We start from the raw sequence: 72089 nt of genomic DNA on the forward strand, positions 1-72089 counted from the left end.
TAAATATATATGGAAAAAAAGACATAGAGTCAAAAAAGGAAGAAAGAAAAAGAACAGAAGGTACCAAGAAAGTAATGCCTTTGAGACACCAAAGGACTTATTCACTTATGAACTCACAGAGATGGTGGTGGCATGCACAAAGACTTCACAGGCCCAAGCCAGATGAGGTCCCTGCACTGAGACTGGGAAGTCAACATAATCTCTTCTCCATAACCTAGAAGATATGGCCATTTTACCACTGCTTACAACACAAAAATTACCTTTTAGTTTTCTCCAATGGAATCTCAGTATGCAAACCCCATGCCCAGCAATAAATGGACAACTGGAACAAAACTCAATGGTATATTTAAATTTTTTCTATCTTACGAAACTCTATCTAAGTATTTATTTTTTACTTACTGGCCTTTTCCTTATATAATAGAGTTTCAAATTTTGTCTTTCTATGGGTTTTCCTTGTGTGCGTATGTCTGCATGTGAATGTTCTTCACAAGTTTTTTCTTGATTTTGTTTTTTCTATATATGTTGTTTGTTTTCTTCTATTCTGCTTTATTTGTCCTTTATTTGCCTGTTAGTTTGAGATGTGGGGGAAGGGCCTGGAGGTGGGTGGGTGGGACGGTGCAAAGATCTGGGAAAAGACAGTGGAGGTTTGAGAAAGTACATTTTCTATAAAAAATAAATAAATAAATTAGATCCCCAAACACTTTGAATGTGATTGAACACATAGGAAATCAAAAGGGATAGGAATGATTTCTAGAGTCTTCAAATAATTTCTTTGCAGATTCCTTTACGTGCATAACCCTGCATTACCTAAGGTCCTTCACTTTAATTTACAACAGAAGATCCAGATAATTTAACCTTTTTAACTTTTTTGTACATTTCTGTTTTTGAGAAAAGAGGATGTTGCTGTCTACAAGCTGGCATCAAAAACCTGACTTGATTTATCTAACTGAAGAAAGTCAGATGTAAAAAAACCAGTTAGTAAAGTATCAAAAATAAACTGAAGATAGAAGCAGGATTTGAGCCACTAGTGTTATTTTTAAGGTCTTCTACCTGCCACATATAGCAGTTTCTTTGGTCTACTATACTTGAGAATAAAAAATAGTTGGTTGGAATTATTTAAACTATTTTTTGTGTGTGTGTGTGTGTTACTGCAATTGAACCATTTTCCCTTTCTCTTCCTTTGCTCCAATCCTCTGACGCGACCTTCCTCTTTCTCATTCAAATCCATGTGTCTTTTTTGTTATTATTGTAACATACTGTGAGTATGAAAATATCCAAAGATGTTTTCAGACATCCTTACTACAATATTGCCCTCCTTAGCTCATATCTATCTTCCTCCCTTATTAGAACCTCCACCCCAATGTTTCTTATTTCCCCTATCAAACAATATAAACTTTATTCTTCCCCTCTCTATACTTCCCCCCACATTCTGACAATAGTCCCTTGTAAAAGTAACGTTTATGCTCCTGGCTCGATTGTCTGGGAGGCTCACTGCCTCCCTCTGTTAACCTAGGTCTAGTCCCGCAAGCTTCTAGCCTCCATACACTCTAACCTAGGCCTAGAATGTTTTCAGTCTCCTCAACATACAGCTTAATAGCTCACCCTTTATTGTTCTTACTATGGCAGGACTGGCTAGTAAAATACAGTTGTTCTGGCTCAAACTCTTCTCCTAGCTGACTTATTTTATCTGGCTTCTCTCTAGGCCTGGAATTGCTCTGCTTTGGCCTCAAAATAACTCATCAACCTATTCTAATCTTCTGGCTTCTCACTTTCTGACTTGTTCTGTCTTCCCCTGAGTTCTTTCTCTGTAGCCCATCTCTCTATTACTGTCCTGGTAAATTACTGTCCTGGTAAAACTGCCTCCTCTCTCTTTAAAAGTGCCTCATAACTAGCTTCCCTTTTCTCTATTTTCTCCTCAGAGTAGGGCGTATCCTATTCTGTCAAATCTCTGATTTGCCACCTTTTCTGCCATTAAATTAGACATCACTTTCAAACATGGGTGCTTCTTTCTGCAAACTAACTTTACCTTTGTTTGGGATTAAAGGCATGTACCACCACACCTAGATCTAAGCTTTTCTTTACCTGATGCTTGCCATATACCAGGCTGGCCTTGAATTCAGATCTGTTTGTCTCTGTCTCCTAGATTAAAGGCATGTATGCATTCCAGCTAGATCACACAGACCCAGAAGATCTTTGGGTGTTATTTTTTGCCAATCTGATCATATATACCTAGAAGGTCTTTAAATGTGATCTCTTTCCGTAACAGCCATGTTCTGAATCAATATTCCTCTATAGTCCCTTTTTAATTTCCATGTGTGTACATGTGTGTGCACACAAATAATTCAAAATACATTAACACAGCCACTAAAATTATATACTGTTACCTTTATATGTTTTAGGGGTGCGCGCGCGCGCACACACACACACACACACACACACACACACTTCTTTTTGGTCCTGAATAAGCAATTGAGTGCTCTTCCCTGGTGTTAATATTTCTCCCACTCACAGCATTCTTTTGTTCCTTTGTTAGCGCTGGTTCTTTGATCAGGGCTGGGGCCTCCTGGGCTTTCTTTTTCCAATGAACTTTAGGATGTCTACTGCTGTTGAGCTTATTGAGCTCATGTTGAGGCAGTCATGTTGGGAAAAAATATATAGGTGTGACTCCTGAAAATACTAGGACGCACAATCTCACAGCAAACCTTCTGTTCTTCCGGCTTCTATAACCTTTCTGTCCCCTTTTCGGCAATGAGGCCTGATACTTGGTTGTGAGAGTTGTATTAAGGTGTATCTTCTGGGATGGGGCTCCACAACTCTGAATTTTGGTTGCCTACTGCTTGCTATAATGGTTTCTGGCTGCTGAAAATGGCAGTTTCCTTGAAGAGAAGTGAGTCCTACACGAACCTGTGGATATAAGGATAGATAAGAATAGTGTAATTGGGAACTATATTTGTTTAGTAAAGTATAATTTTGTTGTAAGTTTGCCTCCAAGATCCATGACTTCACCAGCACTGAATAGTTGGCTAGGTCACCAGTAGCAGGCATGATTCCTCTCTTGTTGAGCAAGCCTTAAATCCAGTCAGAAAGCTATTGGTTACCACTAAGGTAAGCATGTCACCACTACAACATGATGGTTATTGTGTCCTGCTGGTTACTGTTGTGGCTCATAGGTAGCATAGCTGGATAGAACTGTTGCTTACTTGCCTCTTGTGGAAGCTTGCATGGTGCCTTCCAGTAGACTGAAATGAAAAGATTGTACTAATTGAGGTAACTCAGACCCAGAAAAAAAAAACAAAACAAAAAATGCATACTTTTTCATTTAGGGCTCTAGGCTTCAAATGTGAGTATACATCCTGGAGTCATTGCAAATGGAGGAAAGTAAGAAGTGACTATTGTCAGAGGGGTGATGGGGTGGAGGAGGGTAAGGCAATAGAGAGAGGAAGAACAGCAGTCAAGTGATTGAATGGGAAAAATGAGAAAAATGGAGGTGAAGGTGGCCTAATTAGGGAGTGTTGTTCAAGATCCAGCAACCTGGTGCAGATTCAACATCTTGTTGTCTTGCTTCTGAACAAGAAAGAATGTGACTGTTTCTTGCTCAGGAGCAGATTAGAGCAATCAGGGTGAGGCCCAAGGCCCAGGTGCTAGGCCAGTTTCCCAGTCTCACTGGGGAAGGTAGAAAATGAGTTTTCCGCAGAACATTATAGTTTAGCTCTTTTAGAATGAGAGTGCTGGTATCAGAAGACAGTGGAGACTTGGGAGCTCCGCAAGCCCATGCTGATATCCAAAGTGTTTTAGGCCTTTCTTAAGCTGTTAGTGCTAAGCACAGCAGGGGAAGCAGGTGGATGTCTGAAACCTGCTGGCTGGCAAGTCCAGTGAGATGCAGGCCAAGTGGTCCTTCACTGGAGTTCGGCACGGAGCTGGCAGCAGTGGAGCAGTTGCCATGGCAGCTCTGTTACCACTGCCTTGACTGGATATCAAGCCCCAGGCAACCAGAGGTGATTCTTTCCCTTCCTCTTTCACCCTTTTCCCTCCCGTAGTTCTGTGACAGAAGACGACCTCATTCCCCGCCAGTGTATGGTCACAGCCTTTCACGTCTCATCCTGGTAGCCTGCTTATCCTTTCTCTGAGTACCACCAGACCTCCCCGCCAAGGAGAAGTGGTCAATTATGGGGCACCAGAGTTCATATCATAGTCAGTCCCCACTCTCACACAGCTGTGAATAATGCCCTGTCCATTGGCTAGAATTGAATAAAGGGTTCAATATTCACTGCATGTATTGTCCTTTTTTTGGTGCAGTAGGTTGAGCAGACTCCCCTGGGTTCAGATCGGCCCATTATGATGTTTTTCTTGGACCCTCTGGATCCTTGTATTTCCCCAATCTCCCATTTTTCCCTCACCTAGAGTTCCAATAGGTAGTCCACTCATCTATCCTGATCTCCTAGTAAGTGTAGACTTTCATTGGACATACCTTTTGAGCGAGTGTCAAATTATAAGTTAAGTATATATCATGTGAGTCTTTCTGGGTCTGGGTTAACTCACTAGGATCATCATTTCTAGTTCTATCCATTTACTCATAAATTTCAGGATTTCCTTGTTTTTAATAGCTGAGTAGTATTGCATAGTGTAAATGTACCACAGTTTCTTTATCCATTCTCCGACTGAAACACTTAAAGAAATGTGCAAGTTACTTAGTTATCAGGGAAATGCAAATCAAAACAATTCTGAAATTCCATCTTACACCCATCAGAATGGCTGAGATCAAAAACTCAAGTGACAATACATGCTGGTGAGGATGCTGAGAAAGGGGAACACTCCTTCATTGCTCGTGGGAGTGCAAACTTGTGCAAGCACTTTGGAAATCAATCTGCTGCTTTCTCAGAAAATTTGGAATAGGGCTACCTCAAGACCCAGCTATTCCATTCCTTGGAATATACCCAGAAGATGCTCCACCACACAACAAGGTCATATGCTCAACGATGTTCATAGCAGCTTTATTTTTAATAGCCAGAACCTGGAAACAACCTAAATGTCCCTCAGGCAAATGCCTACTTAGAGGCATTAGATTTAAATATTTTGCAGTAGAGTCCCACAATGGAAGAAGAGAAAGATAAATCCAGAAAAAAGAGGGTGAAATGACAGTAAGGATATCTGAAAATATCATAAAGAATTATACTATTAATTTTCTAAAAATACCTATAATATGTGTTAGTCAGGATATTATTATAAATGTACAGTTTAAATGATTTTTCCACATCTGGGATGACAACACTCAAAAAGCCAAAGACCACCTAACAGAATGTCTAACGCCAGGCATGAGAATCTCTCTTTTGTGTTGTTGGTCAGAGTTTGTCCAATAGACTCCCAAAAACAGTACAGGCTATTGATATTATCCATAGTTGCTTCCATAGGTGGAAGGAATCACCTATTGCCAATGGCATCATGCAATATTGACACAGGGTTCAGAGGCTATTAGCTGGATGGAAAGTTATTAGGAAAGTGAGCTTGTTAGTGTTTATGTCAACAATATGCAATAATTTTGGAATAAAGAGCCTCAATTAGCATGTGCTCCCACCAGACTGGGCTGTAGGCAAGCCCTTGGTACATTTATTATTATTATTATTATTGATGTTGGAGCGCACATCTCACTGTGGTGCCATGCCTGGGTTGGTGGTCCTGTATCTTATAAGAAGCCAAGCTAAGAAAGTCATAAGTACAAGCCAATACCAGCATTCCTTCATGGTGTCTGTATCAGTTTCTGCCTCCAGGTGCCTGCCTTGAATTCCTGCTATAGCTCACCTGGATGATGGCTGTAAATTGTAAGATGAAAGCAACTCTTTCCTCCACAAGTTGCTTTTGGTCATGGTCTTTTACCATAGCTTTAGAAGCACTAAATATAACCACAATATAACAAACAATAGATCAAGATACTCCGATAATAACGTCTTCTAAGGGTGATTTTACAATAAAGAATGAGGCTTGAGTGATAACATAATACCCTGTATAGGATGAACTGCTGGGACATGACTGAAGCAATTTTTCAGAGGCATCAACCTAATATTACCATAGGTGTATGAGAGTCAGTCCCTAATGCAAGGTAAGATTAAACAAGTATGGAGGTGGGCAGCTTGGCATGCAGAGTTCACTGTGCTCAGGAATCGGATAGACTGGAATACTGAGAACAGGAAAGCTTTGATGAAGTGGACAGTCTTTGTTTTCTAAACTAACCATAATAATGCTGAGTACAAAACCATCCATAGTAGGCACGGGCCCTGGAATGTACAAAATTTGCGGGTACACTATGGCATTCTGCTCTCAGTATCTACCAAATAATCTTTATCTTGTCATGTCACGTCACCACCAAGATTAAAGAGACTTACTTTACAATATAGTAGCAAACAAGTTCAGAGTTTTTAGAGTCTCCATCTGACAAGATTATTTCATTATATAGGCCTGCGATTTACTTGCAAGTGAAGTCTTAATATTTACTATAATTTGATAATTTTGATATGTACATATATGTGTTTTCTAGTGCTACTAGCTTGTTAGTTTTCACTATTCTATTCCCTTCCCTTGAGGAATTTCTGTTCTCTTTGGTATCAACATAATCACATAGTCATTATATTTTAAAATGTATAATAGTCATTGTAAGATTCATACCATATAAAATTCTATTAAACACAAGAAAGTAAAATCAATCTGGACAATAACAAAAGCCTGAATATATTGTTAAAGATTTTTATTATTCCAAAATAAAAAATGTATACAATATAATATAACATATATAGATATTATTAAATATCCAAGACAATTCCTGATACAGAAAGCAAATTCTATTGTTCTTTATACATATTTCACATTTATGTTCATAAAGTTTAAGGTGAAAAAGTAATTCTTATAAAATATAGTACATATTAAGGATAGTTGACTGAATGAATTTGGACTTTGGCGCTCAAAAGGGAAATTTAAAAATGATATGAAAATGTGTTTGCAAGGGAAATGCTGAATATTGTGGTAATAATCTAACATTAAACAAATGATGAGGAAGTGGAAAGGGCATTGGAGTTTTAAAACTGAATAGATTGTACTGGTACTTTATCTCATTTCCAGTGATTCTAACAGTTCTTTCATCTTAAGATCTCTATTCATCTCAAGAAAATGTAATTACCTTGTGCATAACTTCTTTTGTACATTGTGATTTCCATTTAGATGTTTAAGCCTTCACGGTTCTTTCCTTAACACCAACATAAACCTGCAGAATATATTGATACAAAGCTTTCTTCTTTGGTAATATCTCAATTAAAACTCAGGCATAATGGTCATAAATATCTAAGTCACAATGACTAAAAACTAAGGTCTTCTAGGTACTTTTTTACTTCTCCTACTGACCAAAATATGAAAAGATCCTGTAGAAATATTAAGGAAGACATAATTGATTACGTGTACTATCCGAAGAAGAAATTGTTGAGGGTAATTCTCAAATGCCAATCTCAAATAATTGAGCAAATGTAATTTCTGCCATGAATAAATAGCACTGACATTCTGATTAGATTTTCATTCTAGAAAAGTCAAAGAATAGGGACAAAGAGGAGATCAGTGGTTGCCAAGGGTAAAGGGTGGGCAGAGATTCAAAGCAAAGAGCAGCCTGAACCATTTTTTTAAGAATAATAAAGCTATTGTTTTGTATATTGACTTCAGTAGAGATTGTATGTTTGTACACAATGATAAAAACTTATAAGCTGTAGGCCAACAGACAGAATCATATTATAGGCAAAATAAAAATAAAATAAAAATAGAGTACTTAAAATTGTTAGTGTTCAATGGTGTATTATTTAACAGGAAATATATGCTAAAAATTAAAATAATATTAGAAAATTACTAGGAAAAACAAATAAAATTAGTGTAGAACTAAAATTAAAATTAGGATGTAGCAAGGAAAATAAGATCAGTACATATGAGAAATGCAGAGATAACAGTATCAAATTCAGAGGCATGTGGCAAAGGACAATGCTCACTCCTCACCATTTGTAGTCCTTGGAAATTACTTCTGCCTTTCTGCTTTTAACCTAGCTCATAATGCATTTTCCTAGGAGGGCTTTGTCTTCTTGGGCTTGCTTTAAGAACATTGGTTTCAGGATACAGATCTCTAGTAAGCATCTCACGCAAGTTTGCTAGCACACATAATTTATAGAAAAGAAAGAGCATCTAACCCTAAATTTTGGTGAAGGTAGGTACCCTACTGAGTTATTTTATCAAATGAGGCTCATGACAACCAAGTCAAGAAGCATTCCTGGGCCTTGAGCACATTATTTATGCATATCAACAGCAAATGTTAGACAACTGGTCCTTCGTTTCTTTGCTGGACAATAACATGTATCAGCAGCAGTCTAGAGTGGCCAATGCTCATCTGATCCCACGACTTACCCAAGACACACTGCTTCAAATTCACCATCAGCCCTAGTCTCATTATCATTGCTTTTGTAACACCATAAATAATAGTATCATGTGCCTTTACCACCTAACCCACGACCGATCCACAGGTAGAGCTATCCTTCCCATCTCACTACATCTCCCAGCCTTCCCCTTTGAAAATGAAGCAGTACAGTCCTCAAGGTCTTTAGGTCAACAAATAACTTGTAAAGTCACAGCTTACCACTTTCATAAAAGTGCCTATCCCCCTGAAATTTGATTTTCCCAGGACATTGATTCATTTATATAATACTCTTCTTCTTTGATCTCTTCTACCTTGGGACCTAGAAATAGGAAGATTTTAATCCTCATTGATACTATCCAATAATGTTCAACTACTTGAAACCATGCAACACCCAGCTGTGAACTTCTACTTTATAGCCACTATACTCTATGCTCTACTTATCTGTGGTTTCAGTTCTCACATAGAATCCAACATGCTCATTTCTTAAATTCTTTAATGTACATATCCATGAACTTATAATTCAGGTAGTAACATCTTATCTTACCATACTCGGAATCAACCACCGTTCTAGCTCAATTTACCTTGAATCCATTTATCCTATAACTGAATCATTGTTTTTCACTTCTCTTCCTCTTTACAGATCACCTAATATGAAGCATTGGCAACTCACCATAGTAAACATTCTTCTATATGTTTAACAACAAAAGATCCAGCTAACTTTCTGACAGATCAAGTTCAGTATCTCTGAAAATGAAAATGATATGAGAAAAATAAACATCATGATTGCTGGTTTACTATAATCAAAACTTTACATAAACCCTTCAGCCTACCTAGGAGCAATGCTGTACTTATTTAGACTATTTCTCACCTACAAGCCCACAATTTTCTATTTTTATAGCTTAGCTAATGTCTTCCTATCTATATTGAGAACATAGAAACAAAAATAAGTGGACTTCCAATAACTGAACTTACTACATTTACAGAAAACTTCAGTGCTCAAAGGTAAGAAAGTCCTCGTACGTACACACTGATAATTGTTTGTTTTTCTTTTTTTTTCCCTCTCTCTCTCTCCAGTGTCTCATTTTCCCTTTCTACAGAATCTTACTATCAGTATGAAAGAAAATAAAACTTAAAATTAAGACAATTACTTAAAAAATATGATTAGGCAAAATCTACCCCATTCCTTTCTCCAGCTTACTCATTTCTGGCTGATAGTTTTTGACTCTGAAAGAGTTTATATGGAGTAATATTCTATTTCTTCATTCATGTTCTATTGAATCACCTAAATTAAAGCTGATGCTACTAATTCAGAAGAAGCATCATTAATCAGTCACTACTAAGAGCTCATCATTATTCACCAATCAAAAATATCTGTAATATTTAATCATTGTCAGCTAAAAATTCTTCCTTTATTTCAGTTTTTAGAAAGATTATTTATTCATTGATATGACAGAAAGGGATTGGTGTGTGTGCCATAGAAAATAGGTGGAGGTCAGTGGATGCTTTGCAGGAATTGTCTCCTTTTACCATGTAGCTTCTGAGGAGTAACCTCATATCAATAGAAATGGTCAAAAGTGTCTCTACATATTGAGCCATCTTTCTATTCATCTAGCTTCTTTATCTTTAATATAGTCTCCGAAGCACCATGCCCTTTTGGAACTTCTTCTGCAAAGTCAGTTAGAAGAACACTGCCATTTAATATTGCAGTCTTTCCAGTCCAGATAGGCATTCTGAGCTCAGCATTAAGTGGAGGACTCCTTCTCCCCAACAGGGCCTCCTGCTCTCTTCCTGACGTCATCTTGAGAGTGTCTTTAGATATAGATGCCCTTAATCACATTTGATATATGGCCTTTGACACAGCTCCCTGATAGCACTCCCCTCCCTTCACCTTTAGGATGTTCTCCCTGAGTAAACCACTCCCTGGAGTGGTTCCTAGAGTGCTTGATCCCCTTCATGCTTATGACCTTCCAACCCCTTCATCTCATTTTCTGTTCCTCTTTCCTGGGTGGTCCCATGGCCATCAGCCCCCCCAGAGAAGAGGAGAATCACAGCTGGTGCCCAACATAGGACTCTGGACTAGACCAGGAAAGGTAAGCATCCCTCTTTAAGAAGGGTTGACCATAATTAAGAGTCTGGATTTCCCCTATCACAGAGGGAAGTGGGTAGAGAAACTAGTGTTTAAGGAATTCAGACTTTAGGCTCTTCTAAAAGTCTGTGATACCCTCACCACCACCACCCAACCACCCACCCCACCATAGGCAATAGGCAGTGAAATTCTTCCTAGCCGTCCCATGCTAAAAACTAGTCACTTTCTTTCTTTGCTTTATATGTCTGTGTTCATTAGGGCTTCTCACTCTCCTGAGCTGATTGCCCTGAAAACTTAAACTTTCCCTGGAGACTCTAAAAGTCTCTAATAGCACTTTCCATCTTTTCTACTCATGAGGAATTAACCTCACTTCAAAGAGATCTCCAAATTTGCTACCTCAGAGATTTACTTAAATCTAAAGGACATAAAAATCTCTCAGAAAGATGGCTTACAGTTCTGAAATGAGATGCTTCAATTTACACCTTGGGTCCTATCAACAGATATTTCAGACCCAGATGTTTGGACAAGTGTTGCTTACCTAACTTGTAAGAAAGAGGCTCAGAAAGGCTATAATTTGCTTCTCTCCTTCATCCCAGTAATAGCCACGATTAGACAATGCTTAACAACAGCCCCCCCCCACACACACACAAAAGAAAAACTCCTCAGATGATCCACCATGGGAAAAGACACACACACACAAAAACAAAGGACAGGACTTAAACAAGGAGGAAGACCCCATTGTCCAATAGTTGACCTAACTATCTTTAATAAAGCTATGATCTTAAGCAAAGCAACTGATTTAATCATACAAATTTGCTCTCCAATCCACAACGCTCCTCTTCTATCTAGTCCCTTCTTGCCTGGCCCCCTTTAGAGCTTTCACAGTCCACAGACTACAAAGAACCTGACTCCTCATTGAGCAGAGGGTAAAGACCAAGGAAACGAGACCAATGTTCCTAATAACACTCAGATAAGCCCTTCCCCACCTCTGCTTGAGGCACCTCCACCCATAGCTATAAAGCAGTTTTCTAATCACAAAGACTAAGAGCAACTATCCTCAGCTACCTCAGTCCCAGGACTGCCACTCATAGGAACTTGTCCTGTTACTTTATGTTTAAAAGTACAATACTCACTAGCCTAGTACCCTCTTCAGACAACAGAACTAAAAGAGCTACAACAAGCTGTTTGAGAGGATGGAGTTCATGCTCCATGTACAAAATCTATTTAACAAAATCTCAACATAAAACATTTAACTCTTCATAACTGGAAAGATTTATGCTGATCTTCTTTTGCCAGCTCCCTGTTTATACAATGGGAAGCCAAAGTTAGAGTTGAGTTTCAAATGCAGGATAGAAAAAATAAAGTATATAATCAAAAGGTAGGACTACAGCAAGGACACCCCTCTTGCTCAATTAATAAACTAGAATTATAAATAAATGTTTGGTCAAGGTAATTTCTCCCCAGAAATTCTGCAGGCTTTACTCTCTATTGTTTCTTATGTACTACAGACCTGATACCACCTAACTCTCTTGTCCACAGGATCTGGAGAGGCATCTCTACTGGCCCTTTTAAAAGAAAAACCAATTGAGACTCTTCCAGAATTTATACTAATGATATAAGCCATTTTAGACAAAAATATAATAGACCCCTCACTACAAAAAGCAATGCTCCCAAACAATCTCATCTGGTAAAAATGATCCCAGAAGAAGAGCAAGCATACCAGGGACTAAAACATGAACACCATGACAAACGGATTATACCCATGATATCTGGACTGCTTCTTATCAGGCATCGTCCATGGCCCAAGCCTTTATGGCTACAACACAGTCTAATACAACATGTTTTAAATAGGGAGAGACTAGACATTGGAAAGGAAATACCTTAGATGCCTTCAAACCTCTGAATTTTTCTAAATGAAATCATATGTGAAGCCTTCTGCTCTGCCATTCTATGGCTGTCCTTAACACTAATGCCTTAATCTCCCTCCTTAGTGTTTTACCAGGACCAAAGCCTGTGAAAACTCATAATAATATTGTTTTACAGGAAAAAAAAACAAACAAGATCAAAAGATCCTAATAGTTAACACTCTCCAAACTGATATACTTCTCTCATTAAAGCAGGATTAATGCCAGAGACTTAATTTTTAATGCATTCGTACCTTATACAGTCAGATTCAAAGAGGTTACCAAGACATGCAGAAAATCTATTTATATAATCACATAATTAACATGATGTTTGATTCCTTAACTATTTTAAACATGTTGGATAAATGATAAAGAATTCTGGACCAGGATTGACATCCCTCTAACACCTGTCCCCTGCTTTCTTTACTGCCCACAAAATGTTCAAGAATAATGCCAACAAAAAGCATGATAACAGTCAACATATTGATGGCTTCCTTCCCTTCTTTACCCATCCTAACACCTCTAACTGTTTCTTCTGCACTTCTAGCAGTAGACCTTTGATGACAGCAGTAATGGTTAATACCATCCTTCTCTATCCCAGTACCACAAAAATCCTACCTTGTTTCACCTGCCAGACATTTCCATTTTCAGTAAAATGTCCACTCCACCTCTCTAATTCCCTTATAGGTCTAAACCAAAGGACCACTGATGTGTAGGGGAGATAAACCTGTTTTTGTTTTGATCCCAAGGGTGGGATGGGGAAGAGAGCCGGATGTTTACCACTTAGATGTGAGAGAGCAGGATATTTTTTCACTTGGAAGTCTAACCACTTTGGGAGAGTGGAGCATGGCTTGATTGATGTCAGCTGGAAAACATCCTTGAATAGACTGAGAAGATATATATATAAGCCCCAAAACAGTTGGCTTGAAGCTTTTTGTTAGGACTTGGTTTTTGGCTATTCATCCATGCACTTTGAGATGCTCCTAAAGAGAACTGCTCCAGAGAATGCTTCAAGACTTTGGGCTCCTGCTGAGATTCCTCGTTCCAGTTGCTCCAGGTTCCAGTAGCAACTGTGATGGTATTGTTAGTCTGCTAAAATCTTGCTGACTACACCAGGAGAATCTCTTGTTTTCCTTAGTCTCCTTTTTCTATTATTTAGACTAGTTGGATTATAAGCGATGTACACTCATTTAATAAGTTCATAACAAAATATAATTGCTAAGCAATTTGAGCCTACAGGTGGTGCCCAACATGGGGCACAAACCCATGACCCTGAGATTAAGAGTCTCATGTGATGCGCTGTCAATCAAATTGTTACCAGCTTAACTTGTGAATTATTACCTTTCTTTGACACAACCCCTGCCAGGGATCTCTGCTCCCTTATGATTATTTCACAGGTCTATCTCTATGAGGAAGAGAAAATTACTATAAACCAGACAAAGACGAAAGGTATCCCTCCCTGGACCTGTGATTGCCCCTTGGATTGGCCTGGACCACAAGAGCTGTCATCGTCCAGACACACCTGACTAGGGACTTTTGAAACAAGCTTACCAGGTGATGACATCCACAGATGGAAGCCCTGAAATTTTCCAGTGTCAGATGAACTCTCTTCCTGGGGTTTTGATCCAAAACAAAAGGATGTAATAACTGCTGATCATGAGCATTTACATAATATTGTGGAAGGACTGTAATTTTTATGTGAATGTATCAAAATTTTTTGAAACCAATGTTAACCCTTCAAAAAACAAAACAAACAAAACTCAAAGCTCTGTACACACTTACTATTGAGATTTCAACCCACTGAACAGTTTTGTTGGTTTTAAACCCCTTGTTTTCCTACCTTCTACCCTGAATTATCCTCCTAATTGTGCTTTGTTTTATTTTGATGCTTTCCTCTTGTGCTATACAGTTCCTCCAGAGACAGTTTACCAGCATTACTAAAATCACTACCAGTCGGGCCATGGCATGATTCTAGGGACTCCCTCTCCTCAGCAAGGCCTCCTGCTCTCTGCCTGACTCCATCTGGAGAGTGTCTTTAGATAATGATGTCCCTAATCACATTTAATATATGACCCTCAGCACAACTCCCTGCTAGCTCTCCCCTCCCTGCACCTCTAGGATAATCAGGTACTGTGTTCCCACTCATGTAATAAGAGTGTGCTACTCAATGCAAAACAAGCATCCTGAAAGTGCCTAGTTTCAAACAATTATGAACACCTATCTTGGAAGCCCCCCAAACGCTATGTAGCCTAGCTTCTCCCTGAGTAAAGTTCCTAAAGTGGTTCATAGAGTGTTTGATCTCTTTCATGCTTATAGCCTTCCAAGCCCTGTACCTTGGTGGGCTGGTGGCCATCAATCCCCCAGGGAAGAGGAGAACCACAAAAGTCCATTCAAAATATTCTGCCAATATATAGTTTTTAAGATACTTTTTAGATTATAATTTAGCTACAAAATGTCTCCTTTCTCTTTGACCCATAAACACTCTCACGTATACCCCCATCTATTATTTAAATTCATGTCTTCTTTTTTCCATTAATGTGTGTGTGTGTACTTCTTAATATAACCAGATTATCTAAACTATAACAAATTTATATGTAAACATATGGCAATTTATTTCATCTCTGGCCTCTACACTTAGAAATGTTTTAGGGTTCAGTCACTTATACTTATGGCACCACTCAGTTTATGGCATCATAACATGAACATATATCTTCTTCGACTTACTATGAATTACAAGACCACAGTTTCAAGAACTTTTACCTTAAATTTGATGGATCTAGTAAAGATTTCTGATATTCCACAAAAGCTGCACCTTCTACAGCCCCTCTCAGTTTCTTTAAAGACAATGTCCCTTTTTTAGTTGTTCATGTTGCAAACCTCATTTTATTGTTGATTAATCTAATCATTCTCTCAACACTACATTTACCCTGGTAAAAAATCAGATGTTTGGTTTTTTGTTTGTTTGTTTGTTTGTTGTTTTGGTTTCTTTTGTTTTGTTTTTGGTGTTCCAATAGTGGGTTTCTCTGTGTATTCCTGGCTATCCTGGGACTCACCCTGTAGACCAGGCTGACCTCTAACTCATGGAGATCTGCCTGCCTCTGTTTCCTAGGTGCTGAGAATAAAGGTATGTGTCACCACTACCCAGAAATCTGATGGTCAAAATACAATCACAATGTTGTCATTTTTTATGTCTACCTCTTTTTCCAGGTTTTTTCAGGTTTTATCATGATTGTCAATTAATCCTCCAATCACTGTTGCTATCTTTTAGCCAACTCTCCACATAGTATCATAGTTATTTAAATAGAACATAATTTAGGTTATGCCATAATCTTTCCAAAAGCTTCCAGCAGTCCCTTAGCTCAAAATAAAAGATGAGTCATCCCATGGTATTGAAGAACCAAAGACATTTTATGGTTGATAATGAATATTTGGAAAAGTGAGTGAGTGTGTGTGTGTGTGTATGTGTGTGTGTGTGTATGAACTATAGACTCATGTGTCAAGTGTGGCACTGGATTCTAATAATGATTTCAAATTACAATCCAAAACTTAATTAACTATTACTGACATTCTTTTAACCAGTTTTCATGTATGATAATGAATAAACTGAAAATTTGGGGGAGATAGGCAGAAACCATGGATATAGATGTGAAAATACAAAGAAATAAAACCTTAAACTTGAATGATTTAGAGTACATCAGGTATATATTTCTTATACATATAGATATAAGTGCAGGATCCCATTGGTTCAGGAGCCCCAGTCATTTCATGATGTACACCAATTTTGACATGAGGTTTCCATCATTTTCAGCCATGTTGAAGGGGCAACACAGAATTGTTTGAAGCTTTTGTTGTTCTTTTAGATATTTGATTGACACACAAAATATAATTATTATAATATGGTGATAACATATTTCAGTTACACATGTTTTGTGTGATGATCAAAACAGATTATTTATGATGCCTGCAGCCTTAAACACTCATTATTTCTTTTTTATGATGAATACATATTAAATATGATCATTCCAAGTACCATCTAACTATAACACATGCCCATTGACCAAAAACTTCTTCCCTCCCCACTTCCAGAAGATCCCAGGCTCCACTTGCTACTATTCTCTTTATAGCTTCTAGAGCTAAAGATTTGGGAGGACATGGTACTTTTTTCATTTATATGCTTTACCTATACAATGTGATCCAAGTCTTTGTATTGTCATGGATGATGAACTTGTTTCTTATTGTATCCTATATGCATAAACCACATTTTATGTGTTTACTTATAGAAGGACTTTAGCTGAATTAATGTTACCATTATGCCAAATGCTCAGAATTTCCTTAAACACTAAAGAATAGAACTGCTTTCTTTCATAATCTCACTATTAAATATAAACCTAAATTGAACTCATATCAACAGACATTCTCACATATCTGTTTGGTTTCAGCACCATTCACAATAACTACGATATATAACTAATCTCACCATTCTTCAGTTTCCTAACACATAAATACAATGTCATTGACTATAGCTAGTCATAGAGCCTTGCCTTGAACAAGCAGCGACTTTACTTATTTATTACAAACAGTTTATGAATTAAATGATAAATGAATTGCAGATGACAAGTATTCAAGGAAGAACCCATATAAAGAAAATAAAACCCTTACTGGTATAATAAAAAAGTAAACATGGAATTAAAAAATAAAACATAAAAAAACCCACAATCCTGTAGAAAAACAATGAGGAATAACATTTACAACTGGACCATCAAGATGCAATTAAACTCTACCAGTAAGTTTAAATTATTTTGCAAACAGAATTGCTTTAACATTCTGATTTATTTTCTCCAAATGATATGCATTTTACATTTTAATGTTTCTGACAATTGGTTAAACACTAAACATGACCCAAAGCACAACAATCACATTTCTATGTTCCACTTAGATTAGCATGCCAAACCATTGACATCTTATATGCTCTGATTTTAAAACATAGATGTGCTTCATAATACTTATGTTCACATGACCCAAATTTCTTTAATTTTTTATATTCCTTTAAGAGATTATTTAAGAATATATATAAATTCTACAGTAATGCCTAAAAATATACTTGGGGATATTTATGGGGAAATAATTTAGCTATTATAATAAAAGCAACACATGAGTTTTGTGAAACTTAGCTATTATATAAGAATTTTGCTCCTTATATAAGGTTTATTGCTCAAGAGTCAAATAACACCATTCAAAATATTCAAATTAGATCCAATGGGTAAGTCTGAAGCTACAGATTCCACTGCACTATGTGAAGCTAAATTATAAATATAATGTAGTAAAATAACAATATAATGAACAAGAATCCATTGCAGAATACATTTGGACATTTAATTGTAAGTTGATGTCACTTCTAAAATTATTCTATGGCAAATCCAAATGATAGTGATATGGTATGCTTAGTTTTAAAATGGAGATTAAAAATCAAGCATTTATTTTTTGGTTCTTAGTCTATTAAATCTAATGCTTGAAGATTTCTCAAGTAACACAGCAGTGTTGTCTGCTTGATTTTATGCTATGAAAACTATAAACCAAAAGTTTTAGTATACTTTTTTTTGCTTAAGAATTGAAGGGATGGGGCTTATATTTACTTCTTGCAAGGGGAAACTCTTACCCAATCATTTCTATTTCTTCCTTGCCCATCTATATCCTAGTTTTGCTATAGGAACAGAATTGAGAGGGCTTATGGAGTTAAGGGCTAGAAATCTGTCAAACCTCTATTTGTATGAATATTATGATAAACAATGATAAAAGTTAAAAATGATGAGTGATATTGTTGGCTCAGTTTATTAACAATTAAACTTTATTATACAACCCAACTAGCATATACAAGAAGGAAAAAAAGGTTAAAGGGACAGAAGATTAAAACCTCCTGGAATCCGTTCGGCAGGACGGGTCCTTAGGTGTCTCAGTCCCACGAGCTGGTCCGGTCCTTTCCTCTCTCTCCGTGCCTTTTCCTTCCCTCCTTCTACCTCTTGTTTTTCTCTCCCCCACCTTCCCAGTCATATGCAAAGGGCGGTCCCTTCTCCCTTCCAGGGTCAATTAGGAAAACAATAGCCACAGTGGGGTTCCTAGGTAGGCTTCCTGAATTCCAAGCCCAGGAAGGCTCCAAACAGTCTCTCACAAGGTATTCATGGTGTGCCCCAAGGGTAAAGCCCGCCAAGACTGCTTCCACCTGCGACAAAGCTTAATCTTTCCCACATGATATCTTTAATGTGTTCTTGTATTCATTTTGCAAGTGTTTTATTGAGTATTTTTGCATCAATGTTCATAAGAGAAACTAGTCTGAAATTCTCTTTCTTTGTTCAGTCTTTGTGAGGTTTAGGTATCAATGTGACTATGGCCTCATAGAATGAATTTGGTAATGTTCCATTCATTTCTATCTTTTGGAGTAGCTTGAAGAGTATCGGTCTGGTAGAATTCTGCACTGAAACCATCTGGCCCTGGGCTTTTTTTGACATTCTCCTCAGTTGAGTGGAGAGTGGGGTCTGACTTTCACACATACTCTGGTGCCTCATATTTGACCAAGTCCCCTGAATGGGGAGACCTGGTGGCACTCAGAGGAAGGACAGCAGGTTACCAAGAAGAGACTTGATACCCTATGAGCATATACAGGGGGAGGTAATCCCCATCAGGAACAGTCATAGGGGAGGGGAGTAAGGGGAAAATGGGAGGGAGGGAGGAATGGGAGGACACAAGGGAGGGGATAACCATTGAGATGTAATATGAATAAATTAATAAAAAAATTTTAAGTTAAAAATGAATGCTTACATATTTTTGTCTTCATTTTCAAACTACAGACTGTTGTGATATTGACCTCAATTCTTAGTCGTTTACAAAACCTGCAGAATAGGTTTTTCTATTCATCTAATCAGTACTAATTCAAAATAGTACTTATTACTCACAGGTTTTTTAAAAGATTCATTTATTTATTCATTATATATACAGTGCTCTGCCTGCATGTACACCTGCAGGCTAGAAGAGGACACCAGATAACACTATAGATGGTTGTGAGCCACTATATGGTTGCTGGGAATTGAACTCAGGACCTTTGGAAGACCAGTCAGTGCTCTGAACCTCTGAGCCATCTCTCCAGCCCAGTACTTATTACTAAATAAATCTGTATTTTCTATATTCAATAAGAATAAATGTTTTAATGTTTAAATGTTGCTTACATCAATTATATAATATTATAAAACATAATACATATTTTTTCAAGCTTAGAAATATTAATGAGACATTTGCTTTCTGCCTTTAAGAAAGCTATATAGAAGATGGTGGCACCTATCATGCACAGTATCTGAGCAGCAGAACAGTGGCAACTGCAGAGTTACCAAAAGGCCATGCTGTGGACCCTAGAACTCCAGGGTCTGTGATTCCCAGGTGAGAAGGAAGCCTACGGTGAGGGAAACAATCAGATATAAACTCAGGTCACCCTGCTAATCCTGGAAAAAGTCTCTGGATTCATGCCAGAGCACAGTCTCAGCCTCTGGCCATCCACACACTCCTAGTGTGCCATGGGCGGACACCTTCCTAGTATCAGGATATGTGGCTCCAACCTTGGGCAATCTGATGCCCAGGATCCATAGAAATAGCCCTAGTCACCACTCCAAAATGCAACCCATCTCATTAAGGAAACTAGCCAGATATGTGAGCTCACAGAGTCTCCAAAATGGCTGCACCCAGCAAGCACAGTGTCTGAGCAGTGTCTGGGCAGCTTCAGTTCATTAACCTTGTAGCAAGAAAGCTGTTAGCTGGGTCCCTGCCTCCAGGACTTCCCCTGGATGGAGGAGAACTCCCAGGCTCCTGAGGAGCCCACACCACCAAGCCTAATGAAAATACATCTGAGGAGAGCCTCAAGTAATTCCTTGAGAATCACCTACCAGTCAGAGACCATACCTACCAATCTGAGGAGGGCTCCTTTGGAAACATCCAGCTTCCTTCCCAGGGAACTTCCCCAACCACAGAGATCTCCAGCAGGCACCAGGAACCACCAACTAACACCAGAGACAGCCAGATGGCTAAAGGACAGTGTAAAAACATAACAAAAGCTAGAGCAGTATGAGATCTCTAGATCAGGTAAACAAATTAAATACTCCTATATCCCATGAGAAAATGTGAGTATTTTACTGAGTATTTTTGCATCAATGTTTGAATGTCTGAAATTACCTACCTTTATTGGGTCTTTGTGTGGTTTAGGTATTGAGGTGACTGTGGCCTCATAGAATGAGTTTGGTAATGTTCCTTCTGTTTCTATTTTCTAGAATACTTTGAGGAGTATTGGTATTAGCTTTTTTTGAAGGTCTGGTAGAATTGTATGCTAAAAGCATCTGTCCCCTGCTGTTTTGGGTGGGAGACTTTTGATTACTGCATTTATTTTCTCCTGGTAAGTGAAGATTTTCATGGGACATGCTTCTTGGGCTAGGATACAATTATTAGTGAGTACATACCGTGTGAGTCTTTCTGCTTCTGGATTAACTCACTCATTATGATCAATTCTAGTTCCATCCAGAGGGTCTTAGAAACCTACAAGAAAAACATTATGATAGGCAGATCTGATCCCAGGGGTCCTGCTCAAACTATGGCACCAGCCAAGGACAATACATGCAGTAAAGTTCAAACCCCTACCCAGGTCTAGCCAATGGACAGGACATTCTCCACAGTTGAGTAGAGAGTGGGGTCTGACTTTCACATGAACTCTGGTGCCCCATATTTGACCAAGTCCCCTGGATGAGGAGGCCTGATGGCACTCAGAGGAAGGATAGCAGGCTACCAAGAAGAAACTTGATAACCTATGAACATATATAGGGGAAGTAAGTCCCTCTCAGTCACATTCATAGGTGAGGGGAGTAGGGGGAAAGTGGGAGGGATGGAGAAATGGGAGAATATAAGGGATGGGATAACAATTTAGATGTAATACAAATAAATGAATAAAATATTTTTAAAAAGAAATGCTCTTTATATGAGAGAAGCATGAGAGAATAGCAAAGTAGAAGGATACAGAGGGTCCTAGAAACCTACAAGTAGAAGATTATGATAGGCAGATTTGGGCCCAGGGGTCTCCCTCAAACTAAGGCACCAGCCAAGGACAATACAGGCTGTAAATTTTAAACCCCTACGCAGATCTAGCCAATGGTCAGATCATTCTCCAGTTGAGTGGAGAGTGGGGTATGACTTTCACACGAACTCTGGTGCCTCATATTTGACCATGACCCCTGGAGAGGGAGACCTGGTGGCACTCAGAGGAAGGACAGCAGGTTACCAAGAAGAGACTTGATACCCTATGAACATATACAGGGGGAGGTAATCCCCCTCAGGAACAGTCATAGGGGAGGGGAATAAGGGGAAAATGGGAGGGAGGGAAGAATGAGAGGATACAAGGGATGGGATAACCATTGAGATGTTACAAGAATAAATTAATAATAAAAAAAGGAAATGCTCATCAGAGAAATACAAACCAAAATGACACTTAGATTCCATCAGAATGGCTAGGATCAAAAATTCAAGTGACACCATATGCTGGCAAGGATGTAGAGAAAAAGGAACACTCCTTCACTGCTGGTGGGAATGCACACTTGTTTAAGGCAAAGTTTCTTATTACATAAACATTTGTAAACATAGTGAATAACCTCATGGAGTATTTATGGCTTTATTTAAAACAAAGTTTTTAATTGGAAAATATAAGTGCCATTAGAAAATGCACAGGGCATATCTTTGTTAATGTAGATTTCTCGATGATTTAGAGAATTAATTTTCAAAAAAACTTTTATAATGAAGTCGTTTTATAAAAACATCTGAATGATGAAAAACAAGTCTTGGCGAAATCAGGGATACAAGGCACAATGTAAACATAGTATAAAGAATATACAACAAGCCTATAGACAACATCAAAATAAATGGAGAAAAACTTGAAGCAATTCCACTGAAATGATGTTCAAGACCCGCCATTCTCTTCTTATTGCTTCAACATACTACTTGACGTCCTAGTCAAGAGCAGTAAGACATCTAAAGGGGATCACAGGGATATATAAATTGGAAATGAAGAAATCAAAGTGTCAGTATTCATGTATGATATGAGAGTATATGTAAGTGACTCCAAAAATTCTACCAAGGAACTCTTACAGCTTCAGCAAAGGGGCTGAATACACAATTAATTCAAAAAAAGCAGTAGTTTTCCTGTATACAAGTGACAAACAGACTGAGATAGGAACTAGGGAAACAACATCCTTCAAAGTAGACATAAAAAGCATATAGTATCTTTGGAAAACTCTAACCAACATAGTGTAAGAATTATATGAAAAACTTCAAGTCTTTGAAGAAAGAAGATGAAGAAGATATCAGAAGATGGAAAGATCCCCCATGCTTATGGATTGGTAGGATTAACATATTAAAATTATCCATCTTACTAAAAGCAATCTATAGATTCAATGAAATTTCCATTAAAATACCTACACAACTCCTTACAGACCCTAAAAGAACAATTCTAAACTTCATATGCAAAATAAAAAACAAAGAATAGCTAAGACAACCTTATAGAAAAAGAGATCTTCATGAGGTATCTCCCTGATCTCAAGTTGTACTACAGAGCAATAGTAATAAAAACTGATTGGTACTGGCACAGAATCAGACAGGTCGATCAATGAAATTGAATTAAAGACCCATAAATAAACATAAACACACACAGGCACTTGGTTTTTGACAAAAAAAAAAAAACATTCAATAGAAAAAAGACAGCACCTTCAACAAATGATGCTACTCTAACTAGAAGTCTACATGCAGAAAAATGCAAACAGATCCATATTTGTCACCCTGCAAAAAACTGAAGTCCAAGTAGATCAAGGGCTTTAGCATAAAACCAGAAATACTAAATGTATTAGAAGAGAAAGTGAGGAAGAGCCTAGAACTCATTGGCACAGGAGATAATTTCCTCAATAGAATACCAACAACTCAGGCTCTAAGAGCAACAATAAATGAATAGGATCTCATGAATCTGAAAATCTTCTGTAAGGCAAAGGACACTGTCAACACAATAAAATGACAGCCTACATACTGGGAAAGGATCTTCACCAACCATACATCTAACCAAGGGCTAATAACTAAAATATGAAAGTAACTCAAGAAATTGAACACCAACAACCCAAATAATCCAATTAAAAACTGGTGTCCAGAGCTATAAGAGAATTCTCAGCAGAAGAATATCAAATGTCCAAGAAACACTTTTTAAAAAAATGATTCATATCCTTAGTCACAAGGAAAATGCAAATTAAAATGACTCTGGGATTCCATCTTACATTTATCAGAATATCTAAGCAAATGGTTCAAGTGACAGCACATGCTAGCAAGGATTGGAGAAATGGGAACACTTCTCCATTTCCAGTGGGAGTGCAAACTTGTACAACCACTTTGGAAATCAATTTGGCACTTTCTTAGATAACTGGGAACAGCTCTACCTCAAGACTCAGTTATACCACTCCTGGGCATATACCCAAAAGATGTTCCACCATGCAACAAGGACATTTGTTCAACTCTGTTCATCGTAGTGGCATGATCCATAATTACCAGAAACTGGAAAGAATCCAGATGTCTCTCCATGAAAGAATGGATAGAGAAATTGTTGTACATCTACACAATGGAATACTATTCAGCTATTAAAATCAGATCATTGTGAAGTTTGCATGCATATATAGAGAGTTGGACAAGATTATCCTAAGTGAGGTAACACAGACCTATAAAGACAAACATGCAATATACTCATTTATAGGCTTATATTAGCCATATAATAGAGGATAACCAAACAAGAATCCACAGACGTAAGGAAGCTAAGTAACAAAGAGGAACCTAGGGAAGATGCTCAATTCTCATTCCGAAGGGCAAATAGAATAGACACTGCAAGGGGTTGAAGAGAGGGAACGGGATGGGAGCCTACCGTAGATGTCCTCTGAAAGTTCCACCAAGCAGAGGATCAAAGCAGATGCTGAGACTCATAGCCAAACTTTGGGGAGAGTGCAGGAAGTCTTATGAAGGAGTGGGAGTATCGAGGAGAAGGAGCACCACAGGAAGACCAAGACAGCCAACGAATCGGGGCCCAGGGGGTGTGGAGAGACTGATGTACCAAGCAAGGACCACGTATGGAGAGGATCTAGGATCCCTGTTCAGATGTAGGCAATAGGCAGCTCCATCTCCATATGGGTTCCCTAGTAAGGGAAGCAGGAACTTGCTCTGCTATGGACTCTGTTACTTGCTCTTTTACCACTTTACCCTGGCAGGGTGCCGTACCAGGGCACAGAGGAAGAAAATGCAGGTAGTTCTGATGATAGGCTGGGTTACAAATACTTAGTAAGCCTGATGAAAAAGATACAAATAATTAGAAGTTATGAGACTAGTATGTAACTAGGGTGAGAAAGACTGCTGAGCAGTCTTTCAGAGTCATTAGAAACCAGGAGTCATTAGAAGCATATTGATGGTGGCAAATCTTTTGCTAAAGATGAAAAAGTGAATAACCTCCTTAGAAATAGTCAAGTTCTGCATATGAGAACTTGCAGCCTTTGTCTTTCTGGGCCTGAGTTATCTAATTAGCTATGTTTTCCAGTCCTACGCATTTACTTGAACATGGCATATTTTTAATATTTTATTAATTTATTCATATTACATCTCAATTGTTAGCCCATCTCTTGTATGCTCCCATCCCTCCCTCCCTCCCACTTTACCCCTACTCCCCTCCCCTATGTTTGTGATTGCATATTCTTTACAGCTGACCAACACTGCATTTTGTATAAGCTGAATATATATATATCTCATACCCTCCAATGCTCAGGAAATATCACAAAATGGGGACAGATAGACTGATGGTTGGAGAAGCTGATGGTTGGAGAAGAGTGCTGTAAATTTCTATTCTGAAATGACATGGATAGTGTACCCATGGACTGACATCAGTAGTGGTGACTTCTACATGAACTGTATAAAACTCAACCCCTCACATTGTGATTGTTCAAAAGGCCACAAGTCTCGTCGAGGAAATACATATACACTTAATGATAGTAGTATTTGGAGGAGAGTCAGATTTCTCATTGGTTAGCCGCTGGTATATTGTCCCTGCTCATGTAAATAATGCCCACATGTGAGAATATATGTAACCTGAGTGGAATTTTCTGGCTTCTTTAGAAACTCAGATGTCCCATGTGATGCTTTTCTAAAAACTGTCTTGTGAGAGAGAGGGTGATGTTTTGCTGAAAACAGACATATGAGAGGGCATGTTCAGAAAGACTATACATAGAAACCCACAGACATTTAGACATTTTTACATTTCCATGTAGTGCTGCACTTCTTCACTAGTCTTTGCTGGTCTTCAGTTCACAGAGAAAAATGTTCCAGAGAAATTCTTGTGGTACTCTGGCTGATTCTGGCTGCTTTCACTGACTCATGCTGATTCAGCAGAGCCTTGCTATTTCTGCTGGATCACACCACCACTACAGATTTGTGTTTCTGTTTAGTGTTTACTATTGAACTGGACTTCTGTTATCCTGGCAACGCAAAATGAAATTGGCCTAAGGAACTACATCTAAACAGTCCACAACAACTTTTTCCTATTAACATTCTTTCTCTCATTCCTCTCATTGGTGGGTTAGAAGTGAGGTTGAAATGTTTAACAACCCTAAATAAAGTAGGTTTTGAAAAAAATCTAAGCCTACAGTAGCCCAAGCTAAAAGCAATAAGACACACACACACGCACACACACACACACACACACACACAGGTTCACACATGCACACAGACACAACAAAAAGTAGAAATGAGACTTGGGAAAATTAACGTATTTGGTGGTACAGAAAATGGTATAAAAACTATGATTTAGAACACTTTGATTTAAAATCCAAACTGTACATAGACACACACACACTACACATGTGTGTGTGTGTGTGTGTGTGTGTGTGTGTGTAGTATGTGTGTTTCTATATATGTAGAAAAATTGAAATTTCAAAAAATAGAACTGGGAAAGTAAAACCAATGGGGTTATAAATTTCAAAGACTTAGCAATAGTTAGATCAACTATTTGCTGGTTCAACATCTTTTTAAAGCCCTGGAGTTCTTTAACCACATACCTATAATTAACTTAAACACATGTAGCTTTTTGTAGACTGCATCCTTGCCAATGTTCCTGTTAAAGTCTCAGCTCAAAATAGAACAGGGTTGCATTATTTAGCCTGCTGTATATGTAAAATGAATCCTCTTGATATAAACTGAATAGATGAAAGTTTTGAAATATGATGAGATTTGCAATAGCTTAGTACAACCCTTATTTTAAAATTTATTTGTTTATTCACTTGATAATGTTTTCCAAATCCAGCTTCTCAAATATCATTATTGTTCTTTTACAGTCATGTAAACATTAGTGAAACAACAAAATAGGAAGGACTTAAATACACAATCTAATTGTGGGTTGAGATCTTAGTCAATAAATTAGGTATAAGAATGTCTTACTTGTATATATTTTTTAAAGTGTTGAGGAGCTTTGCATTTTTTCAGAAATTTTTAGCCAAACAATTTCACCTACAAGGTTATCAGAAAAGAAATTAAGGTATTTATAGGCAATTTGAACAAATTGCATTGGTAAACTTAATATCTAAACAACAAATTATTAAATGCTTTGTAAGGAATAAATGACTCAATATCAGAGTTGATAGGATTCAATTATCATATATGGAATTTACTTGTAGTTTTCTATGTTGTTTTCCCAATTTCCTTTCCATATTATGCAATAAGTATGGAAATTTAAAAGGAAAAAAAAAGTCTTTACTTTCCTGCTTGTCACAGATTTTCAATTCAATCTACAAACAAATATAGATGTAAATCCTATGAAAGTGTTGTAGGAGACTTTTTAAAAATAGAATAACATATCTTCAGAATATAATCATGAGGTTTTATATAATTACTAGATTGATATTCTGTTACCTGTTTAGACAAGAATCTAGCCCAGTCATCATCAGGGATGCTTCATCCAGCAACTGATGGGAGTAGATGCAGAGACCCACAGCTAAGCAAGTCAAACCCTGGGGAACCTAATAGAAGAGAGGGAGGAAGGATTGTAGGAGCCAGTAGGATCAAGGATACCACAAAATAGCCCAGTGAATCAAGTAAGCAGGGCTCAGCAAGGCTCCTGAAGATTGAACCAACCATCATGGAGCCTCCATTGGTCTGCACTAAGCTCTTTGCTTATATGTCATGGCTGTGTAGCTGGTCTTGTGTCACAGTGGCAGAGGAGAGTATTTCTGATCTTTCACCTGCTCTGGGGACCCCTTTACTCCTACCGGATTGCCTCACCCAGACTTGGTATGGGAGTTTGTACCCATATTTTATTTAATTGATTAAACTTGTTATGACTTGTTTGGTTGATACACATGGGAGGCCTGCTGTTTTCTGAAGAGAAATGAAGAAGGACTGGATGAAAGATGGGGCTACTCAGAGGAGCAGAGGAAGGAGAAACTGCTTTGGGGATGTTATATATGAAAGAATAAATAAAAATGAACAGAAATAAAAATAAACCTGGACATTTTTAAGTGATTTTTAACCTATATAATACACACTGTTGTCTATTAGATCAAAAAATGATTTCAAATTTAAGTAAACCCAAGTTATGAGTATACATACTTAACTACTGTTTTATAAAAATGAAATAGAGGAACAATGAAGTCCTTGACAGAAATGGAGGTTTTTCTAGCCTGAGGTGTGGACAGTTTAGAAAGCTAAGATGCCAGACAAATCAAAGCTTACTACAGCCACTACTAGCCATGGCAGCTCTGTCCTTTGTCTAACAAAAAACAGAAGAAGACTTTAATAGGAAAGGAGTTTTATGGTATATCGTGGCAAATTTTGTGTTAATTTAACACCAACTAGTGTAATCTGAAAGGAGGTAATCTCAGTTGAGAAAATGTCTCCATAAGATTTTGTGATTCTTCTTAGCTGAAGTTGAAGAACTGGCTGTCATTAGCAAGATACCTAAAACACTGAGGTAAAATCTTGGCTTTTACTGGGACAATTGATGCTGGTCATCTGGAGCTAAGAAATTAGCAGTGACTAATAAAAGGCCACTATCACTGAGGTAAAATTTTCTAGAAGTTTTTCTCTGAATCATCACACAGAGCTGAGTCCCAGAGGTGGCCAAAGTTGGACCACACACTTTACCAGGTGGTACTCATTATGAAGTCATGAAGGGGTCATGAAAAAGAGCTTGGCAACTGTGAAAGGCCAGGAGTGGCCATGGGGGAAAGAACAGCTTCATTGCAGTTTAAGCCCCAGATTCATAGGGTCATGGAAAGAAGTTGGGAATTGGCACCATCAAAAGAGACCAAGAGAGGCTATTGGTGCAGTCTAGTTGCACCAGAGATTCCAGCAATTTGGAGACACCACTACCACGGGATGACCACCAAGGACAGCAGCAGTGGCACAGTGGAGCCTGCTACAGCATAGAAGACAATACCATGTTCATCAAGGGATGGAGCTAGAGAAGTGATACAAGCCCTTTGGAGGAGCACAGAAGATAACAAGTGTTTTCTCTGACTTTTGCCTTGCCCAATATACTATCTTGAGATTTTACAATGTGAATCAATCTGCTAAAGCCTGTGAAGACAAAACCAAAACAAGGAGAAAGTCATAGATACTCTAACTCCTAAAACTTTAAAGCTGAACTAAAACATGGTATAACTATTTTCTCAAGACTCAGAAATGAAGGAAGATGTAACATAAAGTCATTAGCAATTAAAATAAAATTCAGTTAATGAAAGCTTTCTGTGGCAGATAGAAAGAAAGAAAGAAGAGAAGGAAGAAAGAAAGAAAGAGAGAGAGTGGAACATTGGCAATAAACAAACAATGCTAGTGTGTGAAAGTAGATGTGGCAAAAGTTGTGTGTGATGAGGAAGGAGAGTCAGTTTAGGTCCCAAACTGGTCAATGTGATCAGTTTCAGCTGCAACATGAAACTTCATGGAGATGTAGAATTTGGCTGTTTCAAAATTGGGATCAAATGTAAAGCACATTGGTAACCACCTATCTTTGCTGTCTATCTTTTAAAGTGGGGGATAAAGTTCAAATACTACTAACAACTGATTAAAAACAGAGGAAAAAATAGTAGAATGATAAATAATGTTAAAACATATGACTACCAAAAATACTTTATTGGCTTTCCTCATATCCCCAGTTTTTACACTTACATATCTTATTGAAAGTTACCATGAAATGGAGAAAAAGAAGTAAAAACAAATGACAAATGATTATTCTGACACTTTAAAAGGTTTCAGTAATCATTTACTGAAGCATATATTTGCACTCGTTTGCTCAGCACTGCAAGAGTTTATGGACTTCAAGTGACAGAAAAGTTAGATCTCCATCATCCTCGACTTGAAGGGTAACTTGAAGGATGAGTTCTAGAATTGCAAAGAACTGGGAACTTGAAAAGGATCATCTGGACAGCAGTTGTGGACATTATGAAATGCAGCCCTGCAGAGATCCCAGGCAGGCGGGTAAGTAATATGAAATAACTTCTGTGGCCCGACTCACTGCTTGCTCACTCCTCATGGCAGTCCTCCCATGGCCAAAGCCCAACCAGAAGCTGGAATGTAAGACAATTTGCATGATGCAATGGTAGAGGTCTGCCTTCTGTTTTTCTAAAGACATCAGGGAAAGAAGCAGAGAATGGCAGAGATTAACCAGGACCCAAGACATAACAGATTTAGCTTTCTTTGATCTGACACTACGGATTTGTAATCTGTCAACATGACAGACTGAACTACATTTCCCAGAATTCTTCTTGTATGTGTCTGGTTAGAGAACTCCAAAAGAGATTTGTGCAATATATGGGGAAGCTGGATGTTTAGGTTTAGCAAAAACTGGAAATGTCTTTTGAATGGCTTCAAATCTCTATATCATACAAAATTCTATTCTTCAAACATTGCAAGTGTAAAATTGGAGGAACAAAGGAGAGGTCTTGGGTTAAAGAGTAATAAAATCATATAGAAGACTGCCTAAAACTGAAAGAAAATGTGAAAGAATAAAAACAGACAGTGGACAGCCTGCTTCCAACCTCGTTTTTACTCAAAGCCACAAATACTAATGGTCAAATTTCCTACATGGGACCCCATGCACCAACTTCAGGAAAAAACAAAAGTCCTTTCAAGGTGAAATTGTGTATGTTCAAAAGTGCAGTAACTTTATCTGGTACACGCAAAGGGCTGACCATGGAAGTTTTGGTTCTTGGTTAAGTACAAACTGATGCAAAACTCAAGACTGTGAAGAAATCTTCCATAATGTAGAGATATAGTAAAAATAAAAAAAATTTTAGTAGAATATAACAGAGAAAAATTTAACTGCAATGTATGAAAGAGTGAAGTGATTTACCTCATACTTGAAACTCAGAATTAATGTAGTCTGTCCTCCAACAATAGCATCAAGGTCAAGGATCCTTAGTCTCATATTATGTTTCCTTAAGGCTGTTCCTCATTCTCTGTACAACCTGGCTTCCTGCTTCACCTTCCTTTCAACCAGAGGAAAGCAGCTCATTTGGAGCCTTGATAGCACATCCCAGAAAGAGCATGTGTGATGTCTGTGTCTCACTCAGTGTCATTCATTGCATAGTGAGTATTACAAAGGCCAGGAGTTCTGCTGACATTTCCAAAATGGGAGATAACTTGAAGCTGTCATGTTGTTCTCTGAAGTAGTCATTGTGTTATGTGTGTTCCCAAATTCAATTCTGTTAGTATACGTAGATTGCAGGATTTCTGTGTGATCTACAGACCTATCTTTATGCAATAATGACAAATTAAAATAAAAAGACAAGCTTCCTTCTAGTCTGTGTGTCCATTATAGAGAGTTCAACAGAATGAATAATTACTGGCTTTAATTTTCCTCTTTGTAAAATGTAAAAGTATGGTGTAGCATTGTGATATTTTAATTCTGCTAGATAGAGACCACAAAAATCTCATTCCCCCACAGTAGTTCCTGTATGGCTGCAGGCACCTGGATGTGGTAAGCACTGTGGAGAAAAGCACAGCATTCTCTACTTCTGCAATTTGGGAATCCTTAAGAGGTGATCTGATCAGAGCTTCTGTGACTCAAGCCTGTGGTTTTTCTGCTAATCTAATTGCTTCACACTCTTAATGGGAATTCAGTGACTTTGCTACTGATCAATATAGGATGGCATAAACACAAACCATAACTATCCTGTGCATGGTTTCTAAATCTGGAAAACTAGATCTTTTAAATCCTGCCTTATAATCTCTTGTCTCCTTCCCTATTGAAACTAGAGGCTTAGGTGAAAATTCGGCTGACTCAATTAGGAGCCAACTTCTTTCAGTCAGTGAAACTGAGTCACTTTTATTTTTTTTTTCTTTACATTTAGGAACCCAATATATACATTTCCCTGCCAATTTAGTATAAGTAGAATGCAGCAAGGCCTTTACAAAGAGACTAGTCTTCCATATATATTAAAGATTATTAAGTTTATATTTAATTATTAAATATATGTTTATAGCAATTACAATAGTATCAGTAGTTTATAGATATCTAGAAGTGCATTGTCTGCCTTCCATGACATCACAATACATGGGTTTAACAACTATTTACCTTCACAAAATTTTATGCCAGATTTTACTCTCAGCCTTTGCATTTGTGCTTTCACTGTTCCACTGTTTTCAATAAGCCAAAGCCTTTTATTTGTAATATAAGTCCACGAACCACTGCTACTCTCTGTTCAGAAATACGAAGACAAATATGGAAAGGAACAGATAAAAAAAGATTTTTAAAAATGGGACTTTTGGTTACAAAAATTTACTTGTCTTTCTCATGTACTTCAAATTGAACATCATATAAAAATACACATTTATGTTTGTATGTATTTGTATATGTCATATATATTTTTAACCCAAGTTAAACCCAAGTGGTGATATAAACAGAAAGATCATACTTAAGTGTCTGATGAGTATAAACTTTGCCCAGAAATATAACAATTAATGAGGTAATGGCAGAAGATGCTATTGTCTGTGGCAGTGGTTCTAAATTGGAAGAATGTTGCCTTTGTTCCATTTGCAGGAGTCATGTAGCAGTGCATGTGGGTAATTCTGATGGCCATAACTAGGTGGCAGAGGTCTTACTGATATCCACCAGTAGAAGACAGGGATCCTTGGTTAAACACTCCAAAATTCTAATGACAAGCAAACATCAGCACAACAAACAACCATGCCTTCCAAAATGCCCACACTGCTGTGCTGAGGCCATTGGATACAGAGACTGAACTGGACATATGCAGCATAAAATCTTAAACCTGTTACCCCTAACCTTCACATTAGCTAAGCGGGCACAGTGTCATTCAAACAAAAGATACTGTTCTGCTAACAGAGCTCTTATCATATGGATAAAGAGAAACGGGAACTGATATATGCTTTGAAGAGATTCGTTTTGCCGGTTATCTAGAAACCTGTGCCCTTTAAACTGATACCAGTCCCAGAATCTACAAAAGTCTTCGGCAATATCAATATATTAATTGGTTTGACTAGGTGATGAGCCCTCAATTAGCATAAATCCCCTTGGTTCGTGGCAGGAAAATGAAACACTCCATGCACACATGCTGCTGAGGGTGGGTCAATTGCTTACTAGAGACTGATTACTAATGTAATAAAGAGGAAGAAAAACAATTATTTTGATGGATAGATGAACTCCAGAGTGTGTATACTAATTTAGTTATTTAATTTTCATTACACATATGAAAAACTAGAATTTAATACTATGCAGATTTCTTTGGGGAGTTTCATTTTAATTAGATATGACTTGGGCACACTCTTTTCCCACTGCTGAAATAATATGCATACTCAGTCTCTGTGTACGTGTGCATACAAATGCATATCTGAGCAGGCTATTGTAATTGTATATATAATCTTTATTTCCTTACACTTGCACCCAGATGGGCTGTCAGTGGGACACAAATACATCAAAGAGCCGTTGGAATTACTGAAACTGACATAATTTATTACTTGTACGTTCCATCCACCCTAAGTTCTATAGATTGGCCTCAATTTGGTTTTTATGATTTTTAAATCTTCTTTTACAATGATTATTAACCACTTCTTAACTTAGAATTTAAGGAACAATATGGAATGTAAAGATAATAACCAATTGCTCATGGCATACTTTTCAAATGTTAAAGAAATCCTTAAATATCAATTTGTTTATACTGATAGCATCTTATGATAATGTTAAGTTTTTAACTGTAGTCTTACTAATAAGGTGATATTAAGCATTTTGAAAGTAAATTACATCTCTCAGATTTAAAGAAAATTAAAGTTATAGCCAGAGAAATGGCTTACCAGTTACTGGACTTTGCAACCAAGAATAAGGAGGTGATTTTGATTCCTAGAATCTGATTCACTCCAGTTATCCTCTGACTCTCACAGAACTCGTGGGAGTAGCCAGTCATTGTCTGATTTGACTTAAGGCCCACTCCATAAGAAAGAACCCAAACTTGACAATGCTTGAGTAACCTAGAGCTAGAGAGAAGACATCCCAGAGACCTAAGATAAAAACAAACAATACTGGTCTAAAAAAAAACCAATAAAATTATTCCTAATGATATTCTTATACTCATAGATCAATGACCTTATCCAGGAATGATCAGGGAGGCTTCCTCCAGAAGCAGATGGGAACAGATACAGAGACAGCCAGGCATTATGAAAGAGACTGTAATTTGAAGGTATCCATAAAATCTTCAGAGCTGAGGGGATACCAAGGAAGAGGAAGCAGAAAGATTTTAACAGTCAGAGGAGATAAAGGAAACCAGGAGAACAAGGCACTCAAAATCAACTAAACAAGGTACATATGAACTCACAGATACTGGGTCAGCAAGCACAGGGCCTACATGGGTCTAGAGAGCCTCTGCAGATAGATAGATAGATAGATAGATAGATAGATAGATAGATAGATATTAGCTTAGTATTTTTAAGGGACTTCTAACTATGAGAACAAATGGGTCCCTGATTTTTGCCAGCTCTTGGGACTCTTTTCCTCCTGTTGAGTTGCTACTGTACAACTTTAGTATGAAAATATTTTCATTTTTGTTTTATTTTATTTTGTCATATTCTGTTGTTATCTTTTAGAATCCTATTCTTTTCTAATAAGAAACAGAGAGGGCATGCATCTGGAGAGGAGAGATGTGAGAAGGAAGTAGGAAAAGAAGGAATGGAAACTATAATCTGGATATATTGTATGAATAAAGAATCTAGTTTCAATTTTTAAGAGAAACAGTTTACAAAAAAAGAGTTCTTGAGAACACCTAGTGTATAGCCTGAAGGAAATCAGAAACCACAAAAGAAAGGATAGGAGTGGAATGACCAGACTAGTGTGCTGCTACAGTGTTTCCACAGGGAACAGCATGAAGACATGGAGAAAGAGAAGAGCTGAGATACACTCAGTGGCTATTGCAACAATTCTGTAAAGAAATGAATAATGATCTGCTAAATTAATAGAATGAAGTTAAGAAGAATGGACAAGACTAACTTACCCACAGATCCTGCATTAGAGGTGAAAACACATGAACCCTCTTCCCAATGCTAGACTATTGATCAGCTTCATGGGTCTTGAGCAGGCAACCACAGCCACGGTAAGATCATGAGTGCAGTTGTTCTGTCATGTTCAGAAGGCGTTGCTTCTCTGCAGTGCTCACCAAGTGGCCCTTCCAGTCTTTCCACTCTCTCTTTTGTGATGGTCTCTGACCCACGGAGAGGTGTGATATAGAAGTATCACTAAAAAATAAGCATCCATGGATAGTAATAATCTGTAATTTGATTGGTTGTGCAGTACTGTATAAACTACCAAACACTGTACAGAGAAAGTTTTCACAATTAACTTGTGTGCACATTGACATTGAAACCCAGGGCTTCCTTTATCAAAAGACAGAACAACTGGCCTCCATGGCTTCTTCATGTTACATAAAGCTGAAATCAGATGATCTAACTTTAGTGAGCTTGAAAGTTAAGTGTCTTTCCCCTTTTATTTCATACTTATACACTATTCAAGTCTGTCTACAGTCTGAAGATAGAAATTAATTTTCTCTCTTTCCATAACCAACTTAAAGTAAGGCTTTGTTCTTCTAGTCACGAATGCAGTGGTATTTAACACTTTTCACTGTAATATTTAGAAGTATTAATATTCCGCATTTTCTCTCCATAGACTAGAAATTATTTCCCTAAGCTATAATTTGTAAATAGTCCAGAAATGTGAAGAAATTTGTTAACCATGTATGTTCCTGCCGCTTCAGATATAGTGAGTTTTACATTAATAAGTAAAATTTTGAGTTAAACTTATGTATTTCAAAGAAAATGGCTATACAATCAAGAAAATTAGACATTTCTTAAAACAAAAATTAAAAAACATAAATTCTGTGTTTCATACAACCTCGAAAAATCACAAGTATATACTATAGGTGCTTAACACAGACGATAATCTTTATCGCCACAGAGATAAATTATGATTTTTAAGTCACTTAGCTATATTGTGCCTTTTTAAGCAACAAGACTTAATACAAACTGCTTAATAATCATTTCTTTGGTAAATAAAAGAAATTGTCATCATATTGGTAGCAAGGCTCTCTGCACTCCACCTAATGTTTGTCTGTGAGTCTCAGCATCTGTTTTGATCCATTCCTAGGTGGATCCTCTCATAGGACAGCTATGCAAGGCTCCCTTCTGCAAGTATAGCAGAGCGTCCTTAATAGTGTCAGGGTTTGTCTCTCGCAGGTTGTCTCTAGGCATTGGTGGGACATTCCCTCAGTCTCTGCTCTTTCTTTATCCCTGCACATATTGCAAGCAGGGTAGAATTTGGGTCCATGTTCTTGTGAGTGGGTTGATGCTCCCCTCCCTCTAATAGGAATCTTCTTGTTTAGAGTGTGTCCACTTTAGTCTTCATGTTTGCCACTAGTAGGTGACTCAGCCAGAATCACTCCCATATCTTCCCAGGAGCATACCCTGATGTGGATCTCCAGCCGGTCTCAGAGGTGCCTGAGGCATGGTTTTTCTTCTTTATGAAAACTCCCTGTCCTTCTGCCCCTGCCTCTCGCCATATCGGATCTCCACCCTAATTTCCCTCATCACTCCCTCTCCTATCCTGTTCCTTCTCTTCAAGCACTCCTTTGTCTATGCTGTTTCCCCTTCTCAATGAGATTCATGCATCCTCTCTTATGCCCTCCTTGTTACTGAGCTTCTTTGGGTCAGTGAATTATTGTATGGTTATCCTATACTATATGGCTAATATATACCATGAGTGCATTTGAAGTCTGGGTTACCTCACTCAGGATGATATTTTCTAGTTCCATCCATTTACCTGCGAATCTCATGATTTCTTTGTTTCTAATAACTGAGTAGTAATCTACTGTGTAAATGTACCACAGTTTCTTTATCCATTCTTTGGCTGAGGAAATCTCTGTTGTTTCCACTTCCGGGCCATTACAAATGAAGCAGCTATGAACATAGTTGAGCAAATGCCCTTGTTGTATGACAGGGCATCTTTTGGGTATACACCGAGGAGTGGCATAGCTGCATCTTGAGGTATAAGTATTACCAATTTTCTGAGAAGCATCCAGATAGATATCCAAAGTGGTTGTACGAGTTTGTACACCTACCAGCAACGCAGGAGTGTTTTACTTTCTCTACATCCACACTAGCCTGTGCTGTCTCTTCAGTTTTTGACCTTAGCCATTTTGATGAGTGTATGATAGAATCTGAGAGTCATTTTGAATTGCATTGCTCTGATTACTAACACTGTTGAGCATTTCTTGCAGTGTTTTTCAGCCATTCTATATTCCTTTGTTGAGAATTCTCTGTTTAGTTCTATACACCAATTTTAATTGGATTATTTGGTTTGGTGATATGTAATTTCTTGAGTTCTTTATATTTTTTGGATATTAGCCCACTAGCAGATGTAGGGTTGAAGACATTTTTCCCAATCTGTGGGGTGACATTTTGCCTGTTAACAGTGTCTTTTTATTTATTTTTATTTAATTTATTAATTCCTGTGCTAATGTGTTCCATGTTCTTCCCTAATTTTTCATCTAACAGATTTAGTGTCTCTGGTTTAATGTTGAGGTCTTCAATCCTTTGGACTTGAGTTTTGTGCATGGTGATATAAATGGGTCTACTTGCATTTTTCTACATGTAGAAATCCAGTTAGACGAGCACCATTTGTTGAAGATGCTATCCTTTTTCCATTGTATAGATTTGGCTTATTTGTCAAAAATCAAGTGTCCATATGTGTGTGGATTTATTTCTGGGTCTTTGATTGCATTGTTCAACCATCCTATTGCTATGAGAGTACCATGCTGTTTTAATTACTGTTGCTCCATAGTACAGCTTGAGATCAAGTATGGAGATTCCTCAAGAGGATCTTTTATTTTAGAGTATTGTTAGCTATTCTGGGTTTTGTTTTGTTTTGTTTTGTTTTGTTTTGTTTTGTTCTTCCATGTGAAGTTGAGAATTGATCTTTCAATGTCTTTTAAAACTGTGGAGGTATTTTGATAGGGATTGCACTGAATCTATAATTGCTTTTGGTAAGATGGCCATTTTTACTATGTTAATTCTCCCTATCCGTGAGCAAGCATCTTCTGATGTCATCTTCCATCTCCTTCTTCAGAGATTTGAAGTTTTTTTTTTCAACCAAGTCTTTCCCTTGCTTGGTTAGAGTTACTCCTAGATATTTTATATTGTTTGTGGCTACTGTGAAGGGTGTAGTTCCCCTAATTTCTTCATCTGCATGATTGTCGTTTGTATATAGGAAGGCTACCCACTTTTTGAGTTAATTTTGTATCCATTCATTTTGCTGAAGGTGTTTATGTCAGAAGTTCAGCGCAGCCTCCCCGCACCCCTCATGTGGAGAACTGGCAGTCTCTTCGTTACATCTGAACAGAGGGTCTTGGTTCTCTGCATGCATTCTCCTTGGCGGGTGCATCAGTGTGTGCAGGCCCCCTTGTATCCAGATCCACAGGCCTTGATGGTCTCCCTGTGGAGTTCCTGCTCCTTCTTGTGTCTTCCATCCCCCAACTCTTCCCTGCAACTCTCAGCGTTCTGCCCAGAGTCCAGCTTCAAGTCCCGGCATTTGTCCTGATCTCCTACTGGGTGGAGTCTCTTAGAGGACATTGAAGTCGAGTGAATATCCACTGATAAGTGAGTATATACCATGCATATTTTTCTGGGTCTGTGTTACCTCACTTAAAATGATAGTTTCTAGTTCCATCCATTTGACTACAAATTTCAAGGTTTCCTTGTTTTTAATAGCTGAATAGTATTCCATTATTTAAATGTACTACAATTTCTTTATCCATTCTTTAGTTGAGGGATATCTAGGTTGTTTCTAGATTATGGCTATTATAAATAAATCTGCAATGAACATAGTGGAGCAAATGTCCTTGTTGAATGGTGGAGCATCTTTCAGGAATATGCCCAGGGGTGTTATAGCTGGGTCTTGAGATAACACTATTCCTAATATTCTAAGAAAGCACGAGATTGATTTCTAAAGTGGTTGTATAAATTTGCACTCCCACCATCAATAGAAAAGTATTCCCCTTTCTCCACATCATCAAGAGCATGTGCTGTCATTTGAATTTTTTATCTTTGCCATTCTGATAGATGTAAGAGAGAATCTCAGAGTCGTTTTGTATTTCCCTGATTACTAGGTATATTGAGCATTTCTTTAGGTGTTTCTCAGCCATTTGATATTTCTCTGCTGAAATTCTCTGTTTACCTCTGTACGCTATCATTTTTTAAATAGGATTATTTGGTTTGGTGGTGTTAAATTTCTTGAGTTCTTTATTTATTCTAGATATTGACCCTTTATTGAATATAGGGTTGGTGAATATCTTTTCCCAATCTGTAGACTATTGTTTTGTTCTGTTGACAGTAACCTATGCCTTACAGAAGCTTTTTAGTTTCATAGTTCCTATTTATTAATTGTTGATCCTAGAGCCTGAGCTATTAGTGTTTTGTTCAGGATTGTCTCCTGTGCCAATGAGTTCTTGGTTCTTTCCCATTTTTTTTCTAACAGATTTAGTATGTCTGGTTTTATATTGAGATCTTTAATCCATTTGGACTTTAGATTTTTACCAGGTGATAAATATGGATTGATTTGCAATTTTCTTTTTTTAATTTTTAAAAATTTTTTATTTTATTAATTTATTCTTATTACATCTCAATGGTTATCCCATCCCTTGTATCCTCCCATTTCTCCCTCCCTTCCATTTTCCTTTTACTCCCCTGCCCTATGACTGTGACTGAGAGGAACTTCCTCCCCCTTTATATGCTCATAGGATATTAAGTCTCTTCTTGGTAGCCTGCTATTCTTCCTCTGAGTGCCACCAGGTCTCCCCATCCAGGAGACATGGTCAAATATGAGGCACCAGACTACATGTGAAAGTCATACCCCACTCTCCGCTCAAACTATGGCTCCAGCCAAGGACAATACAGGCAGTAAACTTCAAACCCCTACCCAGATCTAGCCAATGGACAGGATTTGCAATTTTCTACACTTAGACATCTAGTTAGACCAGCAGCATTTGTTGAAGATGCTGTCCATTTTTCCATTGTATGGTTTTGGCTTGTTTGTGAAAAATCAAGTCTTTGTTTTTAATTGGTTGATTTCAGCCCTGAATTTGATTATTTCCATCCATCTACTCCTCTTGGTGTGTGTCTGCTTCTTTTTTGTAGGGTTTTCAGGCATTCCACTAAGTTGCTTGTATGCGATGTCTCCAAATTCTTTATGAAGACACTTCCAGGTATGAATTTTCTTCTTAGCACTGCTTTCATTGTATTGCAAAGGTTTGGATATGTTGTGTTTTCATTTTAATTGAATTCTAGGAAGTCTTTCATATTTTTATTTTTTCACAGACGCAGTTGTCATTGAGTAGAACATTGTTCAGTTTCGTGTGTTTGCAGGCTTTTTGTTAATTCTATTGCTATTGAAGATCAGTTTTCGACCATGATGGTCTGATAAGATGCAGAGGATTCTTTCAATATTTTTATAATCTGTTGAGGCTTGTTTTGTGCCCAATTGCATGGTCAGTTCTGGAGAAGGTGTTGAGAAGAAGGTGTATTCCTTTTTGTTTGGATGAAAAGGTCTGTGGATGTCTTTTAGAATCCATTTGATTCATGACCTCTGTTAGCCTCACTATTATTCTACTTAGTTTCTGCTTCAATGATCTGTCCATTGGTGAGAGTGGAATATAGACGTCTCCCATTATTAATGTGTTGGGATTTATGTGTGATTTAAGCTTTAAAAGTGCGCCTATAATGAATACAGGTGCACTTGTATTTGGGGCATAGATATTCAGGATTTTTATGTCCTCTTGGTGGATTTCTCCTTTGATGAGAATAAAGTGTTCTTCCCCATATTTCTTGATTAATTTTAATTGAAAGCATATTTCATTACATATTTGAACAGCTAATGTAGCTTGTTTCTTGGGTCCATTTACATGGAAAATATTTACCAGCCTTTTACTGTCAAGTAATGTTTATCTTTGTTGCTGAGGAGTGTTTCTTGGATGCATCAGACATTGTTTGTGGTCACTTATCTATTTGGCATGTATATAGCCCAATCACATCCAATGGACTTCAACTTATTTTAATTAGCTCAGATATTAAGATACCAAAGTAGACTAAATTGACTTGAGAAGTTATTTCATTATTAATTAACTTCACTAAGGATAGTGTATTTGCTACAAATTACACGTAACTAGATTTAATAAAAACTCATGTTTTAACCGTCAAAAATCTTAAATGCTGGTTAAATACAGAGTTCTCTACAGAAAATGAGATTGGTGATTATAGAACTGCAGTGTGTTACTGTAATACAAATTATTACAGAAATAAATAAGGCTTTTATTTTCAAAACTAATTGTGTGGTAAAATCTTGTTTATATAGATACTAAACTGAATTGTTTACATATTGTAATGATTTTTAGGCAAATATATGGTATTTTAATTATCATATGAATGTGGTATAATAAATTGATATAACTTTATCAGCAGAAAAGTAATTTACATAAAACAAATGCTCAGTGTTATTAAATACAATAATATGTACAATGTTATTCCTATTTGTCCTGTTTTGTCACTTTTGACACCATCATAATTATAAAAATCTGATTTATACATTAAATTAAATGCAAAATATGACAATACACAGATGTGTGTGTCATATGTAATTGAAACATTTTCACCATATATTTAACTAAATTTTCAATGGGTTTACCAGTTTTCTCATGCTCCCAGATACTACAATTAAAATCTCAGTTTTCCAGATATGAGTGTCTGTTTGAACTAACGAATATTTTCATAAAAATACTCCAACTATGAATGTTTAAAAATCCTTGTCACAACATACACCAAACTTACATATGACAGCTAGCATGTGTTACTGCATTTTCATGTTAAATATTTGATGACTGCCTCTTTAAAATCCAAGATTCATAACCCAAAGGCTTTCATTTTCTTACACCATGTGTAATTCAAGAGACATTTATTAGTACAGTCTTCTTTTATGCATCAACAAAATATATCCAGGAAAGCAATATGAATTCCCTCGAATTTGGACATATTTTAACACATTAATTATTTATAAGACTACTACTTTATTATATGTATGCACTGCCTGTTTTTCTCTTTTTCTCAGTGGCATAAAAATAAGGCACAGTAAAAACAATTCTTCTTAAAACTAAAACCACACTACAACTGGAAACTCTCTTAAGTTACATTAAAAATGTGTAGACATTTCCTCACCTGCCCACGCTTTCGGGAAATGATCATAGAATACAGCCAGAACCTAGGTTCTAAGAAATAGCAATGTTCTTCCTGTGCCTTCTTAGCACTGATGTCAGTTTTAGAATTACAAATTTAATTATAACATAAATATTTCAAAGTTAAACAATTAGAACAGGTATGGGGGACTTGTCATATTTTTGCTATTGAGTAAGAAAGACAACTTAAAATCTTAAGAGCATTTTTTTTAACTAGGTGAAAACAAAGCATTGGCAAGTCCCTCCCACCCCCTGCCTTGACCTTGATTGTACAGGGAGAAAGATCATCATAGTAACCTTGGTCTTGATACTTTCCAGAAAGCAAACCATTTCAGTCATTTCACATAATTCCCTTATTGGCTTCACAAAGAAATGAATATTCTTTTAAAGGGTCATCAGCCAACTTTCTAATAATGGGAATGGACAATATGGCTTAATATGATCTTTACTTTTTCAAAAACATTACAATCATCTCATTTCACTCTGGATACTTTTTCGAAGATAGGGAGTTTCTATGTAGCTCAGTCCCCAAGCTTCTAAACCTCCTCCCTCAGCTTCTGCAGGCCTAGGATTTAAGTTGTGTATTAGCAAGATAGAACTTAATATGCTTTCTTCTTCTTTAACTAGTTGCAGGTTTCAGTGTGATAGCAAATATCTGATATAGTTTGATGTTGTATGACAGTTTTCCTACCTACAGAAAAATATATGTTTGCATTTATACATAAAACAAAGCTCTTTCTGTAATACTGAAATTTCAGAAGGCAGACAGGTTTTAAAAGGACATTTTAGGCCTTAAGCCAAAACTGACATTCCACCTTTAATTATGTGAAAATCAAAAGAATGTATTTTAATGACAAATTATGAAAAAATCATGAAAACCATACTTTCTTTGAAAAGCAAGAATTACAAAATTGCTTTTCCCTTTATGAACTGTTCCTGTCAATATCTGCAGACAATCATTCCCTTATGCTGTTATAATGAAACTCTGCTTTCGTGAGCCTGATCTAGTCTACTCTGTTTCTCACAATCACGTCTAAGAGCCCAGCTCTCCAGATGTTACATTTGTTGAAAATCTTGGCACTTAGATCACAATTTTTCCTCAGAACAATTTCACCAGTTCCCCTGGAAGATTGTTAATGCTGCAGGTACTATATGTGCATCCCAAAGCCCGTCTCAAGGCCTCTCCCAAATCCCCATTCCCCAGCCTGCTCCTTGGCCTTACACTTTCCAAACATTCGTTTTTGCTTTCTTCCACATTGTTCAGGCTGGCCTTTTATTATTGGAATGATTTGTATTTTTCTCTCACTTAGTATTTTTTTTTTTACTATTTTTTCCTATTATTTAACCACATTGCCAATACTTTAAAATGTTCACAACTGAAAACACAAATATGTTGGCCCTTCTACTTACTGTCTATATAAGAAACTTCTGTTACCTTACTGCCTTCCGTATCCAGACTCTCTTTTATAAGAAAAGATTGCAACCATTGGATTCATAATATATTAAACACCTTCCCTCTCTGCCTTTGTATTTTATTTACTTCAAAAAAAATCACAATTTGAATGACTTCTATTATTGTTCTTCTCCCACTCTGGTTCCAGGCAGGTAAGCTCCTGCTTAATGGTAAACCATATCTGTGAAGGGCCGAGGAAAAGCCTCTGATGGTAAAGTACTTGCCAGGCAGTCATGAGAGCCAAGTCCATCCCCAGACTGTATATTAAAAACAGGATGTGGTAGCGTGTGCTTGTAATCCCAGAACTGGGGAGGCAGAGACAGGAGGATCACTAGGGTTTGCGGGTCAAGTAGTCCAATAAAATCAATATGCCTCAGGTTCAGTGAGAGACCCTGTCTCAAACAGGAAAGTGGAGTGGGGCAAGGGGGGTGGAAGAAAACTGATGTTGACCTTTAGTCTTCACACCCATGCACACACACCTGCTACATGTACACACACACACACACACACACACACACACACACACACACACACACTCGAGCAAGTATTGACTTCTTTATCAATCACCATTGATGGTAAGCTAGTTCTTTCTTGGCAATCACATTGCATTCATTGATAAGGCAACTTTGCCCTTCTCTACACAGTGAATTCAAACCTGTTTCATCCTCAAACCAGAAAAAGGCCAGTCACTGCTTCAAATACTAATGTGGGATGCAAGGATATAGTAAGAACATACACGTCAATAACAGAAAGAATTAAATCAGTAAACTGAATCAAATTTTGTCATAATTTTTATTATTTGCTTGTTTGAATGCATCTTTTCTTTTAGCAGCTTAGATCAACTTCAGTTTTTTTCTGAGGCATTTGAATATCAAGAACTCTTTCTTTACTTTTAGCCATCCTCACTCCTAAATTGACTAATTTTATCTTCTTTCCATGTCTGATCAATTGTTTCTTCCTCACTAAAGACTAAGAACTGGCTCCAAAACAAACCAGATGCCCAATTTTCTGCTTATTTTCCATTAAATGTATTTCTCTGTTTTAACCAGTATCATAACATAAAATTGCATATATATATATATGTGTGTGTGTGTGTGTGTGTGTGTGTGTGTGTGTGTGCGTGTGCGTGTGTGTTTGTTTTTATTTTCAAATTTGGTCATATAATGTAGCACAGGCTGGCCTTGAAATCACAATCTTAAATCACAATCTTCCTACTCCCCGTACCTGGTCCTCCTAGACTACAGAGTGCCTAATCAGGCCTGGCTCTATAATTCTATTTAGTCAAGTGACTATTGAGTTAATGTCTTTCTCAAACAAAACTGTTATAATTCAAAAGTTATGACACATAGGAGTTCAACACATCTTTGATAAGGGATAGGCAACAGTAATACAAAACTGTTATGTAACCTCCACCAAACACAGCATAGATCAACCCATTTAAGATAATCACTTTGTCTTCATTTTACAAATGACAAATCTCACAAACACGGAGGCCCCATACAAGTTGACAGGCATACTTTTAATATTCTGGTTTAAATTTATGATCTAAAAGCTACATTTAATGGTTTTGAGGAAATGGAGAAATTTTATTAGGAGAGTCCTGATGACAAAATATTTGGATACAGTTATAGTGTGCATTCTGTCCATGTTTTCACAATGAACAGTATATTTGTGGATCAGGAAAGTACAAGTGCGCTGCAAGTGCTGGAGTTTGTACTCTACCTTGACAGTTTGAATTTCAAATGTCGAGAGGACACAGGTGTATAACTTCACATCTGTATCATACTTCAATTTTAAAAAAAATGAGAAACATTCCAAGGGTGGATTAATTTTAGTAATGACTGAAGAAAAAAATTAACAATTTCTACTATAAAACACAGGTCTATTTGAGGATTGTACAAAATTACCTTTGATCTTAAAGGACTCCTGTAGGCTGAAATTGTCTATACTCAAAGAAGACATGGAGATGACTTTGGCTACGGAGCTGTAATGTTAGTGTTGGCAGGAAGAGTGTCATAGTGGTGGCAGTATTGCTGTAGAAATTATAAGGAAAGAGAAAAGCCTTCCAACCCTGTCTTCCAGCCCTGGCCTAGCTGCACTGGGTTCTATACAGCCATCAAAATATAAGGAAGAATCATGCTCATTATATTTTATTTTTTACAAACACTTCATAAAGTATTGAAGAGCTGAATATAATATCTGATCCAATAATCAAGAAGAGAGGAAGCAATTTCCAACAAAGCCATCCTCCATGGGGAAAGAAACACACTTGAGAGACCTTAAGAAGGCTTTCAACTCAGTGGGAAGGGAAGGCGAAAGCTCTCCAACTGAAGCACATTGGAGCCTGCGCACAGTTTGCCTGCCAAGAAATGCTCATTCAACACGGGAAAATAAACGCTCATTCACTAACAAATGTGGCCAATTCCAAAGTTCTTTTACAAAGCCAAAGTCTACAAATGTCTTACAAGTGGCTACCTCTTAACACAGCTCTTCTAAATTATATCTTATCACAAGGCTTTTAAGGTTATTTCTTTTCTTTGCCTTAAATTGTTCATGGCTCCTTAAATTATTCAGATTTCTATGAAACATCATAATTCTCCATCCACAAAGATCCTGCAGTGTGCAGGGATGTTTAATTTTGCAAGGTTTGTGCTTATAAACAGGAAATAGGAAGATCAATTACCTTCACTACTAGGTATCACCACCCAATCCCCCCTGTTAGTAAAGCTTAAGTGTTGTCTCTTGAGTTGAACATTGACCTGGGAGTCAGGAAAATAGCCCAGGGGTTATATTTTCCAATAATCTACTGGAGACCTATGACAGGTTCACAGCCAAGTAGGAAAGCACTTCTTAATTCACAGGACCATCAAACCGGATTAAGTGCTTTGAAATCTATGGATAACAGGTGCTCCAAGGACTGAAGAGCTCGCCAGGTCGCTGCTTTCCCTCAGGGTCACTCATCTCCTTGTCCCCCCACACTAAGAGAATATTGATGAGAGGAATCACAGAAGGTGCCCGTGGCAACAAAACGTGATGTGGGGGAAGCTATTAATTTCTCATAGCCTAGTACAACTGTGATGGCAAAAATTCAGAGTGATCTGTAAAATATTAATTTATTTTCTCATTTTTTTTTAAATTTTCAAGAGTATAAGAAGAATTTCATTAAATTAGAATGTTTGGTTTTATAGACAATTATCATATTTTTTACGAAATTTCTTTTACAAGAAAATTGTCCCTGGTAACATGTGATTAGAAAATTTTAGGAAGCTGTTTTTTTACGTTTTGATAAAATAGAAAAATCAACAATTAGGTAAAAAATATCCAAATAAAAATTCAAATATAGAAGATGATTTAAAACTAAGATTTAATAAGGTAAAATGAACTTGGAACTTAGAAAATGATACTTTAGTTAATAGAAGTTGTCTGATTAAGGCAGCTCAATTACTTGAAAATTCATTAAAAAAATTATTTTGAAAGGCATTTAATTTTCTTATTTAAAAATTATGTCAGGATTGCCTTGAAATGCCGTAAAGTGGTAAAACCTGACTACAGTGGGGGGGAAAGCTACTTATTTTAGAAAATCATCCTTATTTATTATTACAACATATGGTACATACAGATAAACTATAATATTTACTTACCTATTTTGAAATTATAATATAGTTACAACATATCACCCTTTCTTTTCTTCCCTCCCAGCACTTCATTATACCCTTTCTGTTAGAATACTCTCCAAAATTGATGATTTTCTATTTATAGTTTTGTAACCTTATAATTCTTTTACAATGATATTACATCTATTTTTCTCTATAATAGTCCTCGAAGGCCTTGGGAAAACTCACAGGATTTGCTAAAACTCGCTTTCAAACAACTGTATTACTAAGTCCTTGGGACTGATTTCCACTTTGATTATCTTACTCCAGAGTTTTAGGTTCAGTGAAAAAGTGAATGACTTCATAGATTTTTTTCCTTAGAGGCATAATAATGAAGAGGGAGAAAATGCTGTGTACATTTTCATAGTTATATAATGCTCACAGCATTAGCTGATTTTTCTTAAAATAAGACCATAAAACTCAGAAACAAAATACAATGGACAAAGAAAACAAAGAAATCAATGTCAAGCAGTAAACCTGATTTAAAAACAAAAGTCTACAGGATGAGAGATGGCGTAGCCACTAAGAGCACACATACTATTTTCTCAGTGGATCTAAGTTTGGTTCTGAGCACACCCATCAGGCAGCTCATGACTGCCTATCTCTTGATGCCTGCTTCTGGCCTCTACACTCATGTGCATGAACAAAACACACACACTCACACTTAAAATAAAATAAAATAAAATAAATATTTTCTACAAAATTAACAAATATTTATAATATATACAAACATGAGATTAATTTTCCCTTGTTTTGAACATAACTATTAGCTCTGTATATAGATATTATTTTCTTTTTTTTTTTTTACATTTAATTCATTTATTCGGGGTATGCTACGGCACACTTGAAGGGGTCAGCAGGCAGATTACAGGAATCAGTTCTCTCCCTCCATCCTGTGACGCCTGGGGAGCAAACTCAGGTCACCAGGCTTTGACAGCAAGCCCCGTTACCCACTGAGCCATCTCACTATTCATGTTTAAAGTTTTAGAGAGATCGGGAATACAAGGCACTTTCCTCAACATAATAAAGGCTATACATAGGAAGCCAATAGCCAAAATCAAAGTACATGGTGAGATACTCAAGGAAATTCCTCTAAAATCAGGAACAAGGCAAGGCTGCCCACTCTCTCCATATCTCTTCAATATAGTACTCGAAGTTCTAGCCAGAGCAATAAGACAACAAAAGGAGATCAAGGGTATTCAAATGGGAAAGGAGGAAGTCAAATTATCCCTATTTGCAGATGATATGATAGTCTACATAAGTGACCCTCAAAATTCCACCAGAGAACTCCTACAGCTGATAAACACCTTCAGCAAATTGGCTGGATACAAAATCAACTCAAAAAAGTCTGTAGCCTTCCTATACACAAATGACAAGCTTGCAGAGGAAGAAATTAGGAAAACTACACCCTTCACATTAGCAACAAGCAATATAAAATACTTAGGAGTTACTCTAACTAAGCAAGTGAAGGATTTGTTTGAAAAAAATTTCAAAACTCTAAAGATATTATTTTCTTTATAAACCCCTTAGAGCCTTTATAATTGCTTTCTATGTATTTATTGTATATTTAAGTATGTCTCATTAATATAAGTAAATAACCCTTGACTATGACCAAAAAATTAATAAAACCACTCATCTTTAACTTCTATTAATTGGTCTTGGTATTTTGGTATCCACAGAAGTGAATACTGAGAGACTCATTACACTCATTTTGTAAAATGAAAATAATTTCACGATCATATAATCAGTGGCAGAAAAGAATTCCTACCCCAGCCTCACAGACTCTGAGATCCACGTTCATAACTATCACTCAAAGCCTTGTCAACGTACCAAAACCCACTTCCTTAACTCATCTTCCAAGCTACCTGGTCATAGCACTGTACTTTGGCCACGATATTTTGCTGGTGCCTCGGGCTGAGGAAAGAACTAAGGCACAGAAAATATGCATAATGCTCCTAGCTTCCACACAAGAGCTTTGTAACTAACAAAAGCCACCAAGATAAAAGCCTTAATTCCCCCCCCCCTTTTTTTTTTTATCCCAATGTGAAAATTATGTATAAATGAGAAGACCTTGCTTCCTGCCTGAGAATTCTATCCTTTTTGTCACATTCCTGAAAGAGTCTTTTAAAATCATTGACCTTCCCAGGAATGAAAAAGCAACTATTTGGCTCAAGATTATACATACTGTTTCAAAACCATTGCTATTTGGAGGCAATATTTATTTAACATTTTCTACTCCTCAAAAGAGCATGGTGTGCACTGAATATAATACTTTGCTATTAAATAGTTTGCTTTGTTTACATAGAAAGTGGGACAAGAAAGCTGATCTGAATATACCTCTAGATTTGGAACTGTATTATTGTTTATGGCAAAGATGATACAAATGAGACATCCTAAATTTAGCAAATTCGACATATTATCATCATGATGTATTCCAGACTATAAAATTTTAGAAAAGCAAAGTGAATTAAATATCATTGTGCAAAATATTGGGTGCTTTTCCTCCACATCTTTGTCAAATCACTTTAGAAAGTAATGATGTCGTTGAGTAGATACAATGGAGAAAACATTGCCCATAGGCCACACGTTGAGGCTACACTTAGGATATTGGCTAATATTTCCTGAGCTCACACTGGACTCAGCTTATATAACTTTAATGCTCACAGCATCCCGAGAGATATTATTGCAAATATTATTGTATTTCAAATAGGAAACTTAAAAAGTAATTTCATAAATGCTAAAATAACATTAATGAAATAAGGTAAGGCATGAATAACAAAGCTCTCCATTGTGATAGCTCAGCAGGTAGAGGCGCTTGTTACCAACGCGCATGATCTGAGTTCAATCCTAGAAATCCATGCAGAGGGAGGAGAGAATGGACTACAAGCTCTTCTCTCATTTTACACACACACACACACACACACACACACACACACACACACACACACACACAGAGACACATGCGTGCACATAAGCATACATCTTCAAGTCCTGAAAGTAGAAAAATAGTAAAAAATTTAAGGTCAGTTTCTTTGGTTTGTTGTTTTGTTGTTTTGTTTGGTTTGGTTTGGTTTGGTTCGGTTTTTTGCTGTTGTTTTATTTGTTTGTTTTGATTTGGTTTTTGTGTGTGTATGTGTGTTTAGGTGTGTGTGTGTGTGTTTAGGAAAACCTTACATGTTACATATATAGATATAATATAGATATATACATATCACATAAGATTAGAATAACAAATATGTTCTATACTTACTGAAACTGAAAGTAATAAAATTACAAATATGGTAATCCACAAAAGATCAATCCAAAACAACTAATGAAAATCTCACCAGTCTAAAAGTAGGATAATGGAGTCAAAGAGGATAAAAAAAAAAGTCAAAGATAAGTTAATTTGATAAGTGGTTGCAAAGATTTAAGAATGTCATCTGCAACCTCATCTTCAAGTAAAATTACAGACTGTGTATTTTTAAATTAAATGATAGTTACCATGCCTACAAGTAGCTTATAGCCTTATAGTCATATAATGTTACATATCCTCTTCTTAAAGTAGAAATGCTTATGTGTTTTATCATCTTGTTTTACAGAAGTGTCTGTGAGTTTTGGCTTTTTCTCCCCACTTCTTTAGGGAAGGAAGCAGGAAAGCAACAACATTTGCAATGTATCTATATTAAAGCCAGGGTTCCTTCCACGGCTGAGCTCAGTATATGCTATAGTCGCATGTAAGGGGCTGTGGGATGGTACAAACTAAACAAGTTAATGGGCGAAGGAAGAAGATAAGCCACCCAAATGTTATCCTGGTCCCATAATCAAATAAGGCTCACCCTACAGAAAGCTTGCCCTTTCCTTCCTCACTGTAAGACTGATTTTTATTGTATAGCTAAAATATTTGAATGATGGACAAACTTTATTTTTTTATCTCTTCTTAAAAAATCTGTTCCTTTAATATATGACATTAAAATTTATGATAAGCGAAGATAAAACTAATATTTAAAAATTAAAGTATTTTAAATAGATGAAATATTTCACCAAAGAATAAGAGGAAGTTAGCATTCATGCATTCATATACATGTATATCAGCCTTTGACTTTCAGTTTAAGAAAACACAAAGAAGAGAGATTTTGAGGAGAACAATATGTGTTTTTGTAAGACAGGAATGTTTTGACACATGTTGCCAAAGAACATGAATGTATTGGGTATTCTAATTTGTTTATTTAGTTTCTCAGAATTTAAACTGTTAGTAAAACCTCCAGAAAGATTATAATATACCTAATTATAACTTTCTTTTTCCATATTTAATTATATTTCATTCCAAAGAATAAACATGGTTCATTGAATTAACTTCATTGTATGATTGGTCCATTACATAGAAGCACTGAGGCAGAAGAAGTTATGTGAAAGGGGGTGAAAATGGAGAGGAACCCCGGAGTACACAGTCCTTCTCCAAGCATATCAGGTTACTATTTTTTCTTTATAATTATGCCAACATTTCATTAACATTATTCTTTATAAGCACAATAGGAAACACAGGATACTTGATATACTGTACATCTGAACTATGCAGTAACGAAGTGTATAATTCACTTGGCTTCTCAGAGTGACAACTTGAATTTCCCTAATATATAGTTGCTTTCTCTGAAATTAAACAATTAATAAGCTAGCAGTTATGTGAATTATTAATTATTCATACATACCACACCAATGAGCATTAATCAATTATACAGAGACACAGAAATTAAGACCAAGAAAAAAAGCCAACCCTAGCCATTTAATATTAAAGCCCTGCTAAGCCAGTTTCTTCAAACATATTTGATTTGTATAATAACATCTATATGCACAGCTGTGCTTGCTACTTAAGTTTCCAACAAAATAACCAGTTTGTGAGTATACACATGCTGTCAGCCAGTAACAAGCAATACTCATCACAATTCTGTAGTCTTTGACTTAACGGGCTTATTAGGGTTCTTTCAAATGATTGTACCTTATCAAATATTTAGCATTTTCTCTCCTGGCTTTCCAAAGAATTTGAAGCACACTACAAAGCATCTTTAGAGTTCTTTCATAATTTGAATACCAATAACTTCATACTAAAATATAAAATCATAATGATTCCCAAAGCAAAACATCCACCTGGAAAATAGCCCAAGTCCATCAGCTGTGACACCGTGTCACTAACAGGGACACAGATTCACTGATAGCCTTGGAGCCTGGAATTATTGAATCAGAAGTTTATCCCATGCACATAAGATTTCTAGATTATGAAAAGGCCTATTCTGATGATATAATTTTAAATAAGTCAGAGACAGGGCTACATTTCCTAGGCTGCATGTTTACCAAGAGAAAAGCACGAAAGGGATAAGAAGTTATTGGTGACAAATAGGAACTTAAATGAGAGGATGGAATTAATCACACTACAGAAATTGAAATAGCCATTTACTTATAGCTGTCAATCAAATGTCACTGTCAGGTGTTGCCTGGAAATAGGATGGAAACAGTTCTTCAGCTGATGCTCTTCAGAAATAACGAGCTTGTTTCTCAACCTCCAAGAACAGAGAAGGGTCATTGACAAGTATCATTGAGTGTCCCATTTCATTGTTCGAAGCAGGGAGAAATGGAGAAGCTAGGTCGATAGTATGAGAAATTAAAAACAAATGTGTTCTATTTTTTCTGGATCTTTAGTTATAAGTAGTTTTCTTTTCTGTGCCCTTGAGCATTCATAAGAGAGATGCACCTATTCCTTGAACTCCTATTATATGTGGTTAGCTCAACAAGATGACCAAAAATGTACCTAAAACATCCCAGTGAGGATGTGAAACCTTTTTCTATTTGAGTGTGGTAGGAGCACTACGGGTACTCAGAAAATCTTTAACTCGTAAGAGATTATTCGGCAGGCAGAAGACTGCAAATCCTGAAAGCTCTTTCCTTGGCTAGAATAAGCTACAAACCAATCTTGTTTCATAAAATGAGTCCACAATAAAACTTCTGAGTTCTTGTGTCAAGCCAGCTCTATGCTGAGCACAGTGAAGAATGAAGAAAATATCAAACGCGGTGACTTTATTAGACTGAGCCTGCAACTAGTGGGTAAGTTCCTAATAGTACACAGCACTCTATAAATGGATTGATTATATACAATATGAATGCCATATAAAAGCCCTATTGAAGGGAAGACAAGGTAGATTTGGCCAATGATCACTGAAATATTCAGACATCATTAGAAAGGCAGAATCTCAAATTCTAAGGAAAACCCCCTGAGGCCACCAAACCTTCAGTTTAGCAGATATCCCTGTCTTGAGATTTACATACACACTCAAGTTTGAGAATTTCTGGCTTAGATTACTTTGTAGGAAGATTGATAATTAACTCTGTTGTTCTCCTAATGAGTAGGACAAAAGACAAGGAGGACTGGAAATTTTAGGCAGGTAATCAAAATGAAAGAAAGAAAGAAAGAAAGAAAGAAAGAAAGAAAGGAAGGAAGGAAGGAAGGAAGGAAGGAAGAAGACAAAACAAAAGAAACTGCCAAGGAATCTCGGAAAGATCTAATACAAGTTTTGGGTAGAGTTTATCTTGTCAATTGAGCCAGAGAAGAAAATTCATTCACATTGTGGGAATAGTTAAATCTTGAAAGGAGAAAAGACTGAGAAACTGAGTGCCAGAAAATCAGACTGAAGGGGTTGTATGAGCAGAAGGGTGCTTTTGTAGCTAAAGTGAGTCCCTTTTGAGATTTTTTCCCCCTTCAGGATTGAAAAATTTACCCCATAGCTATGTGAGCAATGCTGTCAATCCCTTGGTTGGATCTCTGCCACTTGACCTTAGCAAAAGCTCAGACCCTTATCCTAAAGGTGGCAGACAGCCATGGCTGGTTCTGGTAGGTTTACAATGGTGGAACACCAAATGAGACCCCGGAAGAACAAGCAACTATTCAAAGTCAACTTTCCCCAATAGGCCCTCCCTTGAGTGGCCAGGTGATCTCAGTTCTACCCTTCTTTGTCTCAGTCTGCTTTTGCCAAGAAAAATTCCCAATACATCTCCTACATACAAATCTTGTCAGCCTATTTTGAAAAACCCTGATCTAGTATCATTTTTTCAAAAGTTTACATTTTGGCTCAAACTTTATAATTAGTTCCACATCCAATATCAATCTGGTATTATCAATAATTTTATTATTTTTCAAATTAAATACTCAACTAATATCCATGCATGCATATGTACATATGTGTCTATTTCTAATAGTTTGGGTTCATGTTGCACTTTTTCAAAACATCGAGTTTAATACAATATAAGCATTTAATGCATAATTTGTCATTTATAATCATTTTTGAAATTTATTTATTTTAAAATTTCTCTGATATGTAAAGGACTTTTATAATGCAAAGGAATATATTTCTAAACTAAAATGTATCAATATCCAGTGGAGCTAGACCTGATCATTATCTTCAATTCTTTCCAATTTTCTGTATTGTCCAATGAAACATACTTGGCTTGATAAACGAGTGAATCGCAACACTTAAGTTGTACATACACCTCACTAAGCACTTAATTTATTTAATCTTACCATTAACTTCCAGACAATAGCATCAGGTATAAGAGAAAGTTAAACACACACAGAAATCACATTTTTAAAAACAGACTTAAAGATACACTGCAGACTTATCTTACTACAGTAGAATTAGAAACCCATGTTGCCCATTATTTCTTCTCAGTCTTAAATATGCATTTATTTTAAACAAGCTCCCAATGAGTGCTAATAGACAAGAACCTTATAGTGTTGAGTGAGGTAGAAGGGTGCTTTAGCTTTACAAACTGCTGCAGAAACTCTAATGTATGTTTACTCAGACTATTTCATTCAAGGTTTCTTCTGGTCTTATTTTGCCTCATGATTCTGATTTAGCTAGGACAGAGCAGAATCAGATACTAGCTGTTGTTTAATATATAACAAGACATGTTACCCAAAATTATTATTGTTTTCACAAACCTTCACCCTTGGAATGGCAGAAGCTATAGTACACCTGACCTCTTTCCAGCGCCTATGTACTTCTGAAAAGCCCATTCTACCACCCCAGGGGCAAAACAGAATCTCTTAATGGCTCCATCATCAAGATTAACATATAATGTGGAAACCACCAGAAACATATAATAAACACTATTTCCAAAGTTTATAAAATTATGTAGGAAGGACATTTGTATCACAAAATGAAAGTAGAAAGCAGATTCAAGTACTATCAGGATTCACCAGTGATGTTTTCTACTCTTTAACAAACCTTTGCCCTTATGATTCCAGAAAATCTTCCAACAGTCTCTATGCAACCAATATATCATGTGTGGAGAGCACACATTTTAACTTCCTTATAAACTCTGTAGAACACCCAATGCTCTTACTGCTTTTCTCTTCCCCTCTAAAATTCTAATATATTAATAAAAATAATTTTCTTGTACATACAGCTTTATCATTCTTTTGAACTTAAATCTACAACACTTCTCTGAAAAATGATAGTCACCTTTGATTGAGGACCCATTAGCCACTTATGCAATGGCATTATTTTCAACATCAGGTACAAGGCGGTAAAGCGCGAGAATTCCTACTGAGGTCTCAGCCACTAGATGCCGCTGATGTGTCTAGAGGCCTAGGAAGTGAATTCTACAGAACTATAAGGGCTTACATCTTGGAAAATAAAATGCTGTTACTATGGTGACCAGCTGAGATTATGGATAATGAGAGTACCATGTTTTCCACTCTCTAAGGAGCTATTGTTCTCCACATATTGCTCTATGCTGAACATTACTGACCTTCAAAATGTATCAAAATCATTGGTTCTTTTCTTTCTAAAATAAAGAATATTTCATTCAGTACCTTTGTGTGAGTGAGCAGCTGTGCACATCAGTTAATCACATACTCAAACAAACACATACACAGTATGGAAAGAAACTATTATTCAATATATTTTTCATATACAGATACAGAAAATTGACCAATTGCTCAACACTACATGATATCATGGTTTCTACAACTTTGTGTGATCTTGTATCCTTTAAATTTTCCCTTCACCAAGATAAAAATATTCAAGAAATTAGCTGAAAACGTATCCCTTCCATAATAGCATTTAAATACCTAGCTGAGATTAGCTGTAGACAATCACATGTTTTCATTGAAAAGGAGGATACAAGACTTTCTCATTTTAGTTAGAGAAAAATTATGAAATACATAAAAGTATGTTGTTTCTAAACTACTAATAGAGACAAAAGCTATAAAGAAACAGGAATATTTTATATAAAACAGTTTAGAATACATTGAAAAGTGTTAGAAGAACAAATTATATTATATTGTTTAGTTATTAGATGTTGATTTTACAGACTATTTTATTACCATGTTCAGAAGAAATTTGAAATTAAGGTTCATAGTCACATGATTTAGAAAATTAAATATAAACAAAATGTTCAGTGGATGTTGTTATGTTTATAAATTCATCTCACAAAAATTATTTCCCCCAAATAATTTGCCTGATTTTACATAGCCTAAAGAAATAAAAGTTAATTAATACTTCTCAAAATTCAAGCAAGGAAAAAATTAATGACCAGATTTTTCATGTCAAAAGGCATTGTATAATAACTAATGAGCTGAATGAGTAATAAATATGCCAGTTTTCATAATACATGATGGATTTTCATTATTCTGTAACACTCTATCCAGTCTTCCCTTCAAACGCTATCATGGTCTTCTTAATACTAAAATGAATTTGATATTTCCTCTCCTTGGACCTCATCATCTCCAGTGGCATTAAAAGGGACACAAAAATCATAAGATGGTGCGTAGTTTTTCTTTTAACTGTAGCTACATTTTTAAAGAAAAATAGATTGTGGAGTTGATAAAAATATCTAAAAACATAATAGACTTTAAGATATATTAATATTTTGTATGTCTGTGATATGTGTGCAGGCATGCAACTATCTCATAGCACAAGTGTGGAGGTCTCTAGAAACTGTGTAAAGTTGCATCTCCCTTTTCACTTTCAGATGAGTGCCAGGAATGAAACTCATATCACCAGGATAGCACAGGAAGCATGTTTACCTGCTGTGTCATCTTGTCAACCATACAATACTAGATTTATTTGTCACTATTTTTAAAAGTATAAGAAATCCTTAAAATTTGTGTTTATGGACACCCCCCACCCCATCTGGCATGCTGCTGAGAATGAAGTAGACACCGCGAGACTGTTGTGTTTTACTGTCTAGTTTCTGGGACTGGTGGAGTAGGCAGCCCATAGCAGTCAGAGCATGTTTCTAGACTGCCAGAGTATAGAAGGTTTATAGGAAGATCCTGTTTTCTCTGCATCCGACCTGGGAATATTTCCTCTGCTGTACACTGCCAAAGCATTTCTGGCAAGTTTTCACCCTCCTTGTCTTGTAGCCACAAAACCTGCCTGTCTGGTTCCATCAGACATAGTTTTCTTCTTCAATGACCCCATCTTTAGGCGAAGACCTCCTTATAAAGATCCTAATGAGAGGGTTTTAGGAACCTTCATACTCTTTTTCTTAACGAATTACGTGCACAGAAAGAAAAGTTTCCAATAAGATCATACTTTGAGATATTGATAGTGGAAACATAAACATACCCTGGTGGGGAGGACCAAATTTTTTAGCACACCCAAAAATGCCAGGCTGAGACCTCGCAGTTGTTCCATTTCCTTCTCTTTTAATTTATAAGAGGATATGAAATTGAGTAGATAGTAACTTTACTACGGTTTTGTTCTTCCCAAATGAAATGGAACTTATTGACTGAGAGGTGGAATATATTAGTGACCTAAAGGCTATAGAGGTTTTCTCATGCTATCCTGACAGTCACTTGCCTTTGGACACAAATATATCTAGCTCATATGATTACAAGGGACATGTTGACATTTTTCCCAATGATCCTTAGAAACTCACAATTATTATGCATACAATGCCTTTTGGTACTATGGACAATTGATTGCTTTGAAAATGTCTAATTTTAATAATCCTGGATTTATGTTTTGCTAAGGAAAAATATAAAACCTTATACTGTTCTCTTATGCTTTGTGCTCTTATGTAAGTAAAAAAAATGAAAAGAATTTTGTGGCTTCATAAGTTTTTAGATCAAATGTAAATATCTCCAGTACACTAAACTACACTGTGTTTAATTATATTTAACCAATGAAGCATCTTCAAAACATTAACACACACACTCTTATTACATTATTTTCCAACACTGTGCCAAAAAGAGAACAACAAAAAATTCCAAAGTTTCAAAAGATAAAAAAAGTTTCAAAGAGATTTTTAAAAACCCTCAACCACTGAGTCATTCATCTGCTTGTTATGAATGAAGGCCTGCTAAATTCTAAGCATCCTGGTTTGTCCAAGAATTACATAGTCCCATAAACTTCCAATGAATCTAAGTTACAGTGGTAGTCAGCCTGAAAGCAGGACTATCTCTCAAGCTTGCTCAAATACTTCTTGAACATACAGTCCTTTACATTAAAACATAAAGACAAATTCAAAAGATTCTATAAATTACATATTGATTAGTTCTTCCAATATTGATGCTAACATAATTTTCTTTTGGTTTTCAAGGAAAGAACCAGATTGATATTGTGTTGGTATGAAGAAAGAATGTTGTAGCCACATTTCTAGTACCTTCTTGGCAACAGCATAATGTCTTTCTGAATCATGAATTAAACATGTTCAACAACAAAGCCATCACCTTCATTTTCTGCTTTTACCCATTTATATGGTATCTTGATTTTGCCATTTGTTTCTTTCAAACAGGCTCACAGTCTTTTCTCATTTGCCCCACAGCATTCCCTTTATAAGGTTAATCATTTGCCTTTTCAACTTACTTCCATAATAAATTTCCATCTACTCTTAATCTTTTATTTAATTGAAAATATGTTTTAATTCAACAAATTCTGATTATGATTTCTGCTCCCATAATGTCTCTCAGAGCCTCCCCTGTTCCTCTCAGAGCCATCCAAATCCACACCTTTTCTTGCTCCCTCTTATTAGGATACAAACAGACATCTAAAAATAGTAATGATAAATTAACTTAGGTGACCTAAGAAACAAATAAACCAGAATATGACAAAATAAACAAGAAGAACAAAAGGAGGCAAAGAAAAAACTCAAGAAGCACAAATTTGCACACACAGGAATCCCATATAAACAGGAAATGAAAACAATAATACATATGAAAGTGGCCTGCAAGGGGAGGAAAGAGCTCCGAAAAAGCATTAGATACACTGAAACTGCAACATTGCCATTAAGTTATTTTCTTTTTTCTTTTTCTTTTTTTTTTTTAAATTTATTTATTTATTATGTATACAGCATTCTGCCTGCCGGCCAGAAGAGATGGCTGTGAGCCACCATGTGGTTACTGGGAATTGAACTCATGTCCTTTGGAAGAGCAGTCAGTGCTCTTAACCTCTGCACCATCAATTGGCCATCTACTGCTTGCCGTGGGCCTGGCCTTAAGAGTGGCTTGTGGACATAGTCAGACTCTGGTGGATAAAATTTATCAGCTGGACATAGCTCTTGGGTTAGGGATTTGGGCTTGTGTCCACTTTCCTTCTCGGCATGGGCCATGCGTATTCCTGGGAAGACCCAATACAATACATGCTGCCACAATTTTTGTGATTTCATATACATGCAGCCTTGCTCTGTGTAGAAGGGTTTGTTTCCATGGTGTCCTGCACACCCTCTTCATCTACAGGATTTTCTGAGCTCTAAGAAGAATGAATTGTTGAAAACGTTCCATTTAGGACTATCACTCCCAACCAATTGTAGAGTGTGGGTCTCCCTATTAGTTCCTGTCTACTGCAGAAAGAAGCTTCTCTGGAGGTGGCTGAGGGATACACTGATGTATGGATGTAACAGAATGCCTTTAGAAGTCCTTTTGTTTCTCTGTTCCTTTCACAGAACAGTAGCATTTCTTTTTCCCCTGGGTTCCTGGCCAGTCTTAGTCTTAGGTTCTTGGTCATCTGAGCAGTATCAAGGATGGGCTCTATCTAATGAAGCATGCTTTAAATTCAATCAGATATTGATTGGTTAGCCCCACAAGTTTTGTGCCACTATTGCAATAGAACATTGTGCATGCAGGTCACCATGCAAACTACAAACTCTTAGATCGAAGAGTTTGTAGGGGGTTGGTGTGCTCTCTCTCTCTCTCTCTCTCTCTCTCTCTCTCTCTCTCTCTCTCTCTCTCTCTCTCTCTCTGCAGGCAGGATGCATTCCTGTACCACCAACGTTAGTCCATTGGACTGAAAGGTCTAAGTAGGCACCAGCTCCACCTCATCATGTTTTATGTATTGCATAGGAGTGATATTTGGCAATAGGGCTTTACCATCAGTGTGCAGATAGCAGCCAATACATAGGTTGATAATAACATAAGTTCTTAGGGAGCTCCCAAGGGGCCACTAGATTAGATGTAATCCATTCCTGGAACTGTGGGCTTCATTTCATGATGAAAGATGTGTCCTTATATATTTTAGGAAACTTTGACTATATTAGGATTCCATACAACCCCACAGATGGTTGTTAATTTTAGTGCTCCCTATTCTTTTACAAATATTACTTTCATCATATCGTAGACCACTGACCTTCTAAACCATCACTCAATTGCAAATCCAGGAGAGGTATTCATTGAACTACAAATGTAATGAAGATATCTCCTTCAACACAAATCATCTTTCATTATAGCCCGGATTATAAAGCCCTTTGTCTAGTTTTCAAGGTCCTTAAAACTGCTCCATCTCCATTCGTTGTCTTCCTAATGCTTTCAAATCCAGAAGAAGCCTTCCAAACCTGATGACAACCAACCTGTGAATCCAGACCTGATGCCATGTTCTTTATTGCCTCAGCATGAATACCTTTATCTCACAGTCAACCTAATCTTTCACTTTAGTAATCACTATTATTAATTTTATGAGATGAAACCGATGGAATTGATTTTTGCAATTAAATTTTATATTTACAAATCCCTTAAATTCCATACCCATAATATATCACAGATATATTGAAAGGTGTATAATCTTTATAAAATCCCATAATGGAGTGATTATTTGCATATTTAGTGTTTTTACCATTAATAGACAAAATGAGTGAAAACAGATATTAATACTTAAAAACTATATATGTATGAGATAATTACAATACAGTTATAATGCATTTCTCTGAAGTCTTCTCTATCAGATTTTCTTAAGAACTATAGCAGATAATACAATGTAATATATTTTACATTATATTTCCAAATTATTAGTTTGCTTATTGAACTCTGTGCCCATGACTTCACATTCTACTTTTGTACTTAATATGCTTAATATGAACATAAACCAAATACAGGCTTGATGTGAGACAAAAGGAATCTTCACTTCTATACAGTTAACAAATTTTAGATTACTTTTGGGACAACCAAAATTATTACTATTCAAAGATATTTTTACAATGAAAGCTAAACATATAAATGAAATAGTCTGTCACATTTATTTTTCTGTTATTATTATTCTTTTGACTCAATAATGTTATTAAGTTTTATTTTTATATTGTTAGACTCTCTAAAGAAGCCTGTCAATTAAAGATGACTGATCACTTGGTAAGTAATTTTGCCTGAAGAAATTACATTAATATACAAAGATATTTTACTTTTTGGTAATTTTGACGTGACATAAAAATATCTGTGAAGAATCTTTGACATTTGTAATTTAGACTTCATACAAATGTACTTAAGTATACTATGACCTAACAAAATAGTGGTGATTAATTTTTGTTTGAAAAGTAAATGCATATATGTAATTGTTTTGATTAAATCATCCCCTGTTGCCCCCATGTACTTTTCCTTCTACTCTTCAAGAGCTATTTGTTTACTTTTAGACCATCTTGCTGCCTGTATGTGCATGGATGTTGGGCCATCTCCTACAGCACAGGTAGCCTCTCAGGGTCCACATTCGTGAAACAAAGGACTTTTCCTCCACTAACAGTCATCAGTTGTCTATAGGTCCTCAGCTAATAGGCAAATTCATAAGCCCTTCCCCAGTCCATGCTGGGATTTTGAGCCTCTGATCTTTTGCACAGACCTCATCCATGTACTCACAGTCTCTGTAAGTTCAGTTGTGCAATGGCACTATCACTTTGGGACTACTGTTTCACTCCAGGTGTCTTCTACCTCAGGCTCTTACAACCTTCCCGTTTCCTCTTCCAGTAAGGTCTTTCTAAATATCCTAAGCTGTAACCTACTTCATAATCCAAGCAGACGATGGTCTTGCAATCGTCCTGTCACAGCCTCCTAAGTAAGTAGGATTACAGGCCTTCTCAAAAATGCCTGGATTCTAAGTTATTTTAGGAAATAAAAGTCTCCAGAAGATAAGAACTCCATACCCAAGACATCAACATACACTTAGGGCCAATGTGCTGCACGATCGTATGAGAAAATAAGCAGAGAAGAAGGGAAAAGGCAGCAAAACACCACTCTATGATGACATTAATCCCATTAGAGCAAGTCACATGACCCAGCCATCTCAAAGGTGTTGCTTGCTAACACCACTGCCTTGAGATTGGAGGGAACTAACATTCAGATAATAATATTGTCTGTGCTCAAATAGTCTTTCAATTTACAAAATATGAATTCATGGACCTTCAATAGTAATAATGTCTGTTTCTTTTAAATTTTTCATTTTTAAAACTTTTTTGAGAATATGCTGTATTTGTATCATTTTCCACTTCCCTTCCTCACTCCAAACTACTGCCCCACCTTGCTCTTATTCAAATTCATGGTCTATTTTTCTTTACTTGTTCCAGGATTTTCTTCTTTTTAATGGTAATTAAATGACTCAAACTTTTGGAAAATTTAGTAGTTTAGTCAAATATGCATCCATATAAAAATATTCTCTATGTATAACTGTTATTTCCTGAAAACATCACACAAGAAAAGTGACTTTGAATTCTGTTTAGCTTTTTCTCTGCTGAAATGAGATACATTAAATATTTAATTAGTATGTTATCTTGTTAGTTAAATTAGCTCATTATAAAAATATTGCTAGAATTTGAGAAATATTGAAAAATGAAAGAGCATAGCATACAACTTTTCATTTTAGTAAAACACAAAGGTTTTTTAATTGCAAAAACTTCTATTTTCACATATAGAAATGAACTATTTTGGTGAATGAAACTCTGACAAAAATAAACTATTTTACCAATATCTCAGGAAAGATATTTATATATTTCTTGTTCTAAGGTATTTTTTGTTAAAATTGAAATATTAGAGAAGTAAAAAGAATTAAATATAAATGAAGCTTTTTATCAAAGGTGGGTGAAGTTACCAATTGATGGAACAAGTACTGCTTAATGCTGTCTTCTGTATGTTTATCATATTAGTGGGTCTTTGTTATCCAGATTATCTCAAATCCAAATAAGGCTTTGATTGAGTTCAAATAGAGAAGATGAAGTTCAGTGTTGACGTAGCACTCCCATGCTGGTGATCCAAGCTGGAGGCATCAGAAATGCAATGGCCGTGCAGCTCCATTGCAACACACCACATGCCTCACAGTGCTTTACAGCCTAATAAACATTTGCTTGCTTCTCATCTCAGATTACTTTCATCTAAAAGAGCCTATTCCTTCACATGCTCACATATTCCATACAAAAGATAATTCTTGGTAGAATTAGCTGGAGTATCCTCAGAGGGAAGTAAGAGGACACTCTTCATATGCACGAGGATCTCTCAAGGTAATAATGAGAGAATGGATTCTCACCTCAGCACCTTCATTCCTCACCAAGACTTGGCTTTCGAGTGCAGTATCATCACTGTCAGGGCCTTGCCAAAGAATTGTTCTACCATCCTGTTTGTGATTTACCATTTCCTGTGCGAGACCATTTTTATGCAGGACTATATAGTTATCATGTAAGAATAGTTGATTTAAGCTTTGTATTTTACCTCGGATCTAGTGTTCTAATTCTGAAGAAAAAACCTGGAGTGTGGAATTGGGTAAACCTGGATACACAGTAGTTTAAGAACACAGGCCGTTGGAGCTACTATTTAATCATTTCCTCCCCAGACTTGTTATTGATGAAATCAGAAAATTATCAAATGCTATATACAGTTGTGGTGCAGATTAAAATAATGTATGAAAATTGTGTACCCAACCCTAGACTCAGAGGAAACAAAAGTGTTTCACGTTACTACAGTCTCTTTATTTAGGTTTTGTTTTAGTGCTAGCTGAAGCATGACATTTAATTTTAATTACTGTAACCATAACTTAGTTCAATTAATAAATGATCATGTACCAAAGAATTTATTCCACCCTTTGGTATCTGATCTAATAATATCCCAATAGTAGTAAGATGATATGTAAATTAAAATTGTATTGTACCTGTTTTTCTGGACCCACCTTACTGAATTTAACTCTAAAAGCAATGATTTCCTGGTAAAGAAATAGGCATTTATGTAGATAGATATGTAAACTCATACAAATACTATGCAGTGTATGCAATTTTTAAAACACATGATATTATACTCCATTAATATGTATACTTGGATTTTATAAAGATTTATTAATTTTTATCTATATGAGTGTTTTGCCTGCATACATGTATGTGTCAACTAGGAAGTCAGGTCCCCTGGAACTGTAGGTACACAGGCTGTGAACCAGTTTGAGGTGCTGCAAACTGAACCAGGTTCTTTGCAAGAGCCGCCAGTATGCTCAACGGCCGAACTGTCTCTCCAGTCCAATATTTTTGCATTTAAGTAGCAATAAAAGCAAATCTAACTGAAAGACTAACTTAAAAAATAAATTACAAAACACACATATCTCCTTTGCTTCTCAGAAAGACTGTCCTGAGTTATTCACTGTAGAAAGCTTAGTATCATATTTCGATGGGTTGTAAAATGTAACATTTGGAGTTATATTTTTACAGAAAGGAAATCTATTGTTTTTCTACCAGAAAGAAAAGGGGTTGCCCTGATTTGGACAAAAATCATTTCATTGTTCTTAGTTTTCTGTAGGCTACTTCTACCCCTACTGAGTTGTAAAACAAATTTCTCAATAGAAAGGTAATCAAATGTGCACAGTCTTTTAGAATCAAATATTCACAGACACTTCACTAGACAATGCTTAGGCCTTCCCTGAGAGCACGCCCACTAATCTGTCTTGCAGATTCCCAAATCTTGAGCTACATAAGCATGCCTTCCATTTGTAATCCTCTGTATCAATTTCTCGACTAACACCTCCAAGATTTTATTCATTCTAAAATTCCTATCATTAATAGTTTAGATATGTATTATGCAATTTTCTTTAAAGTATTTTACCATGCACTTGGTTGTGTGTGTGTGTGTGTGTGTGTGTGTGTGTGTGTGTGTGTGTGTGTGTGTGTTCCTAACAGTATGTTTGAACACTGGGCATGCAACAGTCAATAAAATCACTTGTACTGAGTGTAGCTCTTAGCGAGTTTCTTTCACTGAACAATACAGAAAATAAAGGCATCTATATTACTGGACTATCACAAGGGTTAATGAATAAAATAACAAGCAGAATTTTAGGAATGTCTTTGGAACATGATCAGTCTTTTTCACTGTTATTGCCTGGAGAGGTGACAGGAAGCAGTTGGTCCTGTCATAGAATAGTTATCAGGAGGAAAGTAAAGAAAGTTTCTGGCAATTAATGATGATCATAGTTGTAATTGTGACATAAACTTGAGAGACTAGATCAGGATTGTGGTTCAAAAATCATGAGACAATTATTGGTTTTATAATGTAAATTTGCTTTCTTTAATTAAATGACTTCATGTTCTCTGCTTAGAAGACTCAGTTATAAGACACATTAAAACAAAGCACTTTTCTTCACAAATAATACAGAAGGGGATGAGATGATTGCTCAGTAGGCAAGTATCCCTGCTATGCAATCAAGAGGAAGTGAGTTCAAAGCCTTAGTACCCAGGTTAAAGAAAAGGCAAGGGTACATCTGTAACTCCGGTGTTGTGGGAGGCAGAGACAGACATCTCATGGGGCTTTACGGCTGCTACTTCATTTACAGATTTTTTTCCTAAGGTAATAACATGCCATATCACAAAGAAGGACAAATTATATCCAATTCTGATCTGTTATATTCATAATTATGCATAACCCCCACCACACACCCATTTACACAACACACACACACATATGTACACACACACCACAAAATACACAAACATGAGTAAGTTAAAACACACATATAGAAAATTATTGCTTCTGTGCACATACATACTTGCACATTTGTGTGTGTGTATGTGTGTGTGTGTGTGTGTGTGTGTGTGTCTGTCTGTCTGTCTGTATACACATCTCATAAAAAGTTAAGTATAGGGCTTGGGTGTTGGCTCACTTAGTAAACTTTACAAGCATTAAGACCTGAGTTCAACTACCCAACATGTACATTAAGAAGCAGGTGCTGATGTCTGGGCCTGGAGAGATGGCTCAGAGATTAAGAGCACAGTTGGCTCTTCCAGAGGGCCTGGATTCAATTCCCAGAAACCACATGGAATCTGACAGACATTGATAATGGGATCTGATGCCCTCTTCTGGTGTGCAGTGTACATGCATATAGAGCATTCATACACATAAACGCATAAATATAAACACAAACACACACACACATACACACACAAACACATATACACACACACATACACACACACACACAGTAGGTGCTGTGATCCTAGCAGAGGAAATAGGACCTTGCCTCATTAAGTTCACTGGCTAGTACCCTCACCTCTAACTAAACAATAAGTTGCAGGTTCACTGAGAGGCCTTGTCTCAAAACCAAGGTGGAGAAAAACAGGGCAAGATACCTGATATTGACAGCTGGAGTAACCAAATTTACTGAGTAATGTGTACCTAGCATACTGAATGATTTTAGTAATAAAGAATATGTTCAAAAATAGCAAAAAGTGACTGATTTCTATGGTACCAAAACAGCCTTGCTTAAATATGAGTAACATTCTTTTCCATGTTTTAAATGAGATATTAACTCTGTTTTTCTTTAAGAGCACTAAACTTTTTAAACATCCATACTGAATATATATATACATATATATTTACTGAATGTAAACACACACATATTTATATATGTATAAATATATGCACACACATACACCTCAAAGTCTTCTGTTTGCCCTGTAATTCAGAAATGTTCAAACTTAGAACACATTTCTTGTGGGGAACTAAATATCTATACCCAAACCATAAAAATTACTTACAAATAGCCACTATTTACCCTTACAAACTAATTGAGTCATATCAAACTGTGTTTAAACTATACTCCTAGAATGTTTTACTACATAATTACCATGCAAAGATATAAGATTTATGTGACACCATGATTTGAAACTTAAACTGTGCTAGGAAAGATTTTACTCTGCATGCTATTTAACCAACCACATCCTACAACGAAGAAGAGTTATGTTGTAGGGGGGAAAAATCACAAAGACTAATGAGATGGGTACTCTCTTTTCTGGGACAGCTAATCACAACAAAACTCATAAAGATTATTACATCAATAGGCTAGACACTGAAAAAGGGAAATCACACACAAAAAATGATACTGAAAGCAAACAGTTTACATTTAACTAGAAAAGCTACTGAAATTCTTCCCAACCCATTGATTAAACCTGCATTTGAGCATCTTGAACCTGACAATATAAATGGAGTTGATGCATGACTTGAAAGGAGTGTCCATACACCTTTCGATGTAGGGCACCTTTCAGTTAAAGCTATAGCTTTACAATAGAAGAGAAATAGAATTCCAGCTAAGACCTATTTTTCTAATAGTTAAATATAGACTTCTAAGGCTGTTTTTTTCTTTAGTCTTTGTCTTTTCTGGGCTTCCATAGAATGCATTGTGGGCCAACATGAAAAAATGTATCACTGTGCTTAAAATTTCTTAAGAATATTACTTACTTAGGGGACAGAAGCAGATACTAACTTCCATGTGTCTGTACATAGCTACTTTCTAAAAGAGCAGGTTCTATACCACCTATTTCTTTGTCTTGTGCACACTAAAAACAGGCCTTTATGTCCTGGAAACGTTAAGACATTAACTATTGCAATGTGAATGAGTACCACTATAATAAGGATTTCTCATCAACTCTTGGCTTACATTGCATTAACATAAAAAATCCATTTAAACATTAAAATTAATACATCATAAAACAATGGTAATGCTTCATACAAAATATAGTTTTATTTGAATTTCAACTACTCACAATAGCAATGAATATCCCCATTCAAATTGCTATCATGAATATTGTATAAAATGAGAAGAATAAACTAAAAGTAAAATTAGAATACTGCTTTATAAATTATAATATGTCAAGCTAACAAATGGTAGACTTGTCATATTGAGCAACTAAATGTCTAAATGATCATTCAGCACTCATAGTGCAGGAGAAAAAAACAGTGGCTTTGTTGCCTCTAAAGCAGTTGCTCGATTTTTCATACTGTCATTCTGCTCTATTAGCAAAGCCTAACACAATTAGGTATGAATATGCAGTAATAACATGCAAATTGTTCCCTCACAATTGCCCTAAGGCAGCAGTCTCAGCCTTTCTAAGCTTGATTCCTTCTACATCATTACTGCCTTGGCATAATTCATCAGAATAAAAACTACCTCAGCCTTATTGCAAGTGGCCAGCTAGTAAAATCATTGGTAGCTGTTAACCACTCTCCCTCTATGGGTTTGTTAGCGATGCTGTCCCCAGCTCCCTGCCACTCCTGCACTTGTACATGTGTCCCTTGGGTAATGTTAGACACTACATTTGAGCCTGCCAGAACAATTAACCCTACTGTTAATTAGAATGAAATGTCAGGCGCACAGATGGTACAAGCTGGCATCCTGCCATCCCTCCAACTGCTGCTGAACGCAGCTACCCTACTGCTGACAGCTGCTCAGCCATGTCCCAAACCAGCAGATGTCAAAACTGTCCAGCTGAGGGAGGTTACAGGAAGCAAAGAGGAGGGGTTTCTCATCCCAGCGGTGATGATGGCTGTTTTAGTGCTGTTGTATCTATTGCTCATTGTCATACTGTACCAATCAACGGGAAGTCTGTGAGCAGAGAGTCACAAATTTAAAATAATGATGCTAATAATCATAACACAAATAAACACAACATGGCTGTAATTCCAGACAAGCATACAGGCAGCTAACAGCAAACAAAATCACTGAACTTTTCCACAGGGCTCTCCATAACTCGAGCAGCATATTTTAACATGTGGTATCAAAGAGAAAAAAAAATCTCTTCCCAGTCCCAAGCCAGGTCATTAAAAAGCCAGAAAACACCATCTATCTAATCTTTAGACAAATTATTCACTTTGTTTTCAGAAACCATGCCTACATACAGAAGAAATGACTACTTCTCCTGATCTATTTCATTGTTCATAATTTATGAATGTAATTTATGAGATGATAATTTGTTTCCCTCTCTCCTTATACACATACACACAGTCATTAAAACAAGATAACATAGCATCACTCATGAAAAATGTCACAAAATAAAGTCTGATTAGGAAAGAAGTCACAATTGAATGTTCTCTGGGTTAAAAAGTAGCTCCAAAATTCTGACATGAAGGTTGTGTGAATATTGTGACTAAACAAACAAAACAAACAAACAAAAACAATGTTCTCATTTGAATTAGTCATAAATACAAGCTCTTTATACACCCAAATGGACTAGACTATAAACTACTATTACATATTCTTTACTAATGAAAATAATTTTACATGGTTATTATCAAATATGGAAAGTATAGAAGTGTGAAAATAATTCCTTTCCAATTAAGCCATTTTGATTCATCGCTTAACACTGCGACTATAGGAGCATATTATAAACTAAATGTCACAGGAAATATTTCATAAAATTTAAACTTCATTCTTCTGTTATTTCCATTCTAACCAGACATCATGTATTGATAAATTCTGCATTCGTATATGTATGCACATGTGCAAATGTACAACTTTAAAGCCTTTTGAGCATTCAAAATGAGTTTTAAAATTCTGTATGTACTGACCATTAACTAGGCCAAAGATATAATAGTAACTGATATATGATTAGATAACAAAATTAACTGGGAAGCTTGAGATGGTTTGCAGTAAGTGTCTTTAAAAACAGGAGGGTTTTTAGATGGATAGGGTAGCTTTAAAAACTAGTAGTAGAATAAAAAATTAAGGCAAATAAACTCAGATCTCTTCTGGGAATGAAGTCCAATTGTCCTAGCTTGTGCAGCTTTCACTCAGTCTCAATAAGTGAGTATAACTTTATGATTGCAATGAAACTGAGATAAATATTTAGGTTGCTAGTATCAGAACAAGCATGAATCGACTCCTATATCAATACAAGTGAGAGATGACCACCATACTTGGAGTCAGTACTGAAGGAGTTCACGAACGACTGGATTCAAGCTTGGTTATAGTCACAGAGATGTACACTAGTCAGGAGATCAGTGAACACTGCAGACTTGAGCTCGAGAGTAAATCAGGTATTACCTAGACTGATAATTGGCTTCTCTGAGAGTTTAAAACCTCACTAGGATAGACCAACATAATTATGAATGATTACTACTATTAATTTAGGTAACATTTCAGTTTATTTCAAGTAAAGTCTTCTTCAAGTCGTACAGTTGTCCTGGGAAATATACGCTGTACATTTTCAGGGACAGTAACCAGCCAGTCTAGCCTAAGTGATGACCTTCCAGTTCAGCAAGAGAACTTTCCCAGGAAATAAAATGGAGATTCACTAAAAAAAAAAAAAAAAGACATCTGACATCAACCTTGGACATCCGCATGTATGCACATGTGCATGTGCACTGCACACACACTTGCACACATACACAGCATGCATACCACACATGTCCGTCATTTGATTATTCTAATAATAGCACTTGAGGAACCAACTAACAGGACCAAATAAAGACACTGAAATTAGTGCTGAAAAGAATGAGATAGCTCCCCGTCCTCTAGAAGCTCAGAATATAATACGGAAAGACAAACATGATAACAATACAATATCTCATGCACGTAAGAACCGAGTCATGGTGAAGTATGATGTGAGATGGGAAGATGCATTTTCCATGAATTGGAAGCATAAAATAAACATCTTTAAAGCTACATAATTGTTAATATACTTGAAAAATGTTTTTAAAAGCTCACAAAGTAACAGAGTAGAAAAGTAAACAAGCATTTTTATAGATGAAAATACATGCAATATTTTCAACAAATAAAACTCTTCTTTGCATGTGCATACATTACATGAAATAAAATGTTTGTGACTTTTAGCATTTCTTTTTGTCTCCCTTACTGTCACACAGAAAGTCTAAGTAGCACAGAGATAGAAAGAACATGTGTTAATTACAACTATATTTTACATTTAGGGTGACATTAAAATGTGCAGGACAGTGTATTAAATTGACTTGGGAGCTTACAATGCTAAAAATGGGATAGAATTAAATCAAAATTAGTAGTTATTGCAAAATGCACTCTCACATTTTTGTTAGATAAAAAGTCAATATCCTACTAAGCTATTGAAAATTAAAATATTTCTAGAATTTTCTTATAAAAATGTATGATTTGGTCATAGGTTAATTTGGGCTATTAGTATTATTTTGTGATATTAGAGAAATATAAAGCTTTAAATTCACAAACACTTAGCAAGTCCAAGTCACATAAGTCAGGCTCAATCAGATGTAAGATTAA

The 72089-nt window shown here is 36.4% G+C and overlaps 1 long non-coding RNA gene across 1 annotated transcript; it reads right to left on the bottom strand.

The window, feature by feature from the left end:
* Window positions 1–8638: 8638 nt before the first annotated feature.
* On the bottom strand, window positions 8639–35204 carry LOC311600614. The gene is made up of 5 exons (XR_014780289.1): window positions 34999–35204; window positions 20914–20989; window positions 20367–20484; window positions 9102–9175; window positions 8639–8750 (listed from the first exon to the last, which is right to left on the bottom strand). It is a non-coding gene; the product is annotated as an uncharacterized lncRNA (long non-coding RNA).
* Between the last annotated feature and the right edge of the window lie 36885 nt (window positions 35205–72089).

The sequence above is a fragment of the Acomys minous genome, assembly GCF_964271855.1.
Source record: "Acomys minous genome assembly, chromosome: 1".
In the NCBI taxonomy this organism is placed as follows: domain Eukaryota; kingdom Metazoa; phylum Chordata; class Mammalia; order Rodentia; family Muridae; genus Acomys; species Acomys minous.